The following is a 60,923-nucleotide window of genomic DNA, read 5'->3' on the forward strand; positions in this document are numbered from 1 at the left end:
ACAGCATGATTAATGATGCTCTCACACTGACTGAAGGAAGCTGAGATTGTCAAACCTAAATTACACTTCAACTCATTAATCATAGGCAGCATCCCAAACGGCACTCTATTCGGCTATTCCCTTCATAGTGCACTACTAAAGTAGAGCACTACATAGGGAATAGGGTGCCATTTGGGACTTGGCCGCGGTGTGAAGTGAAGTGAAGTGAAGGGGGGTGAATGAAGGACAGTAGACAGCCGACACATCCACCTGGGGATAAACTAACCCACAACTATGACTGTCTGTCTGTCTGTTCTGTCTGTTCTGTCTCAGCCCTATTGTTGTCTAAGTGGAGCTGGTCTGTGTGATCGAGACAACATGCCAGCGGGGAAGAGAGGGAAGACTGTTGACAGTGGAGTGCGAATAGAGGGAACATCATAGTTCTCATAAATCCCTCGATCCACTACGACAAAACAGTAGTGTTTACCAGGGAGACTATTGTTGATTGACATAGAGTAGGTTGAAGTTTGTCTCTGTCCACTGATCCAAGGTCAGATTTGTTTCTCTGCTCAGCCCACACCACCACATCTCCCCTACCTGGCTGATGCCTGTTCCAGTTTGTATAGAGCAGGGGTAGGGTGGATCCGTTATGTCCCCCCAGCCAGCTGTACTCTCCATGGTTCCCCTGGTCCTGTAGGGCCGTCCAGTAATATACACTACCGTTGGCTCCCATCTCACTCACCAGGCTGTTCAGAAAGGCCTGCTCAAACCTGCCACGGAGAGAAATCAACAATCATTCATAACAATGTATTCTTGCCACTATGAAAGGTGTGTAAGAAATGGTCCCGTGTGGCTCAGTTGGTAGAGCATGGCGCTTGCAACGCCAGGGTTGTGGGTTCATTCCCCACGGGGGGACCAGGATGAATATGTATGAACTTTCCAATTTGTAAGTCGCTCTGGATAAGAGCGTCTGCTAAATGACTTAAATGTAAAATGTAAATGATTAAGATGAGAAGTCTGAGTCCGAAATCAGACCTGTTTTCCACTGTGACCAGAGGAGCCTTGCAGTGGTATCCCTTGACAGCGTCTTCATAGCTCTGCTCATGGCTCGTCACCATGTAGCAAGAGTGGCCCTTCCGCTTCCAATCCTGCCGGGAAGACATACAGATGTAGGATGTTAATTTGAGCCAGTTTGCTACGGTAGGAAAATAATCATGCGCAGCAGGAAATGTGGATTATAATCAATAGACATTGTTTGTAGGGGTTGATCAATTTTTTTGTTAAGGGAAGTAATGTCTGAAATTAAAGTGGAAATTAAAAAACTTCAGAAACCTTTTTTAACCTCAAATACACTACAAGTTTGCATTTCCTGCTGTGCGGGTACATTTGAAAGGATAAAACGAGTGATCAAATTAAGATCCTACATCTGTATCTCAGCTAGATTAAATGAATAAAAATAAAAATTAACATTATATGCGTGAATGTTTCTACTGCAGACACCATGCAAGAGTGAGAACAGCCAAGACAATGCGCTGAATATCCTGGAGGAGATAGACTAGAGGTGGGAGCCAGGCTCACACATTACTCCACACAGACACCTGAAAAGAGTCTGGGCCGGTGTACAAGAATAGCAACAAGCTCAGGAGAGCCGGCCAAGCTGACTGGATTGTGTTACACTCCAAACATTCTGGCAGTAAGAGCCGCATAGTTTGGAATTAGCAGTAGACGGCAGTGGCTAATACAAGCAAACACACGTGGAGGATTGGGGTTAGGGGAACGGGGCGGTGGGGGGTTAGGGCTATGACTGGGCCCATCTGTTAAGACTGGAGGGGGCTTGAGGGGGACTTTTGGGAAGTGTCTTAGGGACAGGAAGTAGCGGTGTTTTGACAAGTGTCCTACATTTCACTCCCACCTCCCCATACACACTTGATGACCAACGGCAGCCAACACTTGCCGACACGTGCGTGAGGAAGGAATGTGCACTATTTCCTCCGCGATGAAGGAGATTCTCTCTGTATGTTGTCAAATCCCTTTCCAACTGAGGCCGTTATTAATCAACACAGCTAGGGTGATTGTGTGAATTATACAACATGGCCTGAAAACAACCCAATACAGTCCCTGAAAAAAGTATTTATTCGGTGAAGTCCCATTTTTTTTTTGTGTCTATTGATACTACTCCTCCAGGGCTATTTCCTGTTCGTTTTAGGACATGGTGAAACAATGAAACAGCCCTTATGAGTCAATCCGCTCATGTCCTCGTAAACAGAGGTCACAGCTCCACATGACAGTCAGACAATACGTCATCTAGCTGCTGAATCAGCTCGTTGTACTGAATGCAGAGCAGACTCGCCCTAACCCGGGATCTGAACCCAACCAGGATCTTTCACTGTAATGGTAAAGCGTGTCTGGATACGCAGAAGGCCACTGACCACACTGATCAACGTCGGCAGTTTCCACTCCACAGAACCTCTGTCTGACAAAGGATGTGTGGAATCAACAATGCATGGTGCCATGAAATAAGTTCTTCTGGAAACAGTTGAGTTAAGATTGATAAGAGCGCTATGTTGAATTTCAATTTCACCTTCCATGGATATGGCAGCTATAGCATTCTTCCGCTTAGGGCTAGGACATATGCAGCGATGATAAGTTGTAGGGTTTCTTATCAGATCATCTGGGTGTGTGTGTGTGTTTGTGTGTGTGTGTGTGTGTGTGTGTGTGTGTGTGTGTGTGTGTGTGTGTGTGTGTGTGTGTGTGTGTGTGTGTGTGTGTGTGTGTGTGTGTGTGTGTGTGTGTGTGTGTGTGTGTGTGTGTGTGTGTGTGTGTGTGTGTGTGTGCGTGTGTGTGTGTGTGTGTGTGTGTGTGTGCTCCACTGGTGTGTAGAGGTAGTAGTTCTGCTCTCCTACACACTGCAGGGAGCTTCTCATCGCATGGTGCCAACAGCCAGTTCCCCTCCTAGGACGAACACACACACACACACACATTTGAGTTCCTTTACTATAGTCAATTCAAATATAGACGATGAACCAACCACAGACTGTAGTCATCAGTAAAAAGGATTCAGTTGGCTGTACCTTTACATCAGTCTTGGCACAAGAGCTGACTGTTGCTATGGGTAGGATGGTGCTCGTGCCAGAGAGTGAGGTCGACTGGGGAGCCGTCTGACCACTCTACAGCTGAAGACGATAGCTTCTTTATCAGGCCGATCCACACCTCTGAGCCAGACCCTGAGACTACAGTGCACACATATACGTAAATATACACACATACACAACATACTTAGTTGATTTGTCAACATTTCAAAAACAACTACCGGAAAGACAATACCCTCCCATGATCCTTTATGATGTCCACACTATCCCAGAACATAGAACACCACCATACACCACATAAAGTAACTAACATCCATACTGGACTATAGAACCCCAGATCCAGACTCACCGTTAACCAGCAGGCCCAGCAGCAGCTCTACCTCAGATAGAGAGTGTAGGCTGGTGAGGTTGGCCCCTACGGAGTTACAGGCAGTGGAGGAGTCCTCCCAGGTCCCTGCCTCAGCCTCTACCAGGGCTTTGTAGCAGTAACGGTTGTGGGCCAGCCAGCCCTCGGGAAACACACCGTGCGGTAGTACAGCCAGTTATCTGGGGGCGGGTGACGGAGAGGAAAAGAGACGAGAGGTAAGGGTCCAATTCAGCACAAAAACATTGGCACCTGTCATTCTAAGATTCAGGGGTAGAGAGAAAAGGTTCAAGTATTTGGTATTTTATTAGGATCCCCATTAGCTGTTGCAAAAGCAGCAGCTGCTCTTCCTGGGGTTCGACACAAAACATGAAACATAATACAGAATGACATAATACAGAACATCAATAGACAAGAACAGCTCAAAGACAGAACTACATAAAAAAATGTAAAGGCACACGTAGCCTACATATCAATGCATACACACAAACGAGTAAATCTCCCATTGCCACTCTTCCAAGTGTCGTTCATCACTCTGGAGAATTATAAATGAAAGAAAGCTGTAAATGGAAGTTTGGTCCTAGGTGGAAACATTCTCAGATGGAGGTGTACTACTTGAACTTGTCAAATAAGAAAAAACATTCTCCATTTTAAAACATTTCCAGTGTCATGTCTACTGAATCGTACACAACATGTGTTTTCTGTTCTAGCCCAGCGTGGAAGCCGAGGTCAAGAGTTCACGTTCCAGGTGGAACCCAGCTGTTGAGCTGCTAGCTGAAGCTCCTCTCCCATTCTGTTCGTAGAATCATTCAAACGACATTACTCACTGGAGTGACTCAGAAGTTCTACTGTCACTGGAATAAATAACAAGACTTCTACTAGAACTGGAATAAATAACAAGAACACTATCAGGGAAAAACAACCGAGCTGTGCCCAAATGCTGACCTGTTACGAGAAGGTTTTTCAGTACCATTCAACAGTTCTTGTTGGAGAGAACATTGTTTTGGAACATTACAGGTGGATAATTCACCAGACGGCTCTCGAGCCAGACAGAAACAATTGAGTCATCCGTATCAACCAAAACAAACAGCCAAATGTTGCTCATGGTTATACAGTTTGACCTATTAGAAAGGGCTGTTCAGAACTGTTAACAAGTACTAGTTGGAGACTGTGTATAAGAATATGACAAATGGGATTGCTCACCAAGCCCTCTTGAGCCAGACAGAGACAGCTGACTCAAGTACCAAACACAACCAAACTCTGTGAATAAGTCCCAAATAGCACCCTATTGCCTACATAATGCTCTACTTTTGACCAGAACCCTATGAGCCCTGGTCAAAAGTAGTACACTATATAGGGAATAGGGTGCTATTTGGGACGCAGTTTAAAAATTCCCTAGGCCCTAGAGCCAGACGGACCTTTTTTATCAGTATCTACATGTAATCACTTCCTATAAATTACAATGTAAAGGGGTTACTGTGAATCTGACAGTACCTTACAGGCAGCTCGGTGACAAGTCAAATGCTGTACTTCATATAACAGTACACCTACTGTAATATAAATACGGTATCAAAGCAAGTACTGTGCAATAACACACAGTACAATACCTTAACATATACTGTATTATACTGTAAAAATAAAGTGAATGCTACTGTCATCGGAATAAATTAATGAATGGATGAATTAATGAATGGATGAATTGATGAATGGATGAATTGATGAAATTCATTAAGGGGAGGGGTTTCTATTTCACAGTATTTTACAGTAGCAAGCAGGTTGGCTGCTAAGTAAAGTGTTCACACATTACAGTATATTAATTCATATTTGGTGTTTTATATCACTTACACTTCTAGAGGCCTTGACAAAGGCTTCTAAACTGGCAGCGACTACAGTGCAAAACAGACCAACAGGACAAGGTTTAAGACTTGCTGCCACTCCAATCTGTCCCCTACTGTATCTGTCCCCTACTGTGGGGCACTATAACCACATAGGAGTTAAACTGCTACAGCATTCTCCCTTCCAGGTGCAACAAATATAGCCTATTACAAGGCACGCCTCAAAATATGTTAATTAGCCAGAAACATCAATACCATGCACCCACTAGTGGTCAACATGTTTTTGGTACCGTATTCTGTGGGTTGGAATTACAGTACCATTCGAAGTACAGCAATTCTATGCCCAGCCCACAGCATTTTCACACAATGCACCATCATTTACAGTATGCCGCAGTAAAACATTTCAGAGTATTATACTGTTGAAAATACCCCAAATTACCGTATAATTTACAGTTTTCTGTTACAGTGCAGATTATTAATCATTTTTTGTAGTACAATGGCTGAGCACTAAGGCAACAATAGACTGAGCGCCAGTCTGTTTGTGCTATCGAGCCAACTCTCTGTCACTCATTGTCATGACAAACACTGTTTTGCACAAACAGATATGGGACCAGGTTAGGGCCACAATATGAAACATATAAGACCACTGACATCTTACCAAGAGGCTCAGCTCTCCTGGTGTCATTGGGGGGCTTCTTACAGATGTAGGGTAGTGCAGACTCACAGGACAGACTCTGCCACTGGTGCCCCCCCGAGTTATACACTCCACACTGTCTGTTGTCCTGCAGAGGGCTGGATGATAGGCCTGGGAGAGACCAACATGGGTAACGGGGGAGTTACAGGTAGAAAGGGAGAAACGTTGGCCTAGTTTCAAACACACATTTCTGGCTCCCACCACTGCTACAGCAGGAACTTCTTGATTCACACCGCTGAGATCCAAATGGACTGGACCGGTTTGAGCAAAACGGCCAGAAACTCCACTTCAGAGGGCTACATGAAGCTATTACATATTACTAACAAACGCCAATGCTGTTCATTCACATCTTAAAGGAGGAATCTGGGCCTTGGTGTGGGAGTGAAAAGGTTGGAGAGCAGCCCAACTCTCTTACCTGAGGTGAAGTTGACCAAGGCCAGAGGAGCTCCATCAGACCACTGCCACCCTGTTCTCTCACTCAGATGGTTCAGTCCGATCCACACCATCACCCCCACGTCAGCCAACCGCTCTGAAAGACACAGAACCACACACATGAACACCACTAACTCTGGGCAAAACGTCTTCTCCTTTCTCCAACCTGAATAAGCAAAACTATGAACACAAGTCCGTTTCAAGGCATAATAGTTTATAGTTTATAGAGTTTATACAGTATGTGTAGCTCAGACCAAACCACCCACCTTGTCTCCTTTCCTGACTAAAAGTTTAAATAAAGTTTTACATTTTCAAATAGAACTATTAAATATAGTGATAAAATAGTTAAAGAGACGAGTTGTCATACCTCTGATGAACATCTGTTCAGTGTGGTCAGTGATGCTGAGTAGACTTCCTCCCTGGGCCAGGCAGGAGGAGTAGGCCTGGCTCCACGTTAGGATGGTGTACAGGTTGAACTGGTAACACGCACGGCTCTCCTGGTTCGAGTCCCAGAACGTATCGCAGCCCAACTCTGAAGGCAGAGACAAAGACATTTGAATATTATCATGGTTGTTTTGTTTCAAAGAAATTTGATCAAACCCACACTGTACAACAATACTGTTGTGTGTGTGTGTGTGTGTGTGTGTGTGTGTGTGTGTGTGTGTGTGTGTGTGTGTGTGTGTGTGTGTGTGTGTGTGTGTGTGTGTGTGTGTGTGTGTGTGTGTGTGTGTGTGTGTGTGTGTGTGTGTGTGTGTGTGTGTGTGTGTGTGCATGCATGTGTATGAGTGTGCATTACCTTGACTGGGACAGAAGCCCCATTTCTCATCCTGGTCGTATCGACTGGTGGTGGCACACCAGCGATGGTGGTCCTCGCGCCCCTCTGCCGTGCACTCCGAGTACCACTTGTTGTTGTATTTGAACGGCAGGGCACAAGGCATGCCGTGGGAGTTACCCAACAGTGTGTGGATCTCTACGGAGAAAAACATTGTCACCGCCACCTTCTTTGGGCTCATTTTCACGGTCATATAGTGAGCCAGTCTGTTCGTTTTCTTATGTAAGTGATGATTGGCATTTGCACGGCTGCATTAATATCAAACCAACTGTGCCTCAATGAAACGGTCTGTGTAGAAAGAGGTCAGTCAGTACATGCCACTACTATAATATACTATGTATGCTAGTGATGCGCGGGTTGACTGATAACCCACAGCCCCCCGCGGTTATATCTGCAGGGCGGGTGGGTTTAGTGTCATGAAATATTGTGTGGATGAAGGACGGGTGGATGGCGGGCTGAATAAAGAGAAAACGACGCATTAAAAATCCATAAATGTATCCTTCTTATGCAATTCATATGTATAGGCTACAATTAGGTTTTTCTTCTATTTGTTTTGTCTCGCGTTAGTGCGTAGGCTAGCCTAAGCCTAAACATTAGGGCCTAACCGTAGGGCGCCAAATACACACCGATTGCCAAATGCTTTTTGGAACAATGTCGGAGTTGAATTCAGTAAGAAGAAATCTGCAAAATGGAGAGTTCAAATGAACTAGAAGGGAGGGCCAGAACAGTAGTCTAATGTTTGGGAAAGTTTTGGTGAGGTGGTAAAAGAGGATGATGACAGTGCTGGCTATGTTATTTGTGATGATTGTGAGGCTCTACACAAATTTGAGTCACAAGACAGGGACTTCAAAATGGCACGTCAAAGGAACTGTACTGTTCAGATGGGTCAAATGTAATAGTACCTTAACTGAACTCTGCACACTGACTGTAGGTCTAGAACTTCTCATATAGCCTAATAATATTAACTTCTGCAAAATGTATTATTTATTGCAGTAAAAAGATACACCAATAGTGATTGGGGGAAAAAATCCATACCGTTACATATCGGGATACTATTTTTGACGATATATCGTATCTTAAGCAATATTATTTTTTTACATTGAATCGCAATAAAATCACAGAATTGAATCGCAATACATATAGAACCGTGAGAATCGCAATACATGTCGTATCGGCACTTAAGTATCGAGGAGGTCAGAGACCTGGCAGTGTGGTGCCAGGACAACAACCTCTCCCTCAATGTGAGTAAGACAGAGGAGCTGAGTGTGGACTACAGGAAAAGGAGGGCCGAACAGGCCCCCATTAACATCGACGGGGCTGTAGTGGAGCGGGTCGAGAGTTTCAAGTTCCTTGGTGTCCACATCACCAACAACCTATCATGGTCCAAACACACCAAGACAATCGTGAAGAGGGCACGACAACACCTTTTCCCCCTCAGGAGGCGGAAAAGATTTGGCATGGGTCCCCAGATCCTCAAATAATTCTACAGCTGCACCATCGAGAGCATCCTGACCGGTTGCATCCCCGCCTGGTATGGCAACTGCTCGGCGCGTAAGCGCTACAAAGGGTAGTGCGTACGGTCTAGTACATCACTGGGGCCAAATTTCCTGCCATCCAGGACCTATATACTAGGCAGTGTCAGAGGAAGGCCCCCAAAAAATTCAAAGACTCCAGTCACCCAAGTCATAGACTGTTCTCTCTGCTACCGCAAGCGCCAATTCTAGGTCCAAAAGGCTCCTTAACAGCTTCTACCCCCAATTCATAAGACTGTTGAACAATTAATCAAATGGCCACCCGGACTATTTACACCCCCCCCCCCCCCCCTCCCTTTGTTTTTACACTGCTGCTACTCGCTGTTTATTATATATGCTTAGTCACTTTACCCCTATCTACATGTGAAAATTACCTCGACTAACCTGTACCCCTGTGCATTGACTCGGTAGCGGCACCCCCTGTATATAGCCTTGTTGTTGTTATTATATTGTGTTACTTTTTATCAAATTTTTTACTTCAGTTTATTTAGTAAATATTTTCTTAACTCTATTTCTTTAACTGCATTGTTGGATAAGGGCTTGTAAGTAAGCATTTCACGGTAACGTCTATACCTGTTGTATTTGGCGCAGGTGCCAAGTAAAATTGGATTTGATTTGATAATAGCGTATTGTGAGGTCCCTGGCAATTGTCAGCCCTAACACCAAATGTAAACAGGAGTGGAGAAATATGATTTATTTCTTTAAAGACCTTTGCTTGAAAAACGAAAAAAAGTACTGTTTGTCCATCTTGAGAAGCCGTAGCCAGTATACACTTCCTCAAAACAGTCAAGATATCTGTCGTTCATTTTGACGTTTTTGACGAGATCTTAGTTGCGCGATTTTAAATCTAACTAAGCTGTTTGGTGCAGTATTTCTCAAGTTTAAAAAATGGCACGAATACGAGTAATCTATTGCTGAATGGCAACAAACACTTTATTGAAGAATCCCTACTGCTGCCCATTGAGCGATGAGGGGGCGTAGACTTCGGCTCTGAACTTCGGCTTGCCTCGAGAAAATGTTTTGTGTGCACGAACAGCCGAAACTGTTTCCGAACTGTTTATTGTTCAGGGCCCATCCATGTCATTCTCCTATACACATGTCTGAAACAAGTGTGAATGTTTACAGGCTGCTGAAATGTATTATTAGGCATATGCATAATAACATTACTATAACAACATTACTACTAGCCTAGATTGTCATATCCAATAAACATTTAAAATTCAATGAGACTGGAGACTGGAGTTTAGGTCATCGGACAGACCCACTCTCTGTGCCCAATCAAACAACATGTCTGAGCCTGTTTCTCTCTCTCTCTGTATGTATGTGAGCCTAGTTAAATAAAGGTTAAATTAAAATAAAATAAAAATGTGTGTGTGTGTCCTCCTGTCATTCCTTTTTTTGCATAATTTCATGACCCAATTTGAGCTATTTCCTGTTTACACCAGGGAAATCTACACTCTACAGCCTACAGTTGCTATACTGTGCAAACAGTCTATCCATGGTTACATTTACCTGACCCGAATCTGTCCGTCCCTCTACCCCATAACAGCATCAATGTTGACGTTTTATTCTTTCTGACTTGTCCAATCTGATTCAGAAGCCTGTTGGTCACATGATGAGTCAATTCATTAATTGATCATGCATAATATGGACAACGTGTTCTTATTACGAAACCATTTTGCAGTACTTGCAGTACAGATTACACAACAATTTTACTACCTTTTCCTATATTGTTTATTGTATTTTTCCATAATCGGAACCGAGGATAATACAACGCATCTCGCCATGCATCCAGCGGCGCAGCGCTGTAGCCTACGCAAATATCTTGTCTTGCACATACAGTATACCACACTTACATACACAGGGAAACAATCGAGAGTTTTTCTTATTGTAGACTTTCTTGTCCTGACTTGCATGACTGACCTATCATTTCTAATTCTATGAAAACAACCTGGATAGTAGGTTACTAGTGGACACATGTTGATGTTCGATGCAGTCTGAGCTGAACTTACTGTAGAGTTCGGAAAGATCTTTTTTCTCCAACACCACATCGTCTTCAATCACACAGTTGCAGTTATTCACAAATACTATTGCACAGATTAACAAGAACAATCCTAAAGATTCTGTACAGTGTGATAAATATATTCTCATTTCGACGACAAGTTGCGGAATAAAAAGGCAACAGTTCCGTGGTTGTTTTTCTCGTGAAGAACTTTTCCGAAAGTTTGGGTAATCGCGACGTCACGGCCCAAGGTCTCTGCGGGGTAGTAAAGGAAGCATAGCCTAAATTTCTTCGAGACATTTTTTGAGCGGCTTTTATGGTTTTTACACACGTTTTAGAAGAATATCGATAGTCTATTTCAAATAATACTCAACAATAGGCTTACATAATTTACACTGGCCGATAATAAATCAAAACATGACGAACATGATGATGCGGCAACAACTCAAAAGTTCAACTTTATTTTTGCGCCATACATTGAAGTTAATCAATTATTCTTCTCAAAATGATTCCAATCAAGATTACATAATTCAAGGCTCAGCCTCGATTCAAAACCCAAAACAAAACATTCATAACACAAAAAACATGAAACATCGTTGCAGTAGTATCAAACCTACTCAGTTTATTCTCAGCTTTAGGCTACTTATGTCCCAACCCAAAATCTATCAAAAAAATAAAGATGTAAAATCTTAATTTGAGCCAGTTTGCTACAGCAGGAAAATAATCCTGCAGCAACCAGAAATGTAAATAATTATGTGAATTACACATGGATATTGGATATTTTTGTAGAGGTTTACATATTTTTCGTAAGGGAAAATCAAGTCTGAAATTTCAAAGCGGAAATTACAAACTACAGAAACCTTTTTAAACCTCAAATACACTACAATTTTGACATTTCAGGAAAGGAAAGTTCTCCTGCAACGGGGTGATCAAATTAAGATCCTAAATCTGTAACAATCTAAATGGGAAAATCCAGTGTTCAGTTCAGCAGAGTGTTTGTACCAGAGACAACTTTAAGAGCAGCAAAATCAAAGTCATTTCATGTAGAGATGATTCATAGCTAGACATTCCATTTTCTGTCTGCTGATATGAGATAGCATCCCTGAAGAAGATCCAGACCTTTTGGAGTGATACAATGTTGTACATTGTGGTGTTTACAATTTGTCCTTACACCACACACACACACACACACACACACACACACACACACACACACACACACACACACACACACACACACACACACACACACACACACACACACACACACACACTGATGTCATCATCAGTAGCCATCCATTGAATGAATATCAACTTTCAGTCCCCCTGCGCTTTTATAAGTTACATTTTTAAACGTTGATGTCGAGCTTCTAAACAGAGGGTTTGTACCCTGTGGGAAAGAAAAAACGGTTTAACAATAAATTCTACAAGAATTTAAAAGCAATTGACATTAGACAGAGCAAATGAGGACAAGGACACCATCTTACCGACTGCCATTTAGCCTTTGCCCTCTCGGCCTCAAACTTGGCGACCTCATTGCGGTCGTGGACTGAGATCAGCAGCTTCCACACCCCCAGCAGGATGAGGCCGATGGTGAGGATGGACAGAGAGACCCCCAGTACTATCATAGCTATGTTGGGGGGCTCAGGACAGTCTGGAGGGATGGAGAGAAAAAGAGAGAGAGAGAGAGAGAGAGAGAGAGAGAGAGAGAGAGAGAGAGAGAGAGAGAGAGAGAGAGACACACCGTTACTTCCGTTGTCATCACAGAGACACTTTTTCAAGGTGTAATTGTAATAGCAAGTTTTTTTAGCACACTTGGCGAGATAAATTCGTTGATCATTACAGTAACCGTTACCCTGGTTGTGATAGAAATGGGGAACTTTTATGCTAATGTTACAAATATATATATTTTATATTGGTCACATCATTTGCTCCCGAGTGGCGCAGCGGTCTAAGGCACTGCCTGTCAGTGCTTGAGGCGTCACTACAGACACCCTGGTTTGATTCCAGGCTGTACCACAACCGGCCGTGATTGGGAGTCCCATAGGGCGGTGCACAATTGGCGCAGTGTCATCCAGGTGTGACCGGTGTAGGCCGTCATTGTAAATAAGAATTTGTTCTTAACTGACTTGTGTAGTTAAATAAAGGTGATAACAAATATAATGCGGAAGCAGATTATTGGGCATTCTGTTTCCAATGTTTCCCACTGAGATTTTCACATCTGCCTGTTAACGACTTACTGTCCGGCCCCATCAAATTCACTAAGCCCCTTTACCAGTTGCATTCATTACTTCCGGAAAAGACTGTATAAAACGATTCGCCATAAATGTCTACTTTCACTTAAACTTCTGGCCTCGTTCCTTCGCTTACAACACCTTCATTCTCTCACTGTTCGTACTTTTATGTGACGTTCAAAAACCTCTCGGTGAATCTGGCCCCATGGTGTGGCGTTGACCTTACCGTACATCTTTAGATTGTACACAGTGCTCCCTATGTCTCCAGCCACCACACTGAACGAGATGAAGCAGTTGTTCTCACTCATTAGGGTGCACAGCGTGGACCGGCTCTCGTCGTATTCTGAAAAGGGACGTGGACACATGCACAGCTATGAAGATGGGATGAATGAACACGCCACATATCAACTTCCCTCTGCATTGTAATAGGACGTAAGAGGATACCTTCCTCTCTATTCTGCTGCCAATATGATTCCCATATCAAAGGCCAAGATCTATGTTGTGTGAATGTGTGTGTGTCACACCATTGTATTTCACATCTGAGTCCTGAAGATCTGGTGCGATGATCAGATACACCTCTCAGCTTGCATTAGTGTGAGCGGGTTCAAAATAAGCTCCCCTTTATAGGAACAAACCCTCAGAGTCAGGTCCTTGTATTTTCAACCAGCACCACAATAGCCCCGTCTGTAGGACATGGTAAATAATATGTTCCCCTTTGTCTAGTGTCAGGTGAACACTGGACCCAGACAGTGTTCTGATGGAGAGGGTTGAAGAGAGAGTGAAGATAGGGACAAAGAGAGACACTTGATGCAGGACGGGCCAGCATACCCCCAGATCTCTGACCCATGGGGGAACTTTACATGCTAGTCTGTTTAGTACCCACACAGGACAAACAACGTGGGGTGATCATATTAAACAGGGAAGAGAAAGGGCCAGGAAAGGGAAAGTTCCCCCAGAAACGTCTTCATCAGGATTGGCAAGGAAACAATGTCCCACTGTTGGTTGCAGAAATAGTCCGGCATCAAGCCTAGCAATCACATATTTGATTAAAACAAGTGGTCAATCTGGACAGGTCTGTGTAATGCTGTTTCTGCTGTCACTCTCTCTCGAGTTCTCATTTCACTCTTCACAACATTAATTTGAATCGTATCAGTCATGATTCGGCTACTCTTGTCTATAAACAGTTCAGACAGAAAGACAGACAGGCAGGAAGGAGTAACTGACCTGTGGAATTGTTGACGAAGACGTGAGGGACGCTGCACCTTTGGACGCACTCCTCTGTGGCCTCGTCTTCTGCTTGTAGATGACACTCCACACAGGTCCTGAGGAACACACACACATACACAACATCTGTCACGTGTTGAGTGCTGGCCTTAACAGGAGGGTTATTTGTGTCCCCTGATAAAGAGTGAACAGAAGAAGCCTTGGCCAGATTTCAGTTTGTTCCCGAGGCTGCTCTCTCTCTCTCTCTGTGTGTGTGTGTAGTCTAGCACATAATGGTGGTGTCAGATGGACTGTGTGTGACAGGTCCTTTACAATGGAGAAAGGAAATACTCCAGCACTGTTGTTGGCTGTCTTTTGATGCCCTCAGGAACAAGCAGACAAATTCAGACAAGATGAGGTGAACACTATATCCCAGTACTGAAAAGAGGCGACAAACCTGGCTAGGAAAAAAAAAAGTAAAGAAAAAAAGACCGGGAAGAATCAATTAGTCAAATAAAAAGCAAAGGGCTTCGCAATACTGTAGGTAAACATGATTTGTTTTTATTGGACGTGAAAACAGTTTCTGCTGAACATGACCCAGGTTTCACACGATGTGGGCTAGTGTGGAACAGGAACAAGGTTTCACAGGATGTGGGCTAGTGTGGTCTAGACATTTGCTATAAGTGTTGGCATCTCATCACTTTCAGTACTATATTTATTTGCTGTACTGTCTACAGTCGCTGTTGTCATTCCTGAAACACATGTCCTACAGTGCCTTCAGAAAGTATTCACACCCCAAGAGATTTTCCACATTCTGAATTTTGTGTCACTAGCCTACAAACACTATGCCATCATGTCAAAGCGGGATTATGTTTTTACAAAATTGTACTAATTCATTCAAAATGAAAAGCTGAAATGTCGTGAATCAATAAGGATTCAACCCCTTTGCTACGGCAAGTCTAAATAAGTTCAGGAGTAAAAATGTGCTTAACACGTCACATAATGGACTCACTATGTGTACAATAATAGTGTTTAACATGATTTTTTTTTAATGACTATCTCATCTCTGTAACCCACACATACAATTATCTGAATGGTCCCTTAGTCGAGCAGTGAATTTCAAACACAGATTCAATCACAAAGACCAAGGATGTTTTCCAATGCCTTATTAATTACCCTTTGGATGGTGTAGCAATACACACAGTCACTACAAAGATACAGGCGTCCTTCCTAACTTGCTAGAGAGGAAGGAAACCATTCAGGGATTTCACCATGAGGCCAATGGTGACTTTAAAACAGTTACAGAGTTGAATGGCTGTGATAGGAGAAAACTGAGGATGGATCAACAACATTATTGTCAGAGCGTGAGTTGGGGTGGGCATTCTATGTTTTGTGTTTCTATGATTTTCTATTTCTATGTGTTCTTTTTCTTTGTGTTTGGCCGGGTGTGGTTCTCAATCAGAGGCAGCTGTCTATCGTTGTCTCTGATTGAGAACCATACTTAGGTAGCTCTTTTTTCCACCTGTGTTTGTGGGAAGTTGACTTTGTTTAGGGCACATAGCCTTTGAGCTTCACCACGCTGCACCTTGGTCCTCTCCTTTCAACAGCCGTGACAATTATAATTACTCCAGAATACAAATATTCCTAAACATGCATACTGTTTGTAATAAGGCATTAAAGTAAGACTGCTAAAAATGTGGCAAAGAAATTAACTTCATGCCCTGAATACAAAATGTTATGTTTGGAGCAAATCCAACACAACACATCACTGAGTACCAGTCTTCATATTTTTAAGCATGGTGGTGGCTGCATCATGTTATGGGAATGCTTGTCATCAGCAAGGACTAGGGAGTATTTTGGGGGGATAAAAATAAACGGAATAAAGCTAAGCACAAGAAAAATCCTAGAGGAAAATCTGGTTCAGTTTGCTTTCCAACAGACACTGGGAGACAAATGCACCTTTCAGTAGGACAATAACCTAAAACACAAGGCCAAATATACACTGGAGTTGCTTACCAAGACAACATTGAATGATCCCGAATGGCCTAGTTACAGTTTTTACTTAAATCAGCTTGAAAATCAGTCAAGACTTGAAAATGGCTGTCTAGCAATGATCAACAACCAACTTGACAAAGCTTGAAGAATTTTTAAAAGAATGATGTGCAATCCAGGTGTGCAAAGCTCTTACAGACTTACCCAGAAAGACTCACAGCTGTAATCACTGCCAAAGGTGATTCTAATGACTCAGGGATGTGAATACTTACATAAATGAGATATTTCTGGATTTAATTTTCAACACATTTGCAGAAATGTCTATAAAACAGGTTGTCACATTGTCATTATGGGGTGATGAGTGACAATTTGTATTTATTTAATCCATTTTGAATTCAGGCTGTAACACAATAAAATGTGGAATAAGTCAAGGGGCATGAATAGTTTCTGACGGCACTGTATATAGTTGAAGTCGGAAGTTTACATACACTTAGGTTGGAGTCATTAAAACTTGTTTTTCAACCACTCCACAAATTTCTTGTTAACAAACTATAGTTTTGGCAAGTCGGTTAGGACATCTACTTTGTGCCTGACACAAGTCATTTTTCCAACAATTGTTTACAGACAGATTATTTCACTTATAATCTGTCTGTAAATGATTTCATTTATAATCTCCCAGAAAATGATGTCATGGCTTTAGAAGCTTCTGATAGGCTAATTGACATAATTTGAGTCAATTGGTGGTGTACCTGTGGATGTATTTCAAGGCCTACCTTCAAACTCAGTGCCTCTTTGCTTGACATCATGGGAAAATCAAAAGAAATCAGCCCAAAAAATTGTAGACCTCCACAAGTCTGGTTCATCCTTGGGAGCAATTTCCAAACGCCTGAAGGTACCACGTTCATCTGTACAAACAAGAGTACGCAAGTATAAACACCATGGGACCACGAAGCCATCATACCGCTCAGGATGGGGACTCATTCTGCCTCCTAGAGATGAACGTACTTTGATGCGAAAGTGCAAATCAATCCTAGAACAACAGCAAAGGACCTTGTGAAGATGCTGGAGGAAACAGGTACAAAAGTATCTATATCCACAGTAAAACGAGTCCCATATCGACATAACCTGAAAAGCCACTCAGCAAGGAAGAAGCCACTGCTCCCAAACTGCTATAAAAAAGCCAGACTACGGCATGGGGACAAAGATCGTACTTTTTGGAGAAATGTCCTCTGGTCTGATGAAACAAAAATAGAACTGTTTGGCCAAAATGACCATCGTTATGTTTGGAGGAAAAAGGGGGCTGGCTTGCAAGCCGAAGAACACCATCCCAATCGTGAAGCACGGGGGTGGCAGCATCAATTATGTGGATATATTGAAGCTACATCTCAAGACATCAGTCAGGAAGTTGGTTGCAAATGGGCCTTCCAAATGGACAATGACCCCAAGCATACTTCCAAAGTTGTGGCAAAATGGCGTAAGGACCACAAAGTCAAGGTATTGGAGTGGCCATCACAAAGCCCTGACCTCAATCCTATAGAAAATGTGTGGGCAGAACTGAAAAAGCGTGTGCGAGCAAGGAGGCCAACAAACCTGGCTCAGTTACACCATCTCTGTCAGGAGGAATGGGCCAAAATTCACCCAACTTATTGTGGGAAGCTTGTGGAAGGCTACCCGAAACGTTTGACCCAGGTTATACAATTTAAAGGCAATGCTACCAAATACTAATTGAGTGTATGTAAACTTCTGACCCACTGGGAAATTAATCATTCTCTCTGCTATTATTCTGACATTTCACATTCTTCAAATAAAGTGGTGATCCTAACTTACCTAAAACAGGGAATTTTTTACTAGGATTAAATGTCAGGAATTGTGAAAAACTGAGTTTAAATGTATTTGGCAAAGGTGTATGAAAACTTCCGACTTCAACTGTGTATGACCCATTGGGAAACTGGTCAGGTGTGTGTTCTTCTTACCTAGCAGAGCTACAGGAGTCTCCACAGGTAGGGCACCTTTCACAGGTGTCTCCAGAGGCTCCGGGCATGGAACACACACACTTCCCGCACACACACTTCCCCCGTCCGCTGCACAGCGCTCCGTCCTCCGACACACACTTGTCCCTGCTGCTGCTGCAGTTACAGTACTCCCCCGCCCAGCCGCTCTGACACACACACTCGCCGCAGTCACAGTCCCCGTGACCTACACACACACACACACACACACACACACACACACACACACACACACACACACACACACACACACACACACACACACACACGCACGCACGCACGCACACACACACATTAGCACGCAAGTATATCCTGCTGCAATATTCTAAGGTCATATGTTATACTACTGTGTCACTGTGATGTCAGTACATTGTCTGTTTTCATCAAAAGAGGAAGAGGTGAAACCACAATGCTCGTCATGGAAGTCCGTGTTTCGACCGTACGTACACACCTCCACAGAGGACCCCTCGGAACCTCACACACGAGAAGTCGTCACACTCGCAGTAGGCCCCGTAGACGCGTCCGAAACTAGAGGGGTGACACACACACTGGCCGCAGAAACACTCCCCTTGCCCGCTACAGGACTCCGCAGCGCCACTGGCCTTGCAGTTACTGCTCTGGACGCTCTCCTCCGTACACTCACACTTGGAACCCATGTACCCTGGATCACACAGACAGGAGCCACACTCCAGAGATCCACGGCCCAGGCTGCAGTGGCTGCTGTTGGGCTCGGGGGTCTGGTGACAGGCACAGGAGCACAGGGACTCCAGGTCTATCTCCAGGGGGTCCTGAAAGCCCACCGGTTTGATGAGGAAACGCTGGGGACCGTCGAGACACTCAGAGAGTTCTACAGTCACGTTGAAGGAGACCTGGGAATCACAGAGATTGAAGGGTGGATGTTATAGCATACATGCTTTGAGGTGGCTGTATAGTCAGTTGGAAACTTGTTACGACAAGAGGAAAATATAGGAATATTGTTCTTGAATATCACTGACCAACTGACCAGCAAAATGGGAACAAACCGTGTCTCCAGCTTTGACGTTGGCGCATCGTTTCTGTCCAGGTAGTACCGTGCCATCCTGACAGATCGCTGTGAAGGAGATCTGTAAATCTTCCGTGTCTCCTAGTACCTCCAGCTCTATCTCAGACCGCAGCTCCTGGAAACACAAAGGTAACCTATAACAGGGCCATGGTCAGGTCCTAGTCCTGTGTGTCTGTGTGTCGTGAATGTGTGTGTGTGTGTGTGAGAGAGAGAGAGAGAGAGAGAGAGAGAGAGAGAGAGAGAGAGAGAGAGAGAGAGAGAGAGAGAGAGAGAGAGAGAGAGAGGAGAGAGAGAGAGAGAGAGAGAGAGAGAGAGAGAGAGAGAGAGAGAGAGAGAGAGAGAGAGAGAGAGAGAGAGGAGAGAGGAGAGAGAGAGAGAGAGAGAGAGAGAGCGACAGAGAGAGAGAGACAGAGAGAGAGAGAGAGCGAGACAGACAGACAGACAGACAGACAGACAGACAGACAGACAGACAGACAGACAGACAGACAGACAGACAGACAGACAGACAGACAGACAGACAGACAGAGGGAGAGAGAGAGTAAGAGACAGACAGACAGACAGACAGACAGACAGACAGACAGACAGACAGACAGACAGACAGACAGACAGACAGACAGACAGACAGACAGAGGGAGAGAGAGAGTAAGAGACAGACAGACAGACAGACAGACGGAGAGGGAGAGGGAGAGAGAGAGAGAGAAAGAGACAGACAGACAGACAGACGGAGAGGGAGAGAGAGAGAGAAAGGGAACCATTATAAGCTTCTGCAACCACTGACTTATTACTCACTTTCTAAGGCTACAGTATGCTCCAACACTGCTAAGGTTTGCCCAGCTGGGCCTATTCATTTCTAGTCTTCCACTATATAGGGAAGTCCCTTTCTCTGAGTGGTGTGAGTCATGATCCCAGTAACTTCCCAGGTATTCCGTCAAGCTCCCAGGTTTCCCAGGTGTTATTTGCCAATCACCACAGGGTACAGTGAGGTAGATATGACTCTTAGGACTCTTTCTCTTAGTAAACACAGTGTTGACAGATTACATTTTTATCCTTTCAGTTCCTTCAGGCCTTCGGGGAAGATGTGGTCTGTGTGATGCGTGAGAGAAAAAGCTTGAGCTGAGACACAGCTGGAGCAGTAGTGTACTCACGGTACAGTGTACTATGACGAGCACTAAATCAATATCTAGTTATCCCCAAAATAAGGGGGCTAATGTGGCTAACCTCTTAATAGCTTTTACACAAAGTATGTCCTGTACATTTCTTATTATGCTAGATGCTAAGTGCTTGCCATTAGCTCGGTATTGAATAAAGCTCTCAGTGAAGCCCCTTGGCATAGCTAGACGTGACTTGGCTATGGTAGGCTGTTCAGGAAGCGTCTGCTGCAATTATTAGAAGCTGTGGGTCTGCTCTCATCACCGTCAACGCACACGTACACACACCACTCGCGCATACCCTCATGCATACACTCGCACACACACACGCGCTGCCTGTAGGCCTGAAGCCAATAGGGATTAGACTGTAGGGAGGAACACAGAGCCACGACAGAGGATCAAACAGCAGGGGCGAGTACAGGCCTGCTGACAGCATATCGAGGTGCAGAGAGGAGAGGGAGAGAGAGAGAGAGAGGGGGGAAGGAACGGAGAGATAGGGATGTGAGGGGGAGGGAGAGGGGTGGTGGGGAGAGGAGGGAGAGAGAAGAGAAGAACAGAAAGGAAGAATCTAGCAGCTAGTCAGAGGTCACTACGGCCATGTACTCAGCAAGTCTCAATAGTCCTGCTAACTAACAAACACACTGTACACCCACAGTGACAGAATCGGACTCTTACTTTATACGCCGTCACAATCAGTTCCAGGATGTTCCTTGAATCTGATTCCAGAACCCCCACAGTGGCACCAGGTATGAAATGTGCATAGTTCTGTGATAAAACACACAACAGACACACTGTTACCGTTTATGTAGATTGGACGACCAGTCACAGCAACATCATAAGGAAATTAGTTCAACCCAAAACAGGAAGAAGAGAGCGCTTGTTCCAACACGCCCACTGAGAGCACTTAGCGAATCAAACACGATAACCTCAACGATACACAGAGATACATGTTCCTTCTCCATTCCATAACCCGGCTTACCGCATTCCTCGCTTCAACCCGGTGTTGTCTGACAGGTAAACGTCACATTGCTGTTGGGAAAAGGACAATGGAGGGAGAAGGAGAAGTTCTCACCTCGTAGTTGTGTTTCTGATTCTCCGTCACAGCGAATATAAGCAGGATATTGTTGTCCACCAGTTTATCCATCAGCTGTCCCAGAGTTGGGTATTCCTGGATGGACAAAGTCAGTATTTTAAAACCTCAGACCGTCGTATTTCATCCCAATGAATGAACCAATTACATGTATTTCTAAAGCCCTTTTCACATCAACAGTAATAAAAAGTACTTTACAGTCACCCGGCCTAGACCCCAAAGAGCCAGTAGTCTTTACAGTAAAGGGACACTCCTTCACCATGGATAGGAATGAAAGCCATATTATAGTATCATAAACGGTGAATCACAGTATTACAACCCCAGTCATAGAAACAATGAATGAATCTGATGTGACTGTCCCCTTACCAGATGGGCAGCCATAGAGTATTCATTGTTGCTGTCCAGATGGCACTCCCCGTCGTTAGGGACGACGATGCCTGACATCTTGCTGTCCATCCCAAAGTGAGAGTCGGCGTCGCTCACAAACACCAGCAGGCGCATGGAGTCGTTCCTCCAGCCTATCTTGTCCTAACAGGAAGAGACGAGAGATTATTATACCGCAATAATACTACAGTCCGTTGTCAAAGAACACCTGAAGTTCCCTTGAAAAATGAAGATATTCTATCCCCTTCCCTTATATTCTATTCTGCAGTATTATTTTCTATTCAGCTCTATTCTCTTCTGTTAAAATGGGTACTATCTTTGGGGACAAATCAAATCAAACCTGAACCACAGGCTCTCTCACTTACTCCACAGACAGCAGCCTGCATAATGGCATCGAAGCCACACTCCGGCAGGTCGATGTTGGCAGACACACGCTGGTTGGTGATGATATTGTTGAACTTCTCTGTGCTGCTGGTGAGGGGTAGGACGTGTTTGTATCCAAATGTTGGCAGACAGCTCTCATCCACACTCCTGCATGGGAATTCCATACAGAAACATAGTGTATTACATCTATGACCAGGGCTCCCACTCTAAGACAAATTCAAAATAACAGAACTTTCCATGATTTCCAATGTCTACAGATAAGACATTGGGGGGCCAAATATTTCCATCACTGTTTAACTAATTCGTTATTACTAGTTATTACTGTTACTTACAACAAGTAAGCGTGTTATAAACATACTCAAAAACACTGTGTCGTTTACTAAGCTCTTTTAGTGAGAAAATCTGTCTCTTCCACAGAAAGATGGTCCTTTGTAGCTTAGTTGGTAGAGTATGCCCCTTGTAACGCCAGGGTAGTGGGGTTTGATTCCCGGGACCAACAACAAATATGTACGCATGACTGTAAGTCACTTTGGATAAAAGTGTCTGCTAAATGCATATATTATATTATTATATAAATAAAGTGGTCTTCATTTGTACTTCAACCATAGTGTTACAAATGGTTTTGATTGAATTTCTCACAACCATACTGTACCCTACCTACAAGGGTTCTCCAGCTCTCCAGGAGTGATCTTAATGAACGGGAGGACTGGTTTCTCAACGAAGGACCCGAATCCAAGTCTGAATTTACTGGTGAGCTTTGCCATCTCTTTGGACAGGGTGGAGCCCAAGTCTTTAATCATCTCCAGGTCGTCAATCATGGAGGCTGAGAGGTCCATCAGGTAGTAGATGTCTACAGGGTAGTCCTCTGTCTGCTGCACACTGATCTGGAAGGTCACCTCACTGCCTGAACGAAAAAATAAGAAATAGAATAGAGTGTTTTCTGTCTCTCTCTCCGGGCTCTGTTCAGTTCAAGGTCTGACCATGCTAGTGAGAAATTCTATTCATGTTATTATCTTTACGTAAAAAATTGTGTGACAATATTCATTAAACATCCTTCATTCATCAAAAAGAGTTTCTAAATCAACTTCAAATCACCGCCAGGCCAACATGTACACACAGTGTGAGCAGTGAGCAGTGTACCCAATGGCTGTATAAATAATGGACACAGCGACTGCCCCAGGTCTCCATCAGTAACTGTATAAATAATGGTTTACCAGTTCTGAGTTTGAGGGCCATCTTCTGTGGTGATATCTGTGTGCTGTTGGTATTCCCCGTTTTCTTCCCGAGAGGCTGGTCCTTGTGGACCTCGGAGTTGGTCACAGGAAATTCTACCAGGTCCTGGGCACAGCCTCTCTCTAGGAGGACGTACGGCGTGTCACATCGCTCACTAATTAAAAACGAGTCTGTGAAATTCTGAGAGGTTAAAAACACCACAAGGTTTTACTCCCACATTACAACCAATCTGACACAGAGACTCTTAACATATTTTATTGGTGTTTCGTCAGTCAATAGTTATATTCATACTACAGTACTAACTTAAAGGTAGAACTTCTGAAGATCATTTACAAATATTGTCATCATTAAATCATTGAACAATATTTTTTTGACTCTGCACTGCAATTTGCTCCATCAACAACATGTCATATCAGTATTCCATTTCAAGTTAGGCTAGTTGCACATTTATGAATTCATGATATCTTTTCCTACTGGACTTGCAACAATGTTATGCCCTAGATCAGCGTTCCTCAATAGGCAGTGATTTTATTTTGCCCCCAAAGTTCTGTGCAAAATATAGATATATAGTTTTATATATTTTTAATATACATTTCCTTCTTGGACATAAAAGACTGTAAAATCAGCAGGAAATGACGTCAAATAAAAAAAAAATCAGGAAATTGTTCCCTAGTATTCCCACGCATAAATAGAGAGGCATATGTGATCGTATCCAAATGTAATTCAAGTTTGAAATTATTCTGTTTTTGTCAAATATTTGATCTGTTTGGAACTCTTGCGGTCAATTTGCAATGCACACGTTATTTATAACTATAATGCGGCCCCCCGACCATCGGCTCAAGGAAAAATCGGCCCACGGTTGAATGTAATTGGGTTCCCCTGCCCTAGATGTATAGCCTACCTCTTGTGTGCACCATGCACAGTGGGGACCCAGCTGGAGACACTCGTCACAAGTCACTGCGCTGCCAACCGAACATGTTCCTACATGGACACCACACGGGGAATATAGAATATAGAAGTGGTCAGCGTGGTTGGCCCTGTCTAGCACGGGTTACATTTTCTCACGGCACTGATGCCTGGAATGTAATACTATAGTATATCAATATATGAATGAAGTTTTAGTGCCTCTGCCTTTGTGATGCGCCTGGTTAATTTGCGCATGAATAACTAGAGCAAATGATAGGTTATGTCATCATGAAACATCACAATAATAATTGTGTGTGTGCGTGGGGGGTTATAAATAAATATTTGTATATATAAACCACTGGATCAAATAAATTAATTTAAATGTAATCAATAAATTGCATTAATGTATGACGTGGAATATTTACCTATATAAACGTATAATAAAGCTATTATAATATAGGGGGAAATCTGGATATACTGCAGTTACATGTAATCTTGAAAGGAGAAGTTAATGAAGTTATTTAATCAAAGCCGTTTGATCCGGTCTCTAGTCTTACCCTCCACGTTGTTGATCCAATGCCGAAGAATCAGGACCAGAAGTACAGCAATCCCCATTGGTCCTCGCGGTTACTGCTATAGGGATATGAAAGAACAACAAAACATTCTCTGGCACTTTAATATGTAGAGTAAAAGTAACAAAACAAATAGGTATTTCCAGCCTTAGTAAGCTTCTCTTGGTATCACTGTCTAGGCTAAACGACAAGAGAATGCGCCGTCTTTCTTACCTGGCAGGAAAGACGTTGAGTGCCTGCGTGGTTCAGACATTCTTACCTGCCCAGCCTTTTATGTTCACTTCCGTACAGGTGAGAACATAAACGGAACGGGACTACAGAGAGTGAGTGAGTGGATGAGAAGTGAGTGTGTGGGTGAGAAGTGAGTGTGCGGGCGTGAGTTATGAGTGAAGTGAGGCCGGACAACGGGTACATTGATCTGGGTTTTATTTCAATGGAAGATTATTTGATAATCGAAATATAACAGAAATGAACTTGTATTTTTACATATATATATATATATTTTTAAATCAATGTTATTTTGTAAGCCTGCAATCTCAAACTGTTATAACAAATATTGAAGTGCAGGTTATGAGATAAATGATCAAATCCATGTAACTATTTGTACACAGAAAATAATAACTTTGAAATAGTGTTTAAACATGGGGAAATAGCATGTTTCATTCTGCCTTTCTAAATAAGCATGTTATGTGTCCTAGGACTGATCATTCTTCATTTTAAATCTGCCATGACAGAAAAAATTCCCTCTTTACTGGACCTCTGTTTCACTGCAAAATATATAGGCTAGTGTTGATACTTTGAATATGAGTATTGATGCAGTTACGAAGGCCATAGTATTTGTAAGGTGTGTAAATTGACGTATGCTTATACACAGGTAATTCACTTGTATTAATGCCTCATGACCTATAATGACAACCTGATACATACCTAGGCCAGTAGGCCTATTCCCTAGTGATCACAAATGGATATAATATTTGCCATTTAGCAGACACTGAAATACAAAGCGACTTAGAGCAATGCGTGCATACATTTTACATATGGGCGGCTCCAGCAGGAATCGTACACACAACCTTTGGCATTGCGAGCGCCATTCTCTACCCACTGAGCCACACAGGACCAAATGAACTAGATCAAGTCAAATCCCTGCGGTTGTAAAACATCATACTTTCGAACTTCCAGGATATGCAACAGAACACTTACCCATAGTTCAGTGGGTCACGATTGCCTGTCTGTCAATGTGTTGCATTATATGGTCAATCATGTCTTCACTGCCTTGTTCTTGAAATGTATTATATTATGGCACACATTGTCTTGTCTGTAGCATTTTTGCACTATAACAGGTCTCCATCAAGTGTTGTTTATTGGCTTTAACATCATACTCTATTCTATGTTGTATTTACCCATAAAGCAATGTGACTGGATCCATTGTTGAGCTGTGTATAAAGGCGGGTGTAGGCCAAAGTCATTACCCCTGAATTACCCAGACGAGATAACCCCTGAATTACCCAGACTAGATACTGCAACTGAAAAAATACGTTAATATTTAATACGACCAACCCCTCAGAAATGTGCATATCTCAAGGGTTACTTTAGATTTAATGATTAACAGTAGGGACAAAACTACGTCTCGGGCTCTTTTGAAAAGTAGTCTGTTGCTCAATACAAATATCCTCATAAGTTTATGTGTGTGTGTGTGTGTAAGTAACCTGTGAGTGAATAGGCGTGAATGTGTGTGTGCGTAGCACATGGAGTGTGTGTCTTAACAGGCGGAGTGTGTAGGTGGGGAACAATTGACAGCTGCAGTGTGGATTTCTCAGCTCGTCCGTTCCAGACGGAATATCCTACTAAAGCAGTATCACACCCCTCCGAATCGCAGTAAGCCCCTCATCTGTTACTCCAAACCCCCTCCTCTCCTTCTCTGTTACTATCCCCCTCTCCTATGCTCCCTTCTCCACTTCTCCTCTCATATTTACTCATCTCTCCAAATGATTCTTCCATTATAATCTCTCCTATAGTCTACTCGTCTTTTCTCCAGTCTTCCGCCACCGTCATCCTTACTCCTGTCCCCCTCCACCCCCAGAGGCACCCAGCTGTCTGTCATTCCCACTGTCATGGATGGAGTGACAGTGTAACGACAGCACTTGTCCTCTGCCACTTTGCAGCTCCCTCCATTCTCTATCTGACTAGAGGACAAACATTTGTACAGGTGTGCCACCGCTGTTCAGAGAAAGTACACAGGCCACCCATAAACATCTTTAAAACATACACTAGTGTGACCTTTTAAAATATGATCTGTCGCTATCTGACAACTCAGCTACCCATTCATTCATTAAACTGTCCTACCTAATTGTCCTACCTAATTGTCCTACTTAATTGTCCTACCTAATTGTCCTACCTAACCAGCTTAGATATCCATTAACTCATTAAATTGTCCAACCTAGTTGTCCTACCTAATCCACTCTGGTCATTCATTACATTGTCCTACTTAATAGTCTTACCTTACCATGTCCATTCTTTCATTAAATTGTCCAACCTAACCAGCCCAGATATGCATTCATTCATTAAATGATCCTACCTAACCAGTCCATAGAATCACTCTTTCATTAAATTGTCCTACCTAACCAGCCCAGATAATCATTATTTCATTAAAGTGTCCTATCTAACCAGCCCAGATATCCATTCTTTCATTCAAAGTGTCCTACCTAACCAGCCAGTGTCCCAAAAAGTGTTCTCCAGCATGTCAATAAGCCAATCTTTGGGTCAGATGGTCATGTCTAACCATACAGAGAGAAATAGAAAAAACTTCTGTTCATCTTCATGTTGCTTTCCCAAGGTTTCATTCCCACCATCAGTCACAATGTGAGGGAAGGAAGACTCTCCCACACAAAACCTGCCAGCATTCCTAACTAGACTCCAACTTCTACTTCTGTTGTTGAGACATGAACATGATATTGGCTTTGTCAAGTTAAGGGATTCATAAGAAACTGAATCCTAGTCATTACTCCTAGTCATTCCTTACAATGAGATGCCTGCTCCGGGTTGTACGCAGTGCTGTGTGATATGATATCACAGATATATCAGTGTGTGTGTGCCGGGCGGGCCGTGTCAACACACAGTACATCACAACGGTCGGCACTGCAATGAGGCAACTCACCTACAGGAGCCTCCTCCGGTACCATGCTGCCCTGTCAAAGGGCCGCTGCGTCCTTGTCACCGCCTGACAAATGGTGGGAGAGGAATCAGGGAGACGTCGCCACTGCCGCCGGCCCTCAAAACGTCCAGTTCCAACTGCAGCCCTGGGCAGGAGTAACTATAAACCTACAGTAACAGACAGCTTTATGAAGCATGACGCTGCCTGTCCCTATCACCCTCCCCACTGCCCATGCTCCCAGGCTGATGGGGGTGGAGGGGTGCTGATGAGTGATGGCAGCAACTGCTGGTGGGTCTGAGACATACAAATAACAGCCGCCTTCATTAGAGAGGGATGATAGCACAGTGGCAGTGATCCAGATTGACTGACAGGCCAAATGTGCCAGTGTTGCCCTCTCTTGGTTGACGCAGTAGGCTACAGCTCCCCGTGGGGAACTTGTGTCAAGATGTAAAGCACAAAAATGTGTTGTTTTTGTCGCTGTCTTGTGTTTGGAAGTGAATATCAAGCCCAGTGAGTTAATTGAAACAAGTGCAGAGGAGGGACAGAGATGAAAGGAGTGACGGTGTATTAATGTTATCCCTTCCCTGTGGTGGTATGATTGGAATGTGTGTGTGTATAAAAGAGTTACGGAGAGAGAGAGAGAGAGAGAGAGAGAGAGAGAGAGAGAGAGAGAGAGAGAGAGAGAGAGAGAGAGAGAGAGAGAGAGAGACAGAGACAGAGACAGAGACAGAGACAGAGAGAGAGAGAGAGAGAGGAGGTGGACAAGGTGACAGATGTACATCGTAGGGATGAGAGTCAGATGAGTTCAGTAAAACTGCACATTCAGGCAAGGCATTATTCCCAGAAGTCAATGTGGTAACCATTCTGGTTCCAAATGACTACCAGGCTAATCAAGCTGACTCTTTGCCATGTGGTACAGTTACCCTCTACTACTGTAGAGTAAAACACATTAGTCGCTTTTTACATTGCTATTGAAAAATGTATCCATAGGCTATACTGTGACCACATAAAGACACGTGGCAGAAACGTTTATTTAAAGGTCAATCAGCCCCTTTCCTATGAAATGCCATTGAACAGAAATTAGTGAATGAATCAAGACACTAGATACCACAGACCCTCTCAATGTCTGCACCCCCGATGTCTGCACAGGCACCCCCAATCTGACCTTGGCCCCACTTTAGGGAATAGCGCCATGTCCCTTCAGCTGTGGAGAATTAGACATCAGAAAGAGCGAGAGAAAGGAGAGAGAGAGAGTGCTAATCCTCCATCATTTGCTCCTTATGTTCATAGGGGTCGATGTTCTTGTGTGGCGTGGGGAGCATATGCCTGGCATTACAGTCTGGCTGGGTGGTGTCCGGAGCATGTGTGTGTGTGTGTGGTAGTGGGTGATCTTTACTGGTAAGATATATGGGACATGGTGCCTTTGTGTCTATGGCATCAGCTCAAGTAAGCTGCTAGCTTTAACAGAGAAGCCCCATAAAAGACACTGATATTACAATGGATACATTACATGAAACCCCCTGGATGCTACAAATAGTGTCAAATAGGTTAGCGCCATGGACATATACTGTATACTCACGTTTATATACATCACTGGTTAGCAAGTACATTGATACATCAAGTTCTTATCAAGACAGTACTAACGATGACAAAGTGGAATCTGAAACTATATATTATTCTATGTATATGATTTTAGACATCTGCTACATTTACTTTCAGGGTGGCATGTAGCCTAGTGGTTACATTTACATTTACATTTAAGTCATTTAGCAGACGCTCTTATCCAGAGCGACTTACAAATTGGTTAGAGCGTTGGGCCAGTAACCGAAAGGTTGCTGGGTCAAATCCCCAAGGTAAAAATCTGTCGTTCTTCCCCTAAACAAGGCAGTTAATCCACTGTTCCCCAGTAGGCTGTCATTGTAAATAAGAATTTGGTCTTAACTGACTTGCCTAGTTAAATAAATACTTACTAATTTGAAAGCATAGCCCCCTCTGCTGTTGATTGAAGGTACTTCATGTAAATCAAATCAGATTTTATTGGTCACATATTTAGCAGACGTTATTGCGGTGGTAGCGAAATGCAGTGCAGTAGTATCTAACAATTCACAACAGTACACACAAATCTCAAATTAAAAGAATGGAATTGAGAAATATATAAATATTAGCACAAGCAATGTCGGAGTGGCATTGAGTAGAATACAGTATATACATATGAAATTAGTAAAACATTATGTAAACATTATTAAAGTGACCAGTGTTCCATTATTAAAGTGATCAGTGATTCCATGTCTACAGGGTAGCAGCCTCTAAGGTGCAGGGTTGAGTAACCGGGTGGTAGCCGGCTAGGGACAGTGATTAAGTTCAGAAGAGTACTGGGAGGAGGCCGGCTAGTGATTCATATTTAACAGTCTGATGGCCTTGAGATAGAAGCTGTTTTTCAGTCTCTCGGTCCCAGCTTTAATGCACCTGTACTGACCTCGCCTTCTGGATGATAGCGGGGTGAACAGGCCGTGGCTCAGGTGGTTGATGTCCTTGATGATCTTTTTGGCCTTCCTGTGACATCGGGTGCTGTAGGTGTCCTGGAGGGCAGGTAGTTTGCCCCCGGTGATGCGCTGTGCAGACCACAACACCATCTGGAGAGCCCTGTGGTTGCGGGCGATGCAGTTGCCGTACCAGGCAGTGATACAGCCCGACAGGATGCTCTCAATTGTACACCTGTAGAAGTTTGTGAGGGTTTTAGGAGCCAAGCCAAATTTCTTCAGCCTCCTGTGGTTGAAGAGGCGCTGTTGCACCTTCTTCACCCCACTGTCTGTGTGGGTGGACCATTTCAGATTGTCCATGATGTGTACGCCGAGGAACTTGACGCTTTTCACCTTCTCCACTGCGGTCCCGTCAATGTGGATGGGGGCGTGCTCCCTCTGCTGTCTCCTTAAGTCCACGATCAGCTCCTTCGTTTTGTTGATGTTGAGGTTATTTTCCAGGCACCACCCCGCCCGCGCCCTCACCTCCTCCCTGTAGGCTGTCTTGTCGTTGTTGGTAATCAGGCTTGTTGTGTCGTCTGCAAACTCGATGATTGAGTTGGAGGCGTGCGTGGACACGCAGTCATGGGTGAACAGGGAGAGCAGGAGGGGGCTGAGCATGCACCCTTGTGGGGCACCTGTGTTGAGAGTCTGCGTAGTGGAGGTGCTGTTTCCTACCTTCACCACCCCGGGACAGCCCATCAGGAAGTCCAGGACCCAGTTGCAGAGGGCGGGGTTCAGACCCAGGGCCCTAAGCTTAATGATGAGCTTGGAGGGTACTATGTAAAATTACATGCTTCTTGTCATATCCTGTTCTAACCAAAACACTGCCACAATAGCTGTAACTGAAGGGGGTCAATTAAGATTTAGTAAACTACATCAAACATAAAATATGAGACATAAATGACTAAACAAACTCACCTCATAGGGCTGATTCATGGTGGGTTTTTATTCAAATGTTTTTATAAAGGAAAGCACAAGGATAAGATTGGTAGAACAATCTTGTGAAACAATGGCTGTAACATACATAAGGAAACAAAAATACAAAATTATTTTATTTTTCTAATTGATGATACCCAGCAGCGTCATCACCCGGACATGTAAAACAAAAAAAATCTATCTTTCTGCATAAATTACTACTATTTCATTTGACTTATTGTCATCAGCCAGTCTATATCACACAAGTGTTGGTTGAATTTGCTGTACAACTAGCCTATTGATCCAGACACAGAATTGCACTTGGTTCAGACATCGCTAGCTATGCAAGACTACAAATAGTATGGTTGCAATTTAAACTTCCATCTTTCAGACTTCTACAACCCCCTCACCACATTAACTGCCAACACAAAGTCCCATACAGAGAAGGTGTGTGTGTGTGTTTCAAGGGAAGAATAGATCAAGTCTAGCCATCTACACTACCACGTGGTGGGTTTGCGCTCCTCTTTTATAAAAAAAACCCACCTAATTCCCCAGCCTATTGGAACCTCTGTTCGACAAGCAGCACTTTGTTTTTCATTTAACTTTGGAGACTCCAAAACTAAGGCGGAGCTAAAACCAGATTCCACTTGTAACAATGTTCATATCGGGAAAAAAACAAAAACAAGATTCAGCATGATACTACACTAAACAAAACAGAATGTTTATTTACTTGAGGACAGAGTAGTAGGAGGAAGAATTGTAAAAATTGCTATTGGCCAGCTCCTGAGCTTGGCTTAGGATGCATTCCAAATCTGACCTCATTTCCTTTATAGTGCAATGCTTTTGACCCATAGAGATACATAGAGGACTCTAGTGCCCAAAAGCCTATTTTAGCATTGGCAGCACCATTGAGGACTTTCACCATTTTGAAGTAGTCAACTGGGTGGGTCTTCCAATGGGTTAAAGGGATACTTCGGGATTTTGGCAATGAGGCCCTTTATCTACTTCTCCAGAGTCAAATGAATTTGTGGATACCATTTTTATGTCTCTGTGTCCAGTATCAATGAAGTTAGAGGTAGTTTCGCAAGCCAATGCTAACTAGTGTTAGCGCAATGACTGGAAGTCTATGGGTATCTGCTAGCATGCTAGTAGATAAAGGGCATCATTGCCAAAATCCCGAAGTATCCCTTTAACCCATTGGAAGTCCCACCCAGTTGACTACTTCAAAATGCTCTCACAGACGGCATAATGGGATAGACACAATGATGTGATGTCTATCTAAGTCTATGTTTTTATTTATTTAACCTTTATTTACCTAGACAAGTCAGTTAAGAACAAATTCTTATTTACAATGACGGGCTACCGGGGAACAGTAGATTAACCGCCATGTTCAGGAGCAGAACGACAGATTTTTACCTTGTCAGCTCGGGGATTCGATCCAGCAACCTTACGGTTACTGGCCCAACGTTTTGAACATAGCCCCATGTGAAAAGCCTATGGATCAAAAGTAATGCACTACATAAGGAAAAGGGTGCGATTTGGTCCGCAGCTTTTGTGTTCTTCTCTGGTGAGGCGGGCTGGACCTGCAAACCCAGCCATACCAGCCCAGACAGAACTCTGAGGTAGATAAAAACCAGTCACACATGACCACACATGGTCAAGATGACCATTCAATGTTCTTTAAAGACAACCCCGTCAATTTAGCGTAAAGTAAAACAGATTGTAATTTCCTCATTAAAGTTAAGCATTTTCTATTAATATTACTGTATCTGTTGAAGTAAAAAATAGCAGAGAAAAAATAAAAGCGCCTTGATGTTACCTCACAATTTCAAGCATTTCTTTTAAATCTATTTGTGTTTTTTATTTGAATTGTAGGCTATATTGTCTTAATTAGGGAGATGAGATCAGTATGTGTAGCATTTGATGGAGGTCAACATCCTTGGCTGTGTGTGAAATATGACAAAACAAGACACCTACACTGTCAAAGTCTAAAGAGACCTTACTATGGACTGACAGTAGTTCTAATTAAGAGTGGCTGTTCTTTTTAATGTAGCCTGGTTAGACCAGGCTGAATACTGTGATCACCATGAAGTGAAACAGTGAAATGTCAGGGAATCAGTTCGGATTCTGCCAGGCTATGTAAAATGACTGTTATGATGTTAGAGGAAGGCACATTATCCAACCCATCATCTATTTGGCAAAACATCTGCTTCTTTATCAGTTCTCTATTCATAGATTGATTGACAGCTGCCAAACGGCCAATCCTACATATTTAATCTGATACAGAAAATCATGTCAGACATTAACCCTATAAGCCTAATTGAATGATAATATCTTATAAAGACCAAAAATGAAAAGCAGTAACACCTCACCAAATGAACACTTTTTGCAAGCAACATTTTTTTCATCATATATCTTGGCTAATAAACTACCTATAAAACCCATTGGAAATCTCTTTTTCCTTAAGTCAACAGATTCCACACAAAAAAGAATCAATCTCTGTAGGCTACTTGCCCCATTGCATCCACTTGGAGAATCCGTGGTAAAAAAATGCACGTCTTTTCGTTTATCAAAATAAAACATATTTTTCCTGTTTTGAAGGGGGGAATAATTGTTGGTTTTGTCCATTTTTACACCTCTGTCTTCGTTTTACACACCATGGTATCATTGCTGTTGGTTCCATCATACACAGTTGTTTGGTTGAAGCTGTGCAAAAGAGTTCTTACTGAAGTCTGGTCTGGTCCAATCAGGAGAGGCTGTGACTGTGACATCATGAGTCAGCGCCCACAGCATCCATTACTGCTCACAGAAGTCACCTGACAATACACACAACAATCAGGATCATTACTCCTACTATTAGCAGTGTTACAGTACAATTAAAACTATCACTTCCATCTTATATAGGGACTCATATGGAAGCACGTACCTTATCGTTACTTGCTCTGCTGACTGTAGGGAGACGAATTGTTGGACGAATCCATTTGCTGCTGTGAACCATTTTCCTGAAGAGGGAAAAACTGTGTAACTTCACATCTTAATATTGCGTATTAGCACCATCAAGTAAGTAATGGCATGGGATGTAAAGATTGTATGTAAAATGGCTGTACTCATGATGAGACATGAATGAGAGGAGATCAACACGATGAGATGGCAAAGACGAACCTCGGAACTTACGGCTGTCTGCTGCATGTGGGCGTACTGAGGCATATAGGCTGCCTGGACTGCAGCGTTGGCTGAAATATACTGCTGTCACAAGAAAAACAACAATATATTAGATTAGCTCAAATCGTGATTTAAGGGATACTATACCCCTCATACTGTACCCCTCAGAAGTTAGCCAACTCATTTTCACCCGATCCCAAATCACCCCCTAGCCCTTAGCCTCTATGCACTTTAGATCTGAGTTTGCATCAGGTAAAATGAGACTAACTAAATTGCACCTCCCCCTTCCCAGAATCCCCCTCACCGCTCCACTGCTGCCCAATGAGAGATGGCCCATCTGCTGTGTCATGATGGCGGTGGGCTGCATTGTCATGGAGTGGTCCACAGAGGGCGACATTACAGCCTGCTGTAGCAGAGAGAGAGAGAGAGATTACAATTCTAGAATCAATACAAGGTCATCCTCATACTCAAATCCATTGAGGATCAATGGAAGGTCTGCAGGCAAAAGTATCTGGCTTTAAAATGATTGGAATTTGTGGTTAGGTTTAACTGTAATAACTCATTCATAACACTGTTTCTGTACAGGGCTGAATAGGGACTGGTTAGACCAAGTGTACTGCTGAGCGATTAACCGAAATGTTGGTTATTTTACATTTTTTAACAACTACTTGACTGACGTCGGTTCAATTATTTGAATTCCATTTTGCTCCTTTTTTTTGTTGTTGAGCTCGATGTGCAGTTTCTGTAGAGATAAATCCGATCAAGCCTGAACTGTGCGATGTAGTAGGGAGTTGTAGGTTCCAACAAGCCAATATTCGACATAGTTTAGCGAAGAAAACATGGTCATTTACTACAATGACCATAATCCATTGTGTGCCCGCTTTAAACTTGTCCGATCTGTGCGGACTTGACATGGAGACAGAGAACAGAGAACGAGAGGGATAGAACGGAGAAGCTTCGCGAGTTTGAAAATGCATGCAATCTAAGTGATTGATAGTTGGTTTTCAGCAGTCATAAAAGTATGCCTTATTTACTTTGAATCAAATCAAATGTTATTTGTCACATGCGCCGAATAAAACAGGTGTAGACCTTCAGTGAAATGCTTACTTACAAGCCCTAACCAACAATGCAGTTAAGAAAATACCCTCCAAAAAAGTAAGAGATAAGAATAACAAATAATGAAAAAACTACTAAAATAGTGATTTTGTCAGACAGCATAGGCAGCAGCTTTATATAGATGAGACAATGACTTGGAATAAAATAATAAAGTAATCGAATAAAATATTTTATTAAACTATAGTAATGTGAATAAATGATGGTTAATAAGTGATAAGCAGTAATGGTCAGTCACTACCATCATGGGACTTGTATTAATAGTTTTGTTCTGTGTTGTTACAGAATTCAACCCACATACTGCATAGTGCATTTAATGTAAAAAATAAATACAAAATAAATACAAATAAAACCGTGATTATTTTGTAATAATCAAACAGAAACTGAAACGATCTCAAAAAGCACTAATCGCTCAGCACTAACCAAGTGAAACTTGTGACTTCAAGTTAGTTAGATTAATCAGACAAGCTCAGCACCCCCAGAAAATACATATTTGTTAGGCCTTAGGCCATCCGTATAAGCCACAACTCCTTGAGGGAGTGCACCATTTCCTTGTCAAAAGGAGGGGAAACAGACACAGACACTTGTTCTACTTGAAACCATCTGCTGAGAGATGCGAATGGCTTCAGTCATAAGATCGTGTCTGCTGCAGGCATTTCCTGTTGGCTCCATAAGGCAGTGGGAGCAGAGAGCTAGAGGCCAGAGAAGCACAGTTGTATTTTGGTCCCAGATCACACCCTATTCTCTCAAACTCAACTCTGGACCATTTTTCATTGTTCCCCTCTAATCAGGGACTGATTTAGACCTGGGACACCAGGTGGGTGCAATTAATTATCAGGCAGAACAGAAAACCAGCAGGCTCCGGACCTAGTAGGGCAAGAGTTGAATACCCCTGCCCTGTTCCCTACATTGTGCACAACGTTTGACCAGAGCCCAGAGTTAGTTAGCTACAGGAAAAGAGAGCTCTCTGCTTTTGTCTCAGGCTCTGGTCAAAAGTAGTGCACTATATAGGGAATAGGGTGCAAATTCAGACGCAACCTTAATCCACCGTGTCACATCCAGATGATAAAAGGAAAAGAGCTCAAGAGCTTAAACTCACCAGGGGAGTTTCCCCTTTAAATCCTAATCAAAACAATTGATTGGTTCCGCCCTCACTGAAATATGAGGGAATGTTTCGGTTCCCAGAACTGGGCTTGGCTCTGTTTTGTTCTGTTCTCTTCTCTTCCCACACAGATTTTGGGTGTGTTTATTCTGCTGCGTCAGCAGAACTCGCTGATTAAAGTAACACATTCTGTTTTTGAATCAGGGTATTTTGTCATATGTCATATGTGAGCCTCTCAACATATACTATCAGTGGGATAAGATATATACAGGGGCGCAACTTTCACATTCTGAAATTGCATTTTTGTCCCCTCCCAGTTGTATAATTGGAATGCGATACAAAACTTGGAATGCGATACAAAACGAGGTGACAGTGTGCTTTAGGACCATGCGGACGCCTCCGAGCGGTCGTGTAGGCTGTTTGGAGTGTTTATCCGACTGGATAAAAAAAAAAAATATATATATATATATACAGTGGGGAGAACAAGTATTTGATACACTGCCGATTTTGCAGGTTTTCCTACTTACAAAGCATGTAGAGGTCTGTCATTTTTATCATAGGTACACTTCAACTGTGAGAGACGGAATCTAAAACAAAAGTCCAGAAAATCACATTGTATGATTTTTAAGTAATTAATTTGCATTTTATTGCATGACATAAGTATTTGATCACCTACCAACCAGTAAGAATTCCGGCTCTCACAGACCTGTTAGTTTTTCTTTAAGAAGCCCTCCTGTTCTCCACTCATTACCTGTATTAACTGCACCTGTTTGAACTCGTTACCTGTATAAAAGACACCTGTCCACACACTCAATCAAACAGACTCCAACCTCTCCACAATGGCCAAGACCAGAGAGCTGTGTAAGGACATCAGGGATAAATTGTAGACCTGTACAAGGCTGGGATGGGCTACAGGACAATAGGCAAGCAGCTTGATGAGAAGGCAACAACTGTTGGCACAATTATTAGAAAATGGAAGAAGTTCAAGATGACGGTCAATCACCCTCGGTCTGGGGCTCCATGCAAGATCTCACCTCGTGGGGCATCAATGATCATGAGGAATGTGAGGGATCAGCCCAGAACTACACGGCAGGACCTGGTCAATGACCTGAAGAGAGCTGGGACCACAGTCTCAAAGAAAACCATTAGTAACACACTACGCCGTCATGGATTAAAATCCTGCAGCGCACGCAAGGTCCCCCTGCTCAAGCCAGCGCATGTCCAGGCCCGTCTGAAGTTTGCCAATGACCATCTGGATGATCCAGAGGAGGAATGGGAGAAGGTCATGTGGTCTGATGAGACAAAAATAGAGCTTTTTGCTCTAAACTCCACTCGCCGTGTTTGGAGGAATAGAAGGATGAGTACAACCCCAAGAACACCATCCCAACCGTGAAGCATGGAGGTGGAAACATCATTCTTTGGGGATGCTTTTCTGCAAAGGGGACAGGACGACTGCACCGTATTGAGGGGAGGATGGATGGGGCCATGTATCGCGAGATCTACACCAACAACCTCCTTCCCTCAGTAAGAGCATTGAAGATGGGTCGTGGCTGGGTCTTCCAGCATGACAACGACCCGAAACACACAGCCAGGGCAACTAAGGAGTGGCTCCGTAAGAAGCATCTCAAGGTCCTGGAGTGGCCTAGCCAGTCTCCAGACCTGAACCCAATAGAAAATCTTTGGAGGGAGCCGAAAGTCCGTATTGCCCAGCGACAGCCCCGAAACCTGAAGGATCTGGAGAAGGTCTGTATGGAGGAGTGGGCCAAAATCCCTGCTGCAGTGTGTGCAAACCTGGTCAAGAACTACAGGAAACGTATGATCTCTGTAATTGCAAACTAAGGTTTCTGTACCAAATATTAAGTTCTGCTTATCTGATGTATCAAATACTTATGTCATGCAATAAAATGCAAATTAATTACTTAAAAATCATACAATGTGATTTTCTGGATTTTTGTTTTAGATTCCGTCTCTCACAGTTGAAGTGTACCTATGATAAAAATTACAGACCTCTACATGCTTTGTAAGTAGGAAAACCTGTAAAATCATCAGTGTATCAAATACTTGTTCTCCCCACTGTATATATATACGCTACTGGTCAAAAGTTTTTGAAAATCTACTAATTCAAGGGTTTTTCTTTATTTTTACTTTTTTCTACATTGTAGAATAATAGTGAAGACATCCAAACTATGAAATAACACATATGGAATCATGTAGTAACCAACAAATTGTTAAACAAATCAAAATATATTTTATATTTGAGATTCTTTGATGCCTTGTTGACAGCTTTGCACACTCTTGGCATTCTCTCAACCAGCTTCACGAGGTAGTCACCTGGAATGCATTTTCAATTCATTTCAAAAGGAATTTCTTTCCTTCTTAATGCGTTTGAGCCAATCAGTTGTGTTGTGACAAGGTGGGGGGTATACATAAGATAGCCCTATTTGGTAAAAGACCAAGTCCATATTATGACAAGAACAGCTCAAATAAGCAAAGAAAAACGACAATCCATCATTAATTTAGGACATGAAGGTCAGTCAATACGGAACATTTCAAGAACTTTTAAAGTTTCTTCAAGTGCAGTCACAAAAAACATAAAAACAAGCGTTATGTTGAAACTAGCTCTCATGAGGACCGCCACAGGAATGGAAGACCCAGAGTTACCTCTGCTGCAGGGGATAAGTTCATTAGAGTTACCAGCCTCAGAAATTGCAGCCCAAATAAATTCTTCACAGAGTTCAAGTAACAGACACATCTCAACATCAACTCTTCATAGGAGACTGTGTGAATCAAGCCTTCATGGTCGAATTGCTGTAAAGAAACCACTACTAAAGGACACCAATAAGAAGAAGAGACCTCCTTGTGCCAAGAAACACGAGCAATGAACATTAGACCGGTGGAAATTTGTCCTTTGGTCTGGAGTCCAAATTTGAGATTATTGGTTCCAATCGCCGTGTCTTTGTGAGACGTGATGTGGGTGAACAGATGATCTCTGCATGTGTATTTCCCACCGTAAAGCTTGGAGGAGGAGGTGTTATGGTGTGGGGGGGCTTTGCTGGTGATGCTGTCTGTGATTTATTTAGAATTCAAGGCACACTTAACCAGCATGGCTACCACAGCATTCTGCAGCGATACGCCATCCCATCTGGTTTGGGCTTATTGGGACTATAATTTGTTTGTAAACAGGACAATGACCCAACACACCTCCAGGCTGTGTAAGGGCTATTTTACCAAGAAGGAGAGTGATGGAGTGCTGCATCAGATGACCTGGCCTCCACAATACCCCGACCTCAACCAAATTGAGATGAAGATGGCAGATTGAAGGAAATGCAGCCAACAAGTGCTCAGCATATGTGGGAACTCCTTGAAGACTGCTGGAAAAGCATTCCAGGTGAAGCTGGTTGAGAGAATGCCAAGAGTGTGCAAAGCTGTCATCAAGGCAAAGGGTGGCTATTTGAAGAATCTCAAATATAAAATATATTTTGATTTGTTTAACACTTTTTTGGTTACTACATGATTCCATATGTGTTATTTCATAGTTCTGATGTCTTCACTATTATTCTACAATGTAGAAAATAGTAAAAATAAAGAAAAACCCTTGAATGAGTAGGCGTTCTAAAACTTTTGACCTGTAGTGTATATGTCCCCCCCACTTCTAAAACCAAAGTTGCACCCCTGGATATACAGTATATATATATATGTTTAAATCACAATGTTTTTGTATCAGAGAAGTAGCCGACTAACTGTATTATTAGTCGTATGTATGAGATACGCATGGTATACATCGTCCAACTAAATGTTTACTTGCATTATGTCTGTAGTCTACATGTATAGCGCTGCGAACTGAGTTAAGACATAGTTCCTTTCACTGTGTTTTTGTACCAGGGTAGGGTAGTACTCTATTTGTGGTAAAATGAAGTCTGACAATCCATATTTTCTAGCACTGTGTGTGTGGAGTAAGAAAGACAAGAATTTAATTTCTCTTACTGGGTGTTGCATGATGTAAGGCTGGTGGGCCATCCAGGAAGGATTCTGTACCTGGCACATGAAAGGGTAGAGTTAACCTCATGCCACATTCTTCAAATTTACATAACATTTACATTTGAGTCATTTAACACACGCTCTCATCCAAAGCGACAATCATCTTTTGATCGTTTAGATTTAATTAGCTCCAGGATAATGATGTGCCTACCTGGTAGGAGGTGACAGGAGACATGTAGGGAGACATGGCTTGCTGAGCCATCATCCTATTGGCCGTTAGGGTGTAGGGAGAGGCATAATAGCCGTTCTGCATAGCAGCTGAGGTGGGGTCGTAGGTGAGAGTCATCCCGCCCTGGTAGGACAAAACAGTACTGTCACACAAAACCAGATCCTTCTCATCTAACCGTGACATTAGCATCACAATACCAACCATTAAATCAGTACCAATCAGTAACAAGAGGTGGAAAAAGTACACAATAGTCATACTTGAGTGGAAGTAAAGACACCTTCATAGAAAACGACTCAAGTAAAAGTCACCCAGTAAAATACTACTTGAGTAAAAGTCCAAAAGTATTTGGTTTTAAATATACTAGTATCAAAAGTAAATGTAATTGCTCAAATATACTTAAGTACAAAAGTAAAAGTATAAATAATTTCAAATTCCTTATATTAAGCAAACTGGACAGCACCATTTATAGTTTCTGGATAGCTAGGGGCACACTCCAACACTCAAACAAAGCATGTGTGTTTAGTGAGTCCGCCAGATCAGAGGCAGTAGGGATGACCAGGGTTGTTCTCTTGATAAGTGCGTGAATTTGACCATTTTACTGTCAAACTAAGCATTAAAAATGTAATGAGTACTTTTGGGTAAAAGTAAAAGTTGTCAAAAATCATAATAGTAAACTACATATACCCCAAAAAACTACTTAGGTAGTACTTTAAAGTATTTTTTACTTAAGTACTTTACACCACTGGTCATGAACAGTTATTGTGCCCATAGAAATAGACAAGATGCGCGTGCAAAACCGCCGGGGGGGGGTCCCGAATGCTGGGAGGGGGGCCCGAGTGAAAAAGTTAATGAACCCATACACTAATGAACTGGTTTCTCAGGATAGGATTAACACTGGGCCCTGGGCAACTCAGTCAACACTAGACATGAGGTCATACATTTACTCTTAAAATGGCCTTTATTAGTCTGGCAGGGAGAGAAAACGTGCAGTTGTGGGTCCACCCACAGAAACATCCAGACAGATGACACGGACAGAGAGGCACTTACTAGTCTGAGCTCTCCCTCTCGGGGCCATGTCCGACCGCTGGGGATGTAGGGACTGTGGCTGTGCCTCTTCCGCTGACCATCAGCAAACTTACACAGCAGTGGCTCAGAGGGAGCTGGAGAGGGGGAAAAAACACATCATCCTCACCATCATCATTAGCAAAACCAAAAAGTGAGCATCGCAGCCCAAAGCATGAGAGAGAATAAGAGAAAATAGGCCTTACCCGTAGTTCCAGGCGCCGTCTTGATAAACTTCCCATTGAAGTGGGCTATGACTGAGTTACACATCTCCTTGGACTCCATCCTGAGAATAGTAGACATAAGTCACACATGAATCAATGGGACCCAAATGAGAAAAAGTAGCAGGATTTGAACCCACAACCCTTTGAGTTACCGACATGGTCCTCCGTCAAACTGTTACTGAGCATTGAGATGTTCTCACCTGGCGAAGCCGACGCCTCTGCTGGCCCCGCTGTAGTCTCTGAGGACGCGGGTGGAGATGACCTGTCCAAAAGGCCTCAGCAGCCCCTCCAGCTCCTGCTCGTCTACAGACACAGGCAGGTTGGAGATGTACAGGTTGGTGGGGTCCTGCTCCTGTTGCTGCTTAGAGAGAGGGACAGAGAAATGGATAGAGAGGCATTAGGATCATTTTCCTCCAAATAATTTATTTTTATTTTTTATTTCACCTTTATTTAACCAGGTAGGCTAGTTGAGAACAAGTTCTCATTTGCAACTGCGACCTGGCCAAGATAAAGCATAGCAGTGTGAACAGACAACACAGAGTTACACATGGAGTAAACAATAAACAAGTCAATAACATGGTAGAAAAAAAAGAGAATCTATATACAATGTGTGCAAAAGGCATGAGGTAGGCAATAAATCGAATAATTACAATTTAGCAGATTAACACTGGAGTGATAAATCATCAGATGATCATGTGCAAGAAGAGATACTGGTGTGCAAAAGAGCAGAAAAGTAAATAAATAAAAGCAGTATGGGGGGTGAGGTAGGTAAATTGGGTGGGTAGTTTACAGATGGACTATGTACAGCTGCAGCGATCGGTTAGCTGCTCGGATAGCAGATTTTTAAAGTTGTTGAGGGAGATAAAAGTCTCCAACTTCAGAGATTTTTGCAATTCGTTCCAGTCGCAGGCAGCAGAGAACTGGAAGGAAAGGCGTCCAAATGAGGTTTTGGCTTTAGGGATGATCAGTGAGATACACCTGCTGGAGCGCGTGTTGCGGGTGGGTGTAGCCATCGTGACCAGTGAACTGAGATAAGGCGGCACTTTACCTAGCATAGCCTTGTAGATGACCTGGAGCCAGTGGGTCTGACGACGAACATGTAGCGAGGGCCAGCCGACTAGGGCATACAGGTCGCAGTGGTGGGTCGTATAAGGTGCTTTAGTAACAAAACGAATGGCACTGTGATAAACTGCATCCAGTTTGCTGAGTAGAGTATTGGAAGCTATTTTGTAGATGACATCGCCGAAGTCGAGGATCGGTAGGATAGTCAGTTTTACTAGGGTAAGTTTGGCGGCGTGAGTGAAGGAGGCTTTGTTGCGGATAGAAAGCCGATTCTTGCTTTGATTTTGGATTGGAGATGTTTGATATGAGTCTGGAAGGAGAGTTTGCAGTCTAGCCAGACACCTAGGTACTTATAGATGTCCACATATTCTAGGTCGGAACCGTCCAGGGTGGTGATGCTAGTCGGGCGTGCGGGTGCAGGCAGCGAACGGTTGAAAAGCATGCATTTGGTTTTACTAGCGTTTAAGAGCAGTTGGAGGCCACGGAAGGAGTGTTGTATGGCATTGAAGCTCGTTTGGAGGTTAGATAGCACAGTGTCCAAGGAAGGGCCGGAAGTATATAGAATGGTGTCGTCTGCGTAGAGGTGGATCAGGGAATCGCCCGCAGCAAGAGCAACATCATTGATGTATACAGAGAAAAGAGTCGGCCCGAGAATTGAACCCTGTGGTACCCCCATAGAGACTGCCAGAGGACCGGACAACATGCCCTCCGATTTGACACACTGAACTCTGTCTGCAAAGTAGTTGGTGAACCAGGCAAGGCAGTCATTAGAAAAACCGAGGCTACTGAGTCTGCCGATAAGAATATGGTGATTGACAGAGCCGAAAGCCTTGGCCAGGTCGATGAAGACGGCTGCACAGTAATGTCTTTTATCGATGGCGGTTATGATATCGTTTAGTACCTTGAGCGTGGCTGAGGTGCACCCATGACCGGCTCGGAAACCGGATTGCACAGCGGAGAAGGTACGGTGGGATTCGAGATGGTCAGTGATCTGTTTGTTGACTTGGCTTTCGAAGACCTTAGATAGGCAGGGCAGGATGGATATAGGTCTGTAACAGTTTGGGTCCAGGGTGTCTCCCCCTTTGAAGAGGGGGATGACCGCAGCAGCTTTCCAATCCTTGGGGATCTCAGATGATACGAAGGAGAGGTTGAACAGGCTGGTGATAGGGGGTGCGACAATGGCGGCGGACAGTTTCAGAAATAGGGGGTCCAGATTGTCAAGCCCAGCTGATTTGTATGGGTCCAGGTTTTCCAGCTCTTTCAGAACATCTGCTATCTGGATTTGGGTAAAGGAGAAGCTGGGGAGGCTTGGGCGAGTAGCAGCGGGGGGGGCGGGGCTGTTGGCCAAGGTTGGAGTCGCCAGGAGGAAGGCATGGCCAGCCATTGAGAAATGCTTGTTGAAGTCTTCGATTATCACGGATTTATCGGTGGTGACCGTGTTACCTAGCCTCAGTGCAGTGGGCAGCTGGGAGGAGGTGCTCTTGTTCTCCATGGACTTTACAGTATCCCAGAACTTTTTGGAGTTAGAGCTACAGGATGCAAATTTCTGCTTGAAAAAGCTGGCCTTTGCTTTCCTGACTGACTGCGTGTATTGGTTCCTGACTTCCCTGAACAGTTGCATATCGCGGGGGCTCTTCGATGCTATTGCAGTTCGCCACAGGATGTTTTTGTGCTGGTCGAGGGCAGTCAGGTCTGGAGTGAACCAAGGGCTATATCTGTTCTTGGTTCTGCATTTTTTGAACGGAGCATGCTTGTCTAATATGGTGAGGAAGTAACATTTAAAGAATGACCAGGCATCCTCAACTGACGGGATGAGGTCAATATCCTTCCAGGGTACCCGGGCCAGGTCGATTAGAAAGGCCTGCTCGCAGAAGTGTTTTAGGGAGCGTTTGACAGTGATGAGGGGTGGTCGTTTGACCGCGGACCCGTGGCGGATACAGGCAATGAGGCAGTGATCGCTGAGATCTTGATTGAAGACAGCAGAGGTGTATTTGGAGGGCAGGTTGGTCAGGATAATGTCTATTAGGGTGCCCATGTTTACGGATTTAGGGTTGTACCTGGTGGGTTCCTTGATGATTTGTGTGAGATTGAGGGCATCAAGCTTGGATTGTAGGACTGCCGGGGTGTTAAGCATATCCCAGTTTAGGTCACCTAACAGAACAAACTCTGAAGCTAGATGGGGAGCGATCAATTCACAGATGGTGTCCAGGGCACAGCTGGGAGCTGAGGGGGGTCGGTAGCAGGCGGCAACAGTGAGAGACTTATTTCTGGAGAGATTACATTTTTAAAATTAGAAGTTCGAACTGTTTGGGCATAGACCTGGAAAGTATGACAGAACTTTGCAGGCTATCTCTGCAGTAGATTGCAACTCCTCCCCCTTTGGCAGTTCTATCTTGACGGAAAGTGTTATAGTTGGGTATGGAAATCTCAGAATTTTTGGTGGCCTTCCTAAGCCAGGATTCGGACACGGCAAGGACATCAGGGTTGGCAGAGTGTGCTAAAGCGGTGAGTAAGGCAAACTTAGGGAGGAGGCTTCTGATGTTGACATGCATGAGGCCAAGGCTTTTTCGATCACAGAAGTCAACAAATGAGGGTGACTGGGGACATGCAGGGCCTGGGTTTACCTCCACATCACCCGAGGAACAGAGGAGTAGTAGGATGAGGGTGCGGCTAAAGGCTATCAAAACTGGTCGCCTAGAGCGTTGGGGACAAAGAATAAAAGGAGCAGATTTATGGGCGTGGTAGAATAGATTCTGGGCATAATGTGCAGACAGGGGTATGGTGGGGCGTGGGTACAGCGGAGGCAAGCCCAGGCACTGGGTGATGATAAGAGAGGTTGTATCTCTGGACATGCTGGTCTCAATGGGTGAGGTCACCGCATATGTGGGGGGTGGGACCAAGGAGGTATCAGAGGTACGGAGAGTGGAACTACAGGGTCCATTGCAAACCAAAACAATGATAATGATAACTAGCCTGAACAACAGTATGCAAGGCATATTGATATTTGAGAGAGACATACAATAAGGCATAAAGTGATTGCAGGTCTTGATTGGGAGAGCTAGCTAAAACAACAGGTAAGATAACAGCAGCAATAACAGGGTGCTAGTCTAACACAGCAACAACAGGTAAAAATGGCGACGACTAGGCAGAGAGGGTCGGATTAACTACACACAGATCCTGAGTTAAAGCACAGAGCCGACAGATAAAACACAAATAAACAGAATGGAGTACCGTGAATTAATGGACAGTCAAGCATGCATCAGCTATGTAGCCAAGTGATCATAGTGTCCAGGGGGCAGCCGTAGATGGAGCAGGGAGGCCTCCACTAAGCTAGCACGCGGCGTTTAAAGTTAGTAGCCCGGGGGGTGGTCTGCTCAGACGGAGGGGGTCTGCTCAGACGTGGTCGTGTCGACAGAGAATCCAAGCCAGATGGCGATGGCGAAAGAGAGGTTGTGAATTGTAGAATTGTGTTTGCTAACTGGTGCTAGCTTCGTGGCAGTGGCGCTAGCTGCGCTAGCCGCAAGCTAGCTGTGAGGATCAGAAGCAGTGGCTCAGGGATTACGGCAGGAACAGTCCGATGCTGGTAAATTGGTGAGTAATATCCAGGCTAATAACAGGGCTGGTGTCTGTGCAGAAGGTAAAAGCTACTAGCAGCGGCAAAAAAATGGCTAAATTAGCTTGTAGCTGGTATTGTAGCCCAAGAATTCGCTGGTAGACCTCTTCAGCTAGCCGGCAGATGGGCCTAGCTCGAGGCTAGCTCAAGGCTAACTGGTGCTTGCTTCGGGACAGAGGTGTTAGCCAGTAGTAGCCACTCGGTTGCAGCTAGCTAGCTGTGATGATACGGTGTAATTGTCCAGAGCTTGCGTCAGGAATCCGGTGATGTGGTAGAGAAAAAGCAGTCCTATATGCTCTGGGTTGATATCGCGCTTGCAGACTGGCAGGTATTGGCCCGGTATTGAAGCTGGCTGTGTCCGAGTTGAGGGTGAAGACCGCAGCAGTGGCTAACTGACTACTAGCTAGTAGCTAGTTATCTGGCTAGCTTCTGATTGGGGTCACGGTTCTAAAGTATAAAAAAATAGCAGGTCCGTACCACATTGGGTGAGGCGGAATGTAGGAATGTATATTCAGTTCCTAGATGGAAAGTGAAATTAAAATATATACGAAATGTATACGAAAAATACGAATACTATTTACACGGGACAGGACAAAACAAATACACGTCCGACTGCTACGCCATCTTGGAATCTATGGTAATTTGGAAAGCAACACCAACTCGAAGGCAAATACATGAATATTTCACTCTGATTAAAATAATGCGTTGACACGATTTGAGTCTGTGATGATATCCAAGCCATGATATCCAAGCCATGACAAAAAACACAACTGAACATGAGTTAGTTAGGGTTGTGTGTTGCCTTAGTAACGGTCACGTCCGGGTCATGTGGGGTCTTCAGTCAACAACTCTGTAAATGCGTTATCAAAGACTTGACTTTCTGTTGGTCCTTCTCTTTTTCTATTTTCTACGCATCCTGTCCATAGACTTAACGACGGGTTCAGTTCTCCCATCGTTACCATTACGAGCTCAACAGCTAAGCAGTACAGTTATGCAGCTACCATACAGGCACACTGTGTTCTGCTGGCCTCGGCAGAAATACAGGAGCTAGCTAGACACAGGTCCCCTGGGAGAGAGAGAGAGAGAGAGAGGAGGGAGAGAGAGAGAGAGAGAGAGAGAGAGAGAGAGAGAGAGAGAGAGAGAGAGAGAGAGAGAGAGAGAGAGAGAGAGGAGGGAGAGAGAGAGAGGAGGGAGAGAGAGAGAGAGAGAGCGAGCAAGAGAGAGAGCGAGAGAGCGAGCAAGAGAGAGAGAGAGAGCAAGAGAGAGAGAGAGCAAGAGAGAGAGAGAGCAAGAGAGAGAGAGCAAGAGAGAGAGTGAGAGAGTGAGCGAGAGACAGCAGAAATGTGCTGACAGAGAGAAATATCTATGGAAAAGTGGAACCGGTGAAACTGGGAGAGGGAGGAGAGCAGTGGTGTTAAAGTACTTAAGTAAAAAAATACATTCCTTAAGAAAATATTGTACTTTTTAGTCCTTACATTTTTCTTGACACCCAAAAGTACTCGTTACATTTGGAATGCTTAGCAGGACAGGAAAATTGTCAAATTCACGCACTTGTCAACAAAACATCCCTGGTCATCCTTTCTGCCTCTGAACCTGGTGGACTCACTAAACACACATGCTTTGTTTGTAAATTATGTCTGAATGTTGGAGTGTGCCCCTGGCTATCCATAAAAAAAAATTAAACAAGAAAATGGTGCCGTCTGGTTTGCTTAATATAAGGAATTTGAAATGACTTATACTTGTACTTTTGACACTTAGGTATATTTGAGCAATTACATTTACTTTCGATACTTAAGTATATTTTAGCAATTACATTTACTCCTGATACTTAAGTATATTTTAAACCAAATACGTTTAGACTGGTGACTTTTACTGGGTGACTTTTACTTTTACTTCAGTCATTTTCTATAAGAGCAGCTGTTCAAATCATAGGTTGAAGCTGAAAAAAAGACCACCCTATTTCACCAAAGAACTATTCAAACCAATAAGCATAACATCAGTAATTGGACATGGAACGTTAGCATAACATGCTAACTCATATCACAGCATAAAATGCTAACTGGGAGTATCCTAGCCCAGAGCACATTAATTAGTAGTTGCTGTGCTACGAGACAGACAGTCATAATATTTGCGTAACAGCAGAAAGCTGTCCGTCCTGTTCTGTGCGTGTGGACCGACTGTTTTTTGGCAGCGAACGGGAGAGGGAAGGGAGGACATCTGGCTTAAGTAGAGAACGTGAATAGGGTCACCGCCTGAACAGCCAGCCAGTCAGCTGGGGTCATGTGACTGACTCTGCTGCTCTGCTTTACACACACACACAAATGCACGTACATGTACATTGCACACACACACACACACACACACACACACACACACACACACACACACACACACACACACACACACACACACACACACACACACACACACACACACACACACACACACACACACACACACACACACACACACACACACACAGTCTACTGCTCCATATAATCTGTCATTGTAATTTACAAAACAGAGACAGACCTAGGGGCCAATGTTGTTCTGCTACCAGAAGAACACAGGGTTCCTCTCACCTTAGCCATCTGGGCTTGTATGCCACTGGTCTTTAGGGCATGGACCGCCTTCTGGGCTGCTCCAGGGCTGTCAAAGTCCACAAACCCATACCCTGGAGTCGGGAGGAGCACAGAAACAACCGTCATATACAGTTCTACAACTTGATATTAGTTTGCTTTACATTACATTCCAAATGCATTTTCTTAGTAGCATACCAGTGTGTGATGCTATCTGACAACCGTAAAATGTATCATTTGTTTCGATAAATTGGAGAAATGGAGATAAATATTAGAATACATGGTACTGACCTTTACATTTGTTAGTTGTTTTATCGAGGATAGCCTTTGCCGATACGATCTTGCCGTATCTTTGAACACAAGAAGACTCAAATGTTAATAGGATGTTGCTCTCTTATCCTTTAATTGTATTGATTATCATTACAATATGCATACATTATTGTTTTAAAGGTCAAACTATATTTCAATCTACAGATCCTCTCTATTTGGTACAGTATGTGCTAAGAAGGCTCAAAGGGTAAAGCTGGTTGAAATGATGTCTATACAATTCAGTTTACAGCCCAAATATGGTTGTAGTTACGTCATTTCTACCACTTTCGCAGTTTGGCTTGCTGGGGGGTTCATTTTGCCTTCAAATACATGAAGTTGTTTAAAAAATACTGTATGCCCTATATCACAAACAGTGTCGATCTACTGCTAAACTTATATAACAAGGGCTGGGAGTCAGAACGCTAGCTAGGCTTGCACAAGAATGCATGACATCATCGCTGAAGAAAATTGCAGCCATTTAAGCGGGTGAGGCAACCGGGGTGTGAGGCTTGGAGGGAACATATCGAGCCGGATGACCACACAGCACACCATGTTATTTCAGTAGACTCATTTAAGAGAATCAACTCATCATTGTGTCTTTAACCACATTGTGTCTTTAACCGAATTAAACCCTCATACTAACTGATATACTAAAAGGCACTTCCGAATAATAATCGCAACAGACTAAAGACAAGAAGTTAATGCAATCCTTGCGAACACACATTGCAGTATTTACACAAGTAGCATACAAATGTATATATACATCTCTGAAAGCTTTGGGCACTGTAAAAATAACAAATTGACCCCCCACATAGGGACCTTGCTACATTCATCCAGTTGTCAGAATATGTCAAATATGTGTGGTGGGATGTAGATATATAAAGAGAAAACAAACATTGCTCCAACAGCCGACATTATGTCAAAGAGCAGCCTGACGTTAGTCCAAAGAGAAAACAATAGATGCCTGGCATAGCCTAACTATTTGTTCATGTCAACACTCCATGTTAAGGTACCTGAAAAACAGCCCGTGTCATAAACTATGCTCAAATTCAGACGGAAATGCCCGAGTTGAAATGATGCCAAGCCGTTTTGCGGAACTGGTATTTTAAGGACGTGCATCATACTTTGGTTGGTCTAAACGCTTGTCTAACATTAGCCTGGTTGCAATGAAAGGCTCTTTCGTTTCTGCTTTGTGCCGGTGAGCAGGCGAACACCGTTGGGAGCAAAACACAAGCAAACAACACGGCAACAGCGGCTGTTGCCCCTGGTAACATGGTTGAATGCTTCGCTCCATATGCTTGTGGTCCAGCAGAGGCCAGAGGCGCAGAGACAAACCCAACCAAACATGACAATTGCTGAATTCACCAATCCCAATACTGTTGAAAACAGTCACGTTCCCTAATCTCTCGTCTCTACAGAGACAGTATCATGTAAACACAGTTGGTTAATCCTTGGTTCCCGTGGTTTAGTTGATTGGAAGGGTGCTAGCTAGTGGCCTCTATGCTTGGTTCATGCGTGGTCCACTTGAATATGGTATTGGCATATATAGCTGGAACAAGCTGTTCTAATTCATCATAATAACGTGTGTCAGTCAATCAGTGCTTGTGTAGACTTGTGTGTGTGTGTCTGTGTGTGTGTGTGTGCTTTCATGTTTATACATGTGATTGTGTGTGTGTGTGTGTGTGTGTGTGTGTGTGTGTGTGTGTGTGTGTGTGTGTGTGTGTGTGTGTGTGTGTGTGTGTGTGTGTGTGTGTGTGTGTGTGTGTGTGTGTGTGTGTGTGTGTGCTGAGCAGTACTCACGGTTGGCAGAGCTTGACTAGGTCCAGGTCAGTGGTTGCTGGAGGCAGGCCACGGATGTACAGATTCGTTTTGCTGAGCTGGTCCCATCCTGTGGTGCTGCTGTTGCTGCTGGTGCTCACCGTGCTGGGGCTGGCTGGAGCCATGGGGTACGACTGCAAGGAAGAGACAAGACACTGTCAGGTACACAGTAAACACACTGTCACTCTGTTGTCCTCCGTCAACCAGGAAAGAAATGGAAATCCGAGACGAGTTTCAACTCAGACACATTTGTAGTTACAGTGCCCTCCACTAATATTGGCACCCTATTTGAGCAAAACAGGCTGTAAAAAAATCTTTATTGTTTATCCTCTTGGTCTTTCATTGAAAATATTCACAAAAATCAAACTTTTAATTAAAGGAAAAATAATTGAAAGAAAAAAATTATTCTTAACATAAAACAAATATTTTTATAAAATGTATGTGTACCACAATTATTGGCACACCTTCATTCAATACTGTGTGCAACATCCCTTTGCCAAGATAACAGCTCTGAGTCTTCTCCTCTAATGTGTAATGAGGTTGGAGAACACATGGCAACAGATCTGAGACCATTCCTCCATACAGAATCTCTCCAGATCCTTCATATTCTGAGGTCCACGCTTGTAGACTCTCCTCTTCAGCTCACCCCACAGGTTTTCTATAGGGGTCTGGGGTGGCCATGGCAAAACCTTGATTCTGTGGTCAGTGAACAGTTTTTGTGTTGATGTGGAGGTGTGCTTTGGTTCATTGTCCTGCTGGAAGATCCAACCAAGGCCCAGTTTAAGCTTCCTAGCAGAGGCAGTCAGGTTTTGATTTAATATCTGCTGGTACTTCATGGAGTCCATGATACTATGTATCCTAACAAGTTGTCCGGGGCCTTTGGAAGAAAAACAGCCCCACACCATCAAAGATCCACCACCATACTTCACAGTGGGGATGAGGTACTTTTCTGCATGGCTATCTTTCTGACTATGCCAAACCCACCTCTGGTGTTTGTTTTCCAAAGAGCTCTATTTTGGTCTCATCTGACCATAGAACCCGGTCCCATTGAAAGTTCCAGTAACGTTTGGCAAACTGTAGGAGCTTGAGTTTGTTGTTTGATGACAGCAAAGGCTTTTTTATTGCAACCCTCCCAAACAACTTGTGGTTACGTAGGTGGCGTCTGGTCGTAGTTTTGGAGACTTTCTGACCCCTCCTTGGATATTTTTGGGCCACTCTAACCATCCTCCTCACTGTGCGTGGGGTCAATATAGACACACGTCCTCTTCCAGGACCATCGTTAACATCTCCTGTTGCTTTAAACTTCTTAATTATTGCCCTGATAGTGGAAATGGGAATTTTCAACCGTTGAGCTATTTTCTCATAGCCATTTCCTGATTTGTGCAGCTCAACAACCTTTTGTCGCACATCATTACTGTATTCTCAGGTCTTTCCCATTGTGATGGATGACTATGGGAACTTGGCTTGGGTGTCACCTCATATTTATACCCCAGTGAAACGGGAAGTCATGGCTTACCACTTAAGTATTCCTAATCACGCAGGTCAACTTAAAAACGTAAAATATGCATGGGAATATACTTCAGTTAGATTTTACTCATAAGAATTTATAGAGGTGCCAATAATTGTGGCAAACATGTTTTGGGAGAAAAATATTTATTTCATTTACTTTTCCAATCATTTTACTTCAATTTTTGTGAATATTTTGAATGAAAGACCAAGAGGATAAACAGCAAAGAAATTTTTTTACAGCCCATTTTGCTCATATTTACCAAGGGTGCCAATATAAGTGGAGGGCACTGTATATTTACACAGGAGAGACAAGAGGACATCAGCTACACACAGTGTCACTGACTAAACACACACACCGGTAAGCAGACAAAAACACACACATATATGCACGCAGACAAAGACACACCCATACACAGACACACACACACCCTCACATACACAGACACACAAACACACACAGAGACAAACTGGTGTCCCTTGCCTACGGAAATATGAAACATGGCCTCCAGTGAGGCCTTTGTGCCACACCCAGAAAATACATCTGGGAAATCTAGGACATCCCCCCTCCCCAACAGAACACAACAACCTCAGCGGATTCCTGGACACACAACAGTCTACAGTCATGTCAATTCCCGTCAGGAAATGTACACAGTACCACGATGTTCTTCATGCTTCTACTCAAGGTGAGACGCAGGTAGCTGATAAGACCCACGGCACACTGAGCACAGACTGTCAACACGGCTCAGCTATATACCTAGCTTCCCCTTCTTGACACGCAAGGCAAAACAGTGCACCCCCCCCCCCCCCACCCCACCCCCAAGCTAGTCTATAATATAACTGAATCAACCTAAGCTTATGACATGACAGTGCCATTCTTAGCTGGTGACGTGAGATTGAGATTCTATTTCACACAGACTATAAACACATCCTGATGTGTTTTTTCGAGTACAGTGTATGCCATCTTATCAAGTCATTTCCCATCTGGTTTTGGACACCCCGCCCATGATGACGTTCTAATGTTGTATTGTGATATTATGTGTGAGTGCAGCAGGGAAATAAGAAGGATGTATGTGTGCGCGTTATTTGACTCATGCCCTAATCAACTGACAAACCACCGTGAGTTACACACAGTCACATATTGGGTCAATGCATATCATTGTAGCGCCAACACTAACGTGAGGGCATCCGTGGTGTAAAAAGTACCCAATTGTCATACGTGAGTAAAAGTAAAGACACCGTAATAGAAAAAGACTCAAATAAAAGTGAAAGTCACCCGGTAAAATTCTACTTGAGTAAAAAGTCTAAACGTATTTGGTTTAAAATATACTTAAGTATCAAAAGTAAATGTAATTGCTAAAATATACTTAAGTATCAAAAGTTCATGTAATTGCTAAATATATACTTAAGTGTCAAAAGTAAATCATTTCAAATTCTTTATATTAAGCAAACCAGACAGAATGATTTTCTTGTTTTAAATTGTACAGATAACCAGGGGCACACTCCAACATTTAGACATCATTTACAAACGAAGCATGTGTGTTTAGTGAGTCCGCCAGATCAGAGGCAGTAGGGATGACCAAGGATGTTCTCTTGATAAGTGTGTGAATGGACCATTTTCCTATCCTGCTAAGCATTCAAAATGTAACGAGTACTTATGGGTGTCAGGGAAAATGTATTGTGTAAAAAGTACATAATTTTCCTTAGGAATGTAGTGACGTAAAAGTAGTCAAAAATATAAATAGTCAAGTACAGATACCCCAAAAAACTACTTAAGTAGTACTTTAAAGTATTTTTACTTAAGTACTTTACACCACTGAAGGGCATATAGTAGTTGTCAGCACTAGACACGCTACACGGCCCTACTAGAACTGACAGTAGTGGTGAGTTTGTGTAATCTGTTGAGCTCGTGCATCAGCTATTCATCTGTGAAGAGTACACTTCTCCAGCGTGCCAGTGGCCATCGAAGGTGAGCATTTGCACACTGAAGTCGGTTACGACGCTAAACTGCATTCAGGTTAAGACCCTGATGAGGACGATGAGCATGCAGATGAGCTTCCCTGAGATGGTTTCTTACAGTTTGTGCAGAAATTCTTCGTTTGTGCAAACCCACAGTTTCGTCAGCTGTCTGGATGGCTGGTCTCAAGTCGATCTCGCAGGTGAAGAAGCCAGATGTGGAGGTCCTGGGCTGGCGTGGTTACACGTGGTCTGCGGTTGTGAGGCCGGTTGGACATACTGCCAAATTCTCGAAAACGACATTGGAGGCGGCATATGGTAGAGAAATTACATTCAATTCTCTGGCAACAGCTCTGATGGACATTCCTGCAGTCAGCATGCCAATTGCACGCTCAGAACTTGAGCCATTTTTAGCATGTTGTTGTGTGATGAAATTGCACATTTTAGAGTGGCCTTTTATTGTCCCCAGCACAAGGTGTAATGATCATGCTGTTTAATTTGCTTCTTGATGTGCCACACCTGTCAGATCGATGGATTATCTTTGCAAAGGAGAAATGCTCACTAACAGTGATGTAAACACTTTTTTTTTTTAATTCTTTTTGTGCGTATGTAACATTTTGGGATCTTTTATTTCAGCTCATGATACATGGAACCAAAACTTTACATGTTGCGTTTATATTTTTTGTTCAGTGTTATATATATACACACACACAATGCCGTGAAAAAGTATGTGCCCCCTTTCTGATTTTCTCTATTTTTGTATATTTTTTACACTGAATGTTATCAGATCTTCCAAAAAAAATTATATTAGATAAAGGGAACCTGAGTTTACAAATATATTTTTTTTTAAATTGTTTTATTTAATTAACAAAGTTACAGTATGCAACACCCAATTCCCCTGTGTGAAAAAGTAATTGCCCCTTACACTGAATAACTGGTTGTGCCACCTTTAGCTGCAATGACTCCAACCAAACGCTTCCTGTAGTCGTTGATCAGTCTCTCACATCGCTGTGGAGGAATTTTGGCCCACTCTTGCATGCAGAACTGCTTTAAGTCAGGGATATTTGTGTGTTTTCAAGCATGAACTGCTCGTTTCAAGTCCTGCCACAACATCTCAATTGGGATTAGGTTTGGACTTTGACTAGGCCATTCCAAAACATCAAATGTGTTGCTTTTTAACCATTTTCATGTAGACTTGATTATGTGTTTTGGATAATTTTCTTGCTGCATGACCCAGCTGCACTTCAGCTTCAGCTCACAGACGGATGGCCTGACATTGTCCTGTAGAATTCTTTGATACAGAGAAGAATTCATGGTTCCTTTAAGGCAAGTCGTCCAGGTCCTGAGGCAGCAAAGCATTCCCAAACCATCACACGACAACCACCATGCTTGACCGTTGGTATGAGGTTCTTACTGTGGAATGCAGTGTTTGGTTTTCACCAGACATAATGGCACCCATGTCATCCAAAAAGTTGATTCAAGTTTGCCAAAAAGCACCTGGATGATCATCAAGACTCTCGGGAAGAATGTCCTATGGACAGATGAGTTAAAAGTCGAACTTTTTTGGACGACATGGGTCCCATGATGCCTGGTGAAAAGACTTTCAGCACTACTGTTCTTTCTAGAGTTTTGTAGCATGGAGTTTTTCCATTTCACCAAGCTCCAGAATGTCGGCAGTGGAATATAATGAGATGAATAGGGGTAGGAGTTTTTCCTCGTCACATGGTCAGGAACAACTCCTCACCCTGGTTCTATGCATTGTAGAATGCACTATAGGCTATGCTTATAGTTTTCCTTATATGTGTGAATTGGAAATGTGTATTTGCATATCCTAACTCCCCCATTACTCACGGCAATTAAGGAGAAGTGCCTTGCTCGAGGGAACAATAACAGACTTGTCACATTTTCTGGTCAGGGATTCAAACTAGCAACCTTTCAGTTACTGAGCCAATGCTCTAACCGCTAGGCTACCTGCCGCTAGGCTATTTCCCTGGTGACATTCTTGCGTGGGGTGCTGTCTACACTCCTTCCATCACAGTTCCTTCCTAGTACTACAGTCTGGTCTGGTGTGTCAGTGGGAAACTACCACACATTCTCTGAGGCAAACCAGAGCCCTCCTCTGCAAGGCATTTCCTTCCTCTTACTCATTAAAATAGCTCCAACCCTGCAGAAGCCACTCTAGAAAAATCTAGAATGGCATGCAGCAGTCCAATTCAACTGTGAATTAAGAAGAAACATATTCTGCCTTCCACCATTTGAATGCATATTTACCAAAACAAAATGGTGAGTGAGCTAAATTACATTAAGATGGCCACCACATTGAATTAGGGCTAGGCCTACTGATATTGTTTAGGATGGAGCTATCCAAACCTACCCACAGAATGCACACATAATCACCTCCATCTTGTGGACTAGAATCACTGACGAAGCAAAGAATGAAGAACCACTGCATAACTAATTCAGATAACCACCAGATGATTATGCCTATGGATATCTTTACGGGCGGAGATATACTAAGCCTACCGACAGGATCTACACACCATCACCTCCATCTTGTGGACTAGATGGTTGAATCAGCAGCCCGGTCTCATAGACTAGACGTAACATGGTACATCACTGGGGCCAAGCTTCCTGCCATCCAGGACCGAAATATTAGACGGTGTCAAAGATTCCAGTCACCCAAGTCATAGACCGCACAGCAAGCGGTACCGGAGCGCCAAGTCTAGGTCCAAAAGGCTCCTTAACAACTTCTACCCCAAAGCCATAAGACTGCTGAACAATTAATCAAATTGCCACCCAGACTATTTAGGCTAACAATTTTTTTTATTTTACCTTTATGTAACTAGGCAAGTCAGTTAAGAACAAATTCTTATTTTCAATGACGGCCTAGTGGGCTAACTGCCTTGTTCAGGGGCAGAACGACAGATATTTACCTTGTCAGCTCAGGGATTCGATCTTCCAACCTTTCGGTTACTAGTCCAACGCTCTAACCACTAGGCTACCTGCCGCCCCAATTAGAGTTTTAGCAACAAGGAAATGGCACAACGATTTCTGCATCGGACGAATAATGCAAACGTCTAGCAACCCAAAGGTTGCGTGTTTGGATTTCATCACGGACAACTTCAGCATTTTTAGCTAATTAGCAACAACTTACTACTTTTTAGCTACTTTGCAACTACTTAGGATGTTAGCTAACCCTTCCCTTAACCTTAATAACCCTTTAACCTAACCCCTAACTCCTAGCCTAGCTAACATTAGCCACCTAGCTAACATTAGCCACCTAGCTAACATTAGCCACCTAGCTAACATTAGCCACAACAAGTTGGGATTCGTAACATTGCATAAGTTTTGGAAATTCGGAACATATCATACGAATTGCAATTTGTAACATATATATTGTATGATTTGCAATTCGGAACATATCATACGAATTGTAATTTGTAACATATCATACGAAATGGATAATGGACATCCACAAATTAAAACATACCATACGAAACCGTAACATATCATACTAACTGGAGTGTCTCGGATTTACATGTACTATGTTACCTCTACCCCTGAGTCCAGGTTGGAATCAGTGGTGAACTACAGTGTGGAGTGGTACAGAAGGACTGAAGTACCAACTCATTTACATGACAACCTGATTATTAGGCCTATTGGAATCATTCAGGGCGGATATAGCTACAAATCTCAATCACCTCCATCTTGTGGACTAGATGGCTGAATCAGTGCTGAACTACAACAGAGTAGTGGTATAGAACCACTGGATTACTGACTTGCCTAGTTAAATACAGGTTGAATAAAGCAAATAAATACAAATGTGTAGCTACACCTGAAAAGGCTCATTATAGATGCATGAACACCCATGTTCACTCCAGCACACTGACCCACATTAGGCAGAAGCTGAGCATGCCACTCACTAGAAGGCCTACTAGGGCAAACTAACTCAGGTGGTGAAGCAGGCCTATACAGAACATGTTCTATTCTATCAATACCAACAAGGAATCGAAGATGTAGTTGGCCTACATGGCTTCTGTCTGCATCAAAACTATTCTATATTATTCCGTTCTATTCCATTCCTATTCAATCCTACAAGGAATCGAACAAATGGGACATATGAACTACAATTTAAATGCCATACATTTGTGTGACCTGTGTGGCCTATTTTCATTAAAAACATGCTGGAGAAATAATGTATTTCCCGTCCAAGACTTGGGGATATCGTTTTGAAAAACTGGGGAAATAAAACGTGTATGTTCAGTGTATAGGTGATTCTTCTTGTGAACATTATAGCAATGTTATTATAGCAGTAGGCCTAACAAATGTTCAACATCTAAACCTGGGTTACCTGGACCATATGGAGGACCTCTCTCTCCCTCTGTCCTCCAGTAAAAGAGTGCGTAATTCTATCATAAATCATATAGGCCTATCCCTTCATCAGTTACCTTCTGAATGAGCAATTCGATGCGTATCTGAATGTAAGTTTTTTAAATCCTATTTAGGGAATCAATCTATTTGGATGATGGTTGTTATAAGCCATTAGGGCCTAATACAATAAAAGCTGCTAGATAGGCTATTCTGTAATGCTAATTCAAGGACAAAGCCGATACTATAAAATGGACACTAATTCACAGAACAGACTTGACCAAAATGTAGTGTAGCGCGCTACTGACAGTCACACTACATGACTTTGCAACCTGACTGTCGGTGAGCGGTGTTATAACATTGTAATAACGACTGTCGCTTCTAGTGACCGTGTTAACTGAGGTGATAAGACAGTGGGCCGTACGCGCACTCGAATTGGATGCGTTCAAGGGACTTATGGAACCGTTTTGGACCATCCCAGCCAGGGCTTTTTTGGCCTACCTGCTTCCGATATGTGCTCTTCAACGGGTTGGCAGTATTTGCAAAGATCATCCTGGATAGCCTATTCCAGTTATTCCGAGATAAAAAGCTTGTTTACTCCCAAAAAATGAAGCTACATGCAGACCCGTTTATTAGAATCCAGTGGGTTTATTTGGACAAAATCCGCATATCGACCGGTTTAGAAATAAACTCCGGTATTTCCGTTTTCGATCCTGATTCAAATTTCCTTGTCGCGTTGTCACATCTGTAGGCTACCTGACATAGGCTACACTGCGTAGGTTATATGGTTTAATCCCACCAAAGTGTCGTCCAACCCAGGCAGAAAACTCACTTCAGTTCATTGATCTACGACGTCCTGCTGACCGCTCCTGAGTCCCGCCTTCCACAGACCAAACCATTGCGCATACACTAGAGGTACGTTTCAATATATAATCAAATAACCTTGCTATTGAGTACGGTTAGTATTACTATTCTGAATACAGAACACGTTTCAATGTTTTACAATCAACAGATAACCAGTCACTACCATGAAAGATACATGTAATACGCAAATTAATACATTGTTTCAATTTGTCGTTCCCCATAAACTGCGTCTTGTTGACGCCCACACATACCATACATTCTTTACCCCCTCCCCCAACCCCTCCCTCCCCCTCCCGGAGCCCAATGGTTAAAGCGAGAGAGGAGAATTGACAGGTCAGGATGTAAAGGATAGGCGGTTCTGTTAGATAAGCAAAATACTGTATCATGTCAATGGTTTGTGCCTCGCCAACATGAATAGTCAAGACAAGGCAGTG

General features: G+C 43.3%; 2 protein-coding genes and 1 pseudogene across 17 annotated transcripts; all 3 read right to left on the reverse strand.

Annotated features, from left to right (window-relative positions):
- Positions 1–11,092, reverse strand: part of LOC139566273 (secretory phospholipase A2 receptor-like) — a 20,670-nt pseudogene extending 9,578 nt beyond the window's left edge.
- A 96-nt stretch (positions 11,093–11,188) lies between these two features.
- LOC139566272 (integrin beta-6-like) lies at positions 11,189–28,326 on the reverse strand. Of its 3 annotated transcripts, none has more exons than XM_071387337.1 (16): positions 28,111–28,326; positions 24,942–25,017; positions 24,380–24,459; positions 23,460–23,658; positions 22,903–23,149; positions 22,227–22,392; positions 21,844–22,005; positions 21,460–21,555; positions 21,063–21,152; positions 19,220–19,354; positions 18,649–19,066; positions 18,162–18,384; positions 14,218–14,315; positions 13,220–13,336; positions 12,247–12,413; positions 11,189–12,149 (listed from the first exon to the last, which is right to left on the reverse strand). In XM_071387337.1, exons 2-16 carry the CDS (start codon positions 24,997–24,999, stop codon positions 12,045–12,047), a joined length of 2,361 nt encoding a protein of 786 aa, XP_071243438.1. In that variant the 5' UTR covers positions 25,000–25,017; positions 28,111–28,326; the 3' UTR covers positions 11,189–12,044. The 3 variants fall into 3 exon arrangements, with proteins under 3 accessions (XP_071243438.1, XP_071243437.1, XP_071243439.1); XM_071387336.1 differs by lacking the exon at positions 28,111–28,326 and adding an exon at positions 25,170–25,296; XM_071387338.1 differs by lacking the exon at positions 28,111–28,326 and having other exon boundaries at positions 23,460–23,648.
- Positions 28,327–31,551: 3,225 nt separating this feature from the next.
- On the reverse strand, positions 31,552–60,615 carry LOC139566486 (RNA-binding motif, single-stranded-interacting protein 1-like). 14 transcript variants are annotated; one of them, XM_071387737.1, is made up of 13 exons: positions 60,458–60,615; positions 51,778–51,929; positions 49,960–50,018; positions 49,672–49,763; positions 42,615–42,775; positions 42,397–42,476; positions 42,176–42,288; positions 41,111–41,251; positions 40,906–40,956; positions 35,011–35,112; positions 34,707–34,790; positions 34,471–34,561; positions 31,552–34,360 (listed from the first exon to the last, which is right to left on the reverse strand). In XM_071387737.1, exons 2-12 carry the CDS (start codon positions 51,918–51,920, stop codon positions 34,478–34,480), a joined length of 1,110 nt encoding a protein of 369 aa, XP_071243838.1. In that variant the 5' UTR covers positions 51,921–51,929; positions 60,458–60,615; the 3' UTR covers positions 31,552–34,360; positions 34,471–34,477. The 14 variants fall into 14 exon arrangements, with proteins under 14 accessions (XP_071243838.1, XP_071243837.1, XP_071243833.1 ...); XM_071387736.1 differs by lacking the exon at positions 60,458–60,615 and adding an exon at positions 60,127–60,451 and having other exon boundaries at positions 34,471–34,546; positions 34,719–34,787; positions 42,615–42,772; XM_071387732.1 differs by lacking the exon at positions 60,458–60,615 and adding an exon at positions 60,127–60,451 and having other exon boundaries at positions 34,471–34,546; positions 34,707–34,787; positions 42,615–42,772.
- Between the last annotated feature and the right edge of the window lie 308 nt (positions 60,616–60,923).

Source organism: Salvelinus alpinus, chromosome 38 (genome assembly GCF_045679555.1).
Source record: "Salvelinus alpinus chromosome 38, SLU_Salpinus.1, whole genome shotgun sequence".
In the NCBI taxonomy this organism is placed as follows: domain Eukaryota; kingdom Metazoa; phylum Chordata; class Actinopteri; order Salmoniformes; family Salmonidae; genus Salvelinus; species Salvelinus alpinus.

Bases quoted from the DNA above. Each gene is read 5' to 3' on its own strand.
- LOC139566272 (XM_071387337.1), bottom strand. From the start codon at position 24,999: ATGGGGATTGCTGTACTTCTGGTCCTGATTCTTCGGCATTGGATCAAC. The intron at 19,067-19,219 runs GTTTGTTCCCAT...TGTGATTCCCAG, and splicing joins ACGTCAAAGCTGGAGACACG to GTCTCCTTCAACGTGACTGT. The intron at 12,150-12,246 runs GTAAGATGGTGT...TCTTTCCCACAG, and splicing joins CAAAGGCTAAATGGCAGTCG to GGTACAAACCCTCTGTTTAG.
- LOC139566486 (XM_071387723.1), bottom strand. From the start codon at position 60,177: ATGATCTTTGCAAATACTGCCAACCCGTTGAAGAGCACATATCGGAAG. The intron at 42,776-49,671 runs GTGAGAGGAACC...CCTCTCTCTAAG, and splicing joins TACAAGCCCAGATGGCTAAG to CAGCAACAGGAGCAGGACCC. The intron at 42,477-42,614 runs GTGAGAACATCT...TACTATTCTCAG, and splicing joins AGAGGCGTCGGCTTCGCCAG to GATGGAGTCCAAGGAGATGT.